The following is a 72,089-nucleotide window of genomic DNA, read 5'->3' on the forward strand; positions in this document are numbered from 1 at the left end:
CCAGAAAAGATAACATGTCACAAGGATACATTGTAAATCAGGCAATTTAATGAATTCATAACCTTTCATTTTATTTCCTTCCTGTGTGATAATTTTAGCCAGTGTCAATGGGATTTGGAGGAAGGGGAATGAATAGTGATCCTACCTCAACCAATAAAACAAAATCCTAATTTTCTGTCTTTTATCTTTTCCCATTCTTTTGTGCGCCTCTTTGGCCTTGTCAAAACATATCGTTCAGTTAGAGACTAAAAATATTTTCCCATCGATTGGGGTTATTGATTTTTTTTAATCTGTACTTTGGCTTAGAGAGCTCGGGTGAAGGGTGAAAGTTCACCGGCTTAGTCCGCTGTTTTATCTGGACAGCAGAAGAATGTATTGGCAGCAGATTTGATTTACCTTGTTGGTCAGCTGTAGTCACTCCAAGCACTGCAGACAAGCAGCTAGCATATTTTGCTGTCTATTTTATTGTACACTGAACTTCTTGAAGGTCCAACCTCTCTATTGATTTATCTCTCAATTTCCAGTGGTCCGTGTTTCCATTCTTATTAACATAAATGTATCAGAAATCAGATTCCCTCTCAAAGATATATTGATCATTTATGAGCTTTGAAAAAAGTGACATGTGATGCTGTATGTTTCAATCATTCACCAAGTCCACGAGACTCATATATGCTGATTAATTAACAAATGGAGAGAAAAGTGGAGTAGAACAGTATATCTCACGGTGCTGTTATCAATTAAGACCTAAATATTTCTGGTGTTAATATTTAACATTTTCTTCATACCAAAGAGATTGTTGTGAATGCATGTTTGTCTAGTTCTTCAAGATTCATGGCAGAATTGCTGATTAGTTTTGATCAATTTTAAAATAAACAATGATGGATAATTTCCATGATTTAATTACTAAATATAAATTGTACCATATAGCTCAAAATACTTATCTTTTTCTGTTCTGCCTTTAGGATGTACTGAAACATGCTAAGGCCTTTTGGCTGTATAAACATTTTATGATAGCTGTTACGTGGGTAGCTGGTACGTGTCGGGGAAAGTTCTTGTCCTAGAAAATGATTTTTGAAAGATGTCATTGGCAAAGTGCTCATACCTAGCTGAGGTAGATACCTAGTCTAAGCTGGGCACAGCAAGTGCTGCTACCTCAAATCCTGAGGAAGCCCTGCTAGCAGGGCCAGCGAGTGAACAAGGGGGTGGGAAGAGAAGATGTGGTGGAACCTCTCTCCTTTGGAGAAAAGGTTTTCTTGTATTCGTGGAAAATATGACTGATTAAAATTATTAAACTTGCTTCCAGGCAAGGCTGGCATGCTGAAACTGCAAACAGTAAGCTAGGACACTTAGCAGGCTCCCAAAACACTACCCGATAAATTAGAGCAGTGAATGACTGCATAGATTCGAAGGTAACTTAGATGATTTCAAGATTTCTTATACAAATTCAAATTCACTAAGTATGTAAAATATACATAATGTAATTCTAAAAAAAAGTTACTGCAATGCCAGTCTCCTCACTGGATTTAGCACATCTTCCAGACAATTTTTCTTCTAGGAAGAAACAAACTTTTGGCCACTAGACCCTTGGTCTGGGACTGACTTGACTCTGACTGCTTGGTGCTCTTTTTAAAGCCCTGACTGCCTTTTCTTAAGCCACCCATGCTATTGCTCCCCATAAGTCTGTGTCTGGAGCTTCTCCTGTAGGCACAACTCTCAAAGAACTTGTGGAGCATCCATACTGAGCAGCTAAGGACATCCTTTTCTGTGGATTCCAAGTCAGGGGGGCATTCCCCAGTTCAAGTGCTCTCCATCACAGCCATGAAGTCAAAAGTCCTATTCCTTTAGGGGTCAAGTGTTCTCTCTTTTGCTCTCTCCTTAATATCAGCCTGCCTCTTTCAGCTTGCCAGGTGCTTTTAGCCTGCCTGCCAGGTGAGGGCCAGGGACGCTTCCCCTTGCTGCCGGGAAGCGTGTGTGTGCGAGCTGTGGGCTAATGCACATCGGAGTTTGCTTTGTTACAGTTCTTGTCTGGGGGGGACAGAGGGGAGGGGTATTTTCCTCTACCCAGCCATTACCTTCTCAGAGGCAGTGAAGCAAAAGGAGCCTTCCAGGAAGGATTTGGATGGAGAGAGCAGGGTGACCTTGCAGATGACAAGTAAATGTTCATGCAGTGAGCAATGTCAGTTCCCCATCCTCTTTGTGGCTGGAAACATCCTGGAGGGCTCTTTCAGACAAATGCATTTCCCATCACAAACCAGCTTCCTGCATTCTGGATGGTTTCTGGCTCTGGCAGCAAATGCTCCAAATTTGTGGTGTCAGTTTTATTTTAGGTTTCACTTTTGCCAACAGTGCTGTGTTCTTGAACTCGACTTTGCTCCATGGGCCAAACAAATACACAGACTGCCTTTTCCCTCTCTCTGTCCCCCCTTGGGCTCAGAAGAACAGGGGACACCTGAATGTTGTCCTGCCCCGTTCCCTGTGGCCTTGTCTACATGACAGAGCTCACAGCAGCCAGAACCACAGCCTAGGGTTGCTTCCCTGCCCCTCATTATCATCACTTGCTGTGCGTTTGCTTTCACGCTAGTTGTTTTCTGGTGATTTTTCTACTTACATGCAAAGGGAGCAGCTGGAAAAGGCTTTTTTTTTTTTTTTTTTTTTTTTTCTTTCTCCTGTGAGTGGGGGAATCATCAATATTGCACAATCTATCTCCATTTTCAGTAAGTCTTTACCAGATAGCCATACTGGGATCCCCAGGTGACATGTAATAAAGCCCCTCTCCTTGATAGAAACATGCCCATTAACAAATTTTACGTTTTCCTTTCTTCCGTTGCTCACCACAGAAGCAATTTCAGTAAGTAAGAGCCTGACTAAGTCCGCAGGACTGGAATACATGCTGTCAAAGGGAGCACTCTCAAGACCAAGGCAATGAGCTGCTGGCCATTTTCTGGCCCTGAAAATTCATTTTTAAAATCCAGGTAACTTGACGCAACAGACTCTATTTCATTTAGCAGTTGCGGCTGTGGTCCTGCACGGTGCCCCGAAATTTGAATCCCTTTGTTACCTAGAGCAGATAAGATACAGCAATGATTGTTCAAACATACTGTATCAGAGACCTTTGCACAGGGCACTGCTACTGCAAAACCAATCAGTACCTGCAGGGGCTATTTGCTTTGCCTAGGCAACGGCAGGAGCTGGACGGGACCGCTCACACCCTGCCAGACAATGTGCCTGCCCGGTATCTCGGAAGATAGTGTATTCCATTATTGTACTATATGATCCTAAATACTGTCATAAACTGCTAATACACTAATGTGTTCATAGTCTATTGATTGACACTGGGAATACTGTTCTGGGTTAGCCCAGCTCATTTGTAATGCTGCATATAAGCAGAATTTGTTGGAGCTCACGGCATGTAGGGAAGGGGATTCCACACATACTTTGTCTGACCATTGAAGCACTGATGTTACAGTTTCTTTTATAGTGTAATAAAAATCATTTTATTTATAAATCTCCTTGCTCTCTTCAAGCGTTTGGGACACCATACAAAATTCCTGAAATAATTTAAAATGCATTAAAATTATATTAAAGGACACAGTCTGAAAGTTTTAATAAAAAACTAATCAGCGGTGTGGGGGTGAGAGATGCTATTCATATGGGGTCAGTAATGATCAAACCGAAAACCCAGTTAGAAGGCTTTGTGTGCTTTTAGGACAAGGAGACAGGGAGAGCTGGGGAGGGAGAGGCATATTGTGCAGCGACAGACGAAGGCTGTGCTTGAGCAGGAGCCAGGGGTCCTCACCGTGGCACAGAAGCACTCGGCATGCTTTGGGCAGGACTCTGAGAGCCTCACTGCTCTTCTTCAAGGCCAGGCTGGCACAGGGACACGGGGCTGGGGCTCACCAGGACCCACTGCTGCTGGCTTTTACCCTGGTTGGTGTCTTGTTGGCAGTCAAGGTCAGGCTGGGACGCAGGGCAGGACACAAGCAGCAGTGCCCTGTCACCTATCTGGCTTACCTCTGAGAAAGAATTTGGGTTCAGGCTCAGACCTCTGGGTTAGACTAGGCACTGTCCCTGGGGAGCAGGGCAGGGTGCAGTGGGGAGCCTGTGAGCAAACCACCTGAACAACCTGCAGGTAGCAGAGAGAGAGCCCCAAACAGACACAAACCACAGCGACTGAGCCCTGCTGCCACGAGAACACATGCTGCTCTGTGCTGGAGGCGGCCCAGCAAACCCATCAGGGTATGACCTGCCGAAGCCGTGCACGTTACCCAGCTTTTGAGACCTCTGCCTTTCTAAGCATGGCTGCTACGCTGAGGTGTTACGCAGAATCACAGAATCACAGAATTTCTAGGTTGGAAGAGACCTCAAGATCATCGAGTCCAACCTCTGACCTAACGCTACCAGTCCCCACTAAACCATATCCCTAAGCTCTACATCTAAACGTCTTTTAAAGACCTCCAGGGATGGTGACTCAGCCACTTCCCTGGGCAGCCTGTTCCAATGTCTAACAGCCCTTTCGGTAAAGAAGTTCTTCCTAACATCTAACCTAAAACTCCCCTGGTGCAACTGTAGCCCATTCCCCCTCATCCTGTCACCAGGCACGCAGGAGAACAGACCAACCCCCACCTCGCTACAGCCTCCTTTAAGGTATCTGTAGAGAGCGATAAGGTCGCCCCTGAGCCTTCTTTTCTCCAGGCTGAACAAGCCCAGCTCCCTCAGCTGCTCCTCGTAGGACTTGTTCTCCAGGCCCCTCACCAGCTTCGTCGCCCTTCTCTGCACCCGCTCAAGCACCTCGATGTCCTTCTTGTAGCGAGGGGCCCAAAACTGAACACAGTACTCGAGGTGCGGCCTCACCAGAGCTGAGTACAGGGGGACGATCACCTCCCTAGCCCTGCTGGTCACACTGTTCCTGATACAAGCCAGGATGCCGTTGGCCTTCTTGGCCACCTGAGCACACTGCTGGCTCATATTCAGCCGACTATCCACCATCACTCCCAGGTCCTTCTCTGCCAGGCAGCTCTCCAACCATTCCTCTCCCAGCCTGTAGCTCTGCTTGGGGTTGTTGCGCCCCAGGTGCAGGCCCCAGCACTTGGCCTTGTTGAACTTCATGCAGTTGACCTCAGCCCATCGGTGCAGCCTATCCAGATCCTCCTGCAGAGCCTTCCTACCCTCAAGCAGATCGACACACGCACCTAACTTGGTGTCATCTGCGAACTTACTGAGGGTGCACTCAATGCCCTCGTCCAGATCATTGATGAAGATATTAAAGAGGACCAGCCCCAGCACTGAGCCCTGGAGAACACCACTAGTGACTGGCCTCCAACTGGATTTGATGTTAATAATAAACTAAACACTGTTCCTCTGGAGACATTAGGTAATGGAAGCCAAAACCTGTTTTTTTTTTTTTTTTTTTTTTTTTTTTTCTTTTGCTAGTAGCTGCTTGCGTAGCCACCAACACCAGCTGCATTCTTGCTCACTGCCAGCCTTCACCCAGGGCTTCTCCGTGCCCCTGAAAGCATCAGCCATGTATATCCACCACATGCTCATGTACAGAGGCTCCAGAAAAGCAGCTCTCTTTCCACACAGAAAAACACGAGCAAGGGAACATGAGCAGTGTATATGGCTCACAGCATCAGCACGTGCTCTCAGACATTACGGGTACATATTGTAAATTTTGGGGTTGTGGATATAATTTACACCCCCGCTAAAATATACCATAGAAGTAGCTGGTTACAGAAGAGCTGAAAATATCTTTCTGGATGGTATGTGATAAGTAATTAGATACTGCTGGGTTTACCTTTTAGCTAGCGGCTTGGATAGGCTGTAGTCAGGAGCATCAGAAGACAGTTAAAGAGACAAGTCTTTTTCTGGGAGGATGGGCACGTGCAGCAAGGGCCTGTGGAGTGGCATGCTGTCAGTCAAAATTTGCTAGCAATGTCACTGAAGGTCAGAGTCCCAATATCTCTGCAATCAAAGCTGACAATGACACATTCACTAGAGAGATGTAGGAAGGCACATTTCCACTCACTGTCCTGAAGTAATAAATGAACTATTAAAAGTTTTCTTTTAAATATATTGCACGTATAACAACGTAAATTTGGATTTTCTTCAGTGGAATGAGACAAGAATGATAAAATGAAAAGTGAAGAAGTAGTAGTGCACTTGTTGCCAGTGGTTTCTAAAGTTTCGCAGCTGTGGAATCACACCAGGTGAAAACAAGAATGACCAGGAACGCAGAAGAGGAGGCAAGGCAGTGAGGTGAACGTGTGCAGGTCAGGAAGCAAAACAAAGAAAATAACATAATCTTTGACATAATCTATTGATTCAAGATGTTTTAATTTGGAGAACAGCTCACCTTTGAAGTTAATTTCCCAGTTGTTCCCACTTACTAAGTTCTGGCTCCCCTCATTCAGCAGATAGCGCTAAGCCAAGACATGTGCTGGAGAAATAGCATCACCAGAAGCTGATTTCAGCTCCAGTCACTGATGGCTATTGAATCCATGGGAGCAGACTGGAGTCAGTCTGGCACAAATACCCTGAAATGCAAGGAGAGAGAGCACCAAGCCCTCAGCACCAGCTACGGATCTGTTCCTGTGTCAGTGCCAGACTTGGATGTAGGTGCAGACCACACATTAGCTTCCATGAGGCTATGTACATAAGTCACTGCCAGGACACAAATCTGGAGGCAGGAGCCAGGGCCAAACCATAGTAGCCCTAGACATAGCATGATGAGGAGCTTGCCCAAATGTGCATGTTACTGAGAAGGAAGAAGTGCTCAGAGGAATCGTGCCACATAGTGCAAGAAACCGCTGAACATTAACAACATTTAAGCATTATCAACAGCATAGAGAGACGATCCCATTCCCAATTCCCAGACAATCCAGTTCCAAAAGGGAATTTTTTTACATGAGATATCTTTTGAAGAGCTGGATGTAATCAATTAACAGGATCAAACAGCTGCTTAGCACTGGATTACTGATGCTACTTTGGACATTGCACCTGAAGTTCATGCAAATACTAACATGGTGAATTTTATGCAGCAAGTGCTACTGATGTGACTCCCAGAACACTGGGATTGACCCAGGAGAGGATCCTTTATGCCTGGAGGATCACACATAAAGCGGCTGTCATTCAGTTCCATGTGTTGGGCTTGGAAACAATTACCTGTGAGTGTAGCTGAACTGTTTGCACTACTGAGACACAAAATAGTAGCCATGACCTCTCACAACACCAACTTCAAAGCAGAACTCTTTCTTCTTTTCCTTTGGAACTTCACTCTGATTTTCCACCGAGGCCGGCCAAGCCCTCACCGAGGACCCAACAAGATTTTTGCTTTGGTGTCTCATCTCATCTCAGCTGCTACAAACGGCTGTGGGCACATGGCCAAGAAGCCCGTCCTCTTGTTGTGCTTGGTGGACCCTTAGAGCCAGCTTTCATGAAGAACAAAGTCAGCCACAAACGATTTCTTGTTCCCAAGACACAGAGCAATCTTCCCATATGTGCACACTACATGAGGGTGATGGGGCCAAAAGTTATACAGGGAAACCAGGAAAAGAATGAACAAAAGCAGAGATTGACTTCAGTAAGAAAGAGGGTCAGTAAAAAAGAGAGGAGTATGGGGAGATGAGAAACAAAATAAAATAAAAAAAAAGAAAAAAAAAAAAGGTGAGAGAGAGAAGGGAAGACTGAGTAAGTGCCTTGGAGGGACTGATATAGCAAAGCAGATTGTAGGGCAAAGTTACTAGACTGGGTTCTTGTACTCCATCCAACTTCCTTTACCAGTCCTATACCTATGCAGCTGTGTAAGTATAGGATGGACATGTTTTTTCTACATTGTTTGTGACTGTGTAGATATAAAAGAGCATAAACAACATAGTTGACTATAGCTGGAGATGTCCAACCAGTGAAAACCCAAAATGTTTGCCTCTGAGAAAATACTTCTTGAAGAAACACAATTTCCCCTCAAAATCCACTCCATTGCTATTGCAATGGTGGCACTCAGCATCCAGCACCCGGGTTCAAAAGCTGCTGGCCAGAAATGCCATGTTTATTTTTCATCAAGGCAAAAGACGAGTGCTGCTGAATGTGCAGCTGCTTTGAAAGCATGGGAACTAGCTCAATTGTTTTCATACAAATGAACTCTTGATAAAGGAGAGGGAAGCATTCACCAAGGAAGGAAGAAAAGAGATCAAATATCTTGCAGTGATAAATTTTGCAAACCCATCCTGGGAGCCTGGCACCCAAATAGAAGTTTAGAAGAGTTAAAATGGTAATATAAATCACCCGACCATTTATTATGAAGTGATTATATGTGCATGTTTATATATTGGAAGATGTCACATAATATAACTCCATTGATTAAAATGAAATTAATATAGGGCATCTTGCCATATTTTGCAATATATCAAAGGATAATTTGAATATAACTTCTGTCCCTGCTATAGGGCACCTATATAGGGTACTGCCTAGCTCAGAAGCAGTACTTGGCTTAAGCTGTTGTGGGTTTCATTACCAGCAGCAGTTAATTTTGAAAGAAACATTACATTTTGAAAAAAGACAAGTAACTGATAAACAGAGAGCACTACCCTAAAAAGTATTTTGATTTTACTTTTAGTTTTCACAAAGTTGATAGTATTTCAATCTGGATTTTAGTCTTGCAGCCAAGGTCAAATTTTCGGAAGTCGTGCTGCTTAGGAAACACTGAATAATGCATGCAACTTCTTTTGTTTCAAGCAAAAAACGTGTCTTCCTTCCACCAACAGAGTGGCTAGAAGTTGCAAGTACCTTCAGCTTGCAGTACTGCTAACATTCAGAAAGGAGTGCACCAACAAATAATGAGCTGGGCTGAAAGTCTGTGAAGTCCTTAAAATGAATTCCTCTGGGGAATCTTCTTATGTGCTTTTTTTTTTGTTTGCTTGTTTCTAACCCCCTAGGATTCAAGTCCTCCAGTTCTCCAACTTCAGCAAAAAGGAAGGGACAGAGAACAGGAAAAAGTAGGGTGCATCAAATATTAAAACCCTAAAATACCAAAAAAGAATTGCGCCAATTACTCCATGTGGGTGAAACTCTGTGACAGCACTGCTTGATCTGTGACTACAGAAAGAAACACAGGAAAAATAACTTCTCATCACCAGCAAAGAGTTTCATTAGAATAAGGAAAACAGTATGATCCCCTCAGCTGCACTACCTCTCTCCCCAGTTCACTAGGAAATTCTGCTAGAGATAGCCTCTGAAGGGAGGTGGTTGAGCACTGTGTGCATCCCAGCTGCTAAGTATTCAGGAGCCACTCCTGGAATCCCAGCGGTGTGCGTGCTCTTATTTCCAATGCTGCCAGCACTGCTTTTATAAATACCGTTTTCCTTGCTGCCCTTAAATATTCTGCCAGGTTGCTGGAAGAGACAAATTCTGCTCTGAGATGAGCACAGCAGTTTCTGCTTAGGGAAACGGGAGCCACACTCATGTGCATCTGATGGCTCAGTTTGGCTTTCAGCCCAGGAGGGAATTTTTCCTTAGATGATTTCAGAAATCAGTTCCACTGTTTGAATATGATTTTATTTACAGCAAAGAGACCAACCTCCCCTAAACCTAGAAACCTGATTAGGATGCTATGTAACCACTGTAACAGTCAGAACAGCTTCTATTTATTTATAAAATGAATGCTTGTATTGCTCTGTAGGATTTGCAGTGAGGTAATACCTAAGGAGCAGCACCTTACTGTGCCTGGTGCTGCACAACTGCATATTTCAAAAGGGGAGCTTCTCCCGAAGAATTTGTGGCTGCAGCAGGTGACTTGTGCACTTTTTGCTACGTGACCTAAGCCACTAAGGCCTGGCCTATACACAAAGGCACGGAGAGCGTTGCTTGATACTGATTTAATTAAACTGGAGCAACTTTTGCATGGGAGTATTCACACACTGCTTTAATTTGTGTTGATGAATTTACAGGCATGAACAAAATTTGCATAATCAGTCTTAGGCTGACATGAAAGAGTACAAGCCCCAGTTAGCTAAATGGATATAAATTAACCCTGAAGCCCTTTCTGGGCAGAAGGAAGCCTTGGAAACACTATACATCTGCAGAGAAAAGCATCCAGCCAGAACAATTCTATTTATTATTGAAGGATTAACAACACAAGATTAAAAAGATGCAAAACCAATCCAAAAGTTTTCCAAGGCTACCATGTGCTGAAAATTATCTGTTTAACAAGTCATGTTTTCAAATGCAGATCCTGCAGCTGCCAGTCAGCTCGGGCTGGCCCTGCGGCAGGAGTCCCTGGGGGCTGGTGAAGACCGTGCTCTGCTCCTCGTGGCCCCCACAACACCTCCGGGCACCGAGCTGGAGCTGTGCCAGTGGTCTTGCTGCCCCTCCAGGCCATGGGGCTGCAGAGGGGAGGCTGTCCCCCTGCCTGGTGGCCACTGCATCATTCACGTTGGCACTAACTGGGCAATGCTGTTCCGATCAGGTGTGTGCACAAATGTTCGAACTTTACATTTGGTAGAGCCATATAGCCATACAGGTTTTATACTAATTAAAAGTCAGAATCCCATCATAATACCACCAGCCAGACCCAAAGGGACGGTATAAAGTAACAGCAGGACAAAAATTGAGAGCGGGACTATTACAATATTTAGATTGTAAGGAAAGATGTAAATTGCAAATAATGAAGGAGAAGCATTGCAGAGATCTATAATCTCTATATGAAGATCAACAACAGGCTTTTGAAATGCCCAAAAATTACACCCATGGCAAGGCAATGTCACAGTGGGATAGGAACGATAGTGACAAATAGTTTGTCAGAAAGGTAAGAAGCATTTGATTCTGTCTCCAGCTGAGGCATTGGATAGTCTTTTTATTATTGTAGTTTGCAAGGCACTGATGGAGCTGGGCAATCACTAAAAAATGTAGATCTGCAAGAGTTGTTCAAATTCAAAAAGAGAAGTGTGCTTTGGCTGTACCATACATTTTATTTTGTGCAGTTTTCCTCGGAATTACAGAAGGGCATTTTGTTTCTGCGTTAATGGAAAATAAAAATCCTTTTAATAATCTTCTGAATGCATTTAGTTGGAACTTCAAGATGAACATATTTGTACACTCATCTTGAAAAAATTTTCCCCCTTTCTGATGGATATTTTCAGATATTTGATCAGAGAAGATCAAGAAGAATATTCTATTGCAGAGTGGAGCAAGCAGGCACCGTTAACAGCTTAGGAAACAATGAATACTCACTGCTCAGTCAAAGAGGAAAGAACAACTTGTAGACTAAAATAACTGGTGCAGTTGTCAAAATGAGACTGTTGAATAGAAAAATAGAAAGTAAAGGTACCCCATCATTTGCAATGAAAAGTTTGTGACCTCTACTTAATTAAAAAAGCCAAATAAAACCAAACACTTCCATATTGAATTAGTCTAAAGAACAAAATGAAGAGCTTCAGAGCTGAGGCGATATGCTTTGTTACCTGCACAATACTGCATTTTTGCTCTGAACGTAAATGGTTTGGATTGAGAATCTTTAAAACCACAGAAAAATAAACACAAACAACAACAAACAAACAAAGAACAAAACCCACCACAGATTCTCTCAAGTGTGCAGTACCAACACAGAGTAAAGGCTGTTTGCACAGACTTTCCAGGGCCTTAGTTTTCACAAGGCACAAAACTGCTGCTATGGCACCGACCTTGGCTCAGCTGGTGCCCCAGCACCCACCAGCAGCCTGGTGCCAGCGCTGCCACCAATGCGTGCAAACGATTCAGTGATCAAAGTGTACAAGAAGCTGGATCCAGACACTATTTATTTCACACATGCCATCAAAGTATCACGGGAGCAATCCACATCTATACTTTGCTAATCCAGGTTAGCTATGACCCATGAAGTTCTGCTTCTTAATGCTGATCCTAAAACCTTTTGGTTCTCTTCAAGGATACTTTAAAAACGTATCCAATACCTTGGAAAACTTTGCTGGCCAGGCACTCAGGCTGAAGACAATAAGTTTATTTTACAATCAAACTTGCTTTTGCTGAATATTCTGAACTCTTTCTTCCAGCTGAGAGAGTTCACGATCTCTGTTCCCCAACTGTTGACATTTACCTGCCCTTTCTTTCACACCCAGCTCTCTTTCTGTCATTCACAACTCTGATTCCAGAGTGACCTATTACCATTTGTCTTTTATTCCTGCACACTTTAGGAATGACATCTTTTATGTTGATATATGGATTTGTCTACCTTTTACATTCCTCTAAACCCTTAGGCAGCCTTCCCTACTCTTCACGTGGAGTAGCAGCTCCTCAGTGCAGCTACCTTGGCCTCCCCACACAGCCTCCTCGATGATGGGCAGGCACCCCTCTGCCAGACCCGTGGCTAGCCCTGACAAAGGACAGTGTTGATCAGAAGCTGATCTGGCAGTGGGATGAGGTCAGGGCTCACTTTTCTGCCTGTGGGCTGGGGACTGGTTTGGCCCTGCAGAGCTGTATGGGTATGCAGCAGTGCTAGCAGCTGCGGCCATCACTCTTGCTACAAGTGTCCTAAGTCCTGCCTGCTCTGCCCTCTCAGAAAGGAGAAAGGGGACTTGGGACAGCCTGGCCCCATCTTCAGGCAGCCCTGACTCCACAAAAACATCTAAGGTGGTTTAAAGAAGGCTGCCGAATGTGGGTGGATGCCATCCAGAGCTGCAGACCGTGGGGACGCTGGTGGACAAGAGAAGAGTCCTTTCATTTTAGTACAGATTTCAGTCTAGGGCTGGGGCAAATGGAGGGTGGGAATGCATTAGGTAAGGTTACAAGTTTGTTTGACTCAGATAATCAATAACTAAGCAAAGAAGGCTATCCACAGAGAAAACATATTTATTCACTTGCAAAGGAATTGGGAGACACTTCCAATCCTTTGTACACAAATGTCTTTGGAGCTTACCATCCGGTTTAAATAATGTTCTTTATATTAAATTATACACTGATAATCTCAGCATAGTAACCTATGGCAGCCTTCTCTGTGCTTAGTTAAAATGGAGCAGATAGTATAAATAAATGAGCTAAACAGCACAGAGCACACTTCTGCACCTGCTCTCAGGTAGTATTTTCTGCACAGCTCGTTAGCTGTCTAGCAGTGCAAAATGTGGGTATTCTCCATTCCCATTACAGGTTTAATTGAGAACTTATGACGCAGCACTACACAGGGAACATTTTCAACAGCCTTTCCCCCTGGCTGCATGGGGTATATTTTTTGTCCTCACAAGATCTATTCCTTTTTTTTTTTTTTTTTTTTTTTTTTTTTGTACTTTTGATACACAGCTCTCCAAGGCTTAATATCTTCATGTCCCTTTTACAGAACAGGAAAATCAGTCAAAGACTAAGTAATCTGCCTAAGATCACAGAGGAAGGCTGTGGCAGCATCACACCGAGACCTGAGGTCTCCAGAATCCTATTAGTACACTCTAACCCCCAAACCATCCTGCCTTTCTTAAAAGCTTTACTATTACATCGAAGCATATAGAGACTCAGATGGAAACAAAACCAGAAGGCATAAACAAACTCAGCTTCTCAGTGACTGCTGATACTTTGAAACAATAGATGAGCAAATATATCAAGTCAGATCACTCTGATCCAAATTTAGGAAGAAAACGGTAGTGTAATCCAGTTACATTTATTTTACAATTACTAATTCATCTAGTAATTTTACAATTACTAGTTCATCAGTGTACTAAAATATTCCTGAAAAAACGTGAGTGCTCATTAATATACAGTGGTGCATATTTCTCTTTTGTGAGTTATTTTGGATGTGGTCTGTGTCCATGATCTTATATGTAAAACCTGCTGCAAATAAGAATAACCCTCTCTTAAAGATATTCCCTCTTTCCCAGGCTGTGAAAAGTCTGTCCATCACCAAAGACCTGATAAAAGGGCAAAAGCAAAGGTCACTGACACTACAACTTACATTGTCTTGCAGCAGAAATGGTTGTGGAAACACGTGAAGTTATTCTCTACCTTGTCATTGCTGTCATGGGCAGACATCGCAAAAACTAACCACACTGTGCAGAAGGATTGTGGCAACGTAAGAGCAGAGCTTCTGCACGTTGGGAACTCGCCTATTCATTTTATGAATAGATTAAAAGAAAAACAAACATATGTGAGCTGTTTAGCAATGTTGCAGACACCTTATTTGAACTCTCCACCTTCCTGATTCACGGGCTCAGGCTATTTTTTTCTGTTGGTCAGTCAGTTCAGCAGAGGCAGGTCAGTAAAATGACTTTATCTCACCTGCAATCCCCACTATCGGTGGAGTCAGGAGGATGCAGAGGATTTCCCAGTGTGGGCGGCAGCGGGAAGTTAAGTAAAGGCATAATAAAAAGATAAAAGAGAGCCTTTAGGGAAGCTCACAACACATTTGCTTGAGTACCTCTGGAAAACTTCCTGCCACTTCCACGCACCCAGAATAGTAGATAAAGTCCAAAGTCCAACCAAGGCATTTCACAGTGTAATCAAGTAGTGACCTTAGAATACATTTAGTTAAGAGACTGTTTGCTTTATATAAGCCTGCTATGCTATCTTATTTATCATGCCCAGAAGGCTCTGCATGACTTACTACCTGCCTATCATCATAATTCATCCTCCGCTGAGGTGACTATCATGAAAAAAAGAAAGATTCCCTGAACAAGGCAGCTTGTCATCACCAGCTACCTGGTCTGGGTGGCACTTGCAGGAGTAGGGGCTGTTACACAGGCTGTGAGCCAGGCACTGCAGTCCTGTTACTCTGCACACTAAAGGAGAAAGCACGGCTCGTGCTTTATGTTTCACATTTGAGGCTGGTCTTACACTTAAGGAAATAAAGGAAATTGAAGCTTGAGCTTCTTTAGATAATAAAATGAATTGTGTTTCAGGGAATAATCTTTTTGTTTGACTAATATGTGCACATTTGACTGTTCTTTGGAATTGAAGGCAGGGCACGGAGATGTTATTGTACTGCTAAGTGCAGTAAGAGCTGCAGAGCAAGTAGCTAAATACCCTGAGGAAAGCAAACACACAGCTAATTACACAGAGCAACTGCTCTACTATGAGGATTTACTGGGGCAAACAGTTAAAACCAGGACTATATGACAGTGAGCAGCTTGATTAGGTTCAAATGCATCTAATCCTGTAACATTTACCTAAAAGAGCAATTCTGTCTCATGAATGGTGCCTCATCAACTTAACTGGGAACATAGAGGGAAATTAGAAATTCTGGGTTGAATAAGGGTTTGTTTGTGGGAGTAACGTGGTGCCTGTGGAAAGACCAAAGCACTGGGTAAATAGTCTCAGTCTTTTTTTCTATATGGTAGTTTACCATCCTGCATTTGTTTCAAGGTTTACCAGCAGTTTGAATTAAATCCATCCAAACGAAGACTTGATATTCAAGGCTGCCCCTCGGCAAAGTGGGGTTTTGCATTCATTAATATTGCCTTGGGATGAAGGAAGGAACAGAAGAGCCCTGATTGACCTTGGACATTTATAAAGGTAATCTAATTTGTGCTCGTTTGCTACTTTTTCATTAAAGCCACTCCTGGAATGTTTCTTATCATGAGTTGTGCTTCCCTTGAGAAAAGTTTTAACAAATAGACCAAGCCCAGCACAGAGCTGGCCCAGCAACTGCACTCTTTAACACCATGTGGAAGTGCATATTTGAAGACATCTGCAATCTGACCTGCAAAATTAGGAAGTGCTGTAAAAGCCACTGCTGTAGCTTACAGCTTGCTGAAGGTGAAGTCAAAAGTAGGAAAGCCTATTGTCCAACAAGTCAATGCATGGCTCATATTGCATTCACATGCAGCTGACTATGGCCCATCGAGGACTGAATGAACCTGCTCTGCTCGCAGAGATGAGCTGCCCATTTTGCAGCTGGCACGTATTAACAGCTGCTGTCAACTCATGTACACACAGAGGGAACAGCGGTAAATCTGGTCCTTAGCACCAAGATTTCTCACAGCCATACAGTTCAAGACATAATTCCAGAAAGCCCCTCTCCAAGAAACAGCCAAGGCCAACGACGAAAAGAAATGGTGCAGTTCTCAGAAACATTACCAGTACTGGGCAGGAACTTTCTTTGTTTCCCTGACTTAAAGTATATTTGTTATACCACAGATTAACTGCATCCATTTAGGGAAGAGATGGTCTTGAATCATTGTTTCATCTTAGGAACCACAGGTGATGTTGTACACAGTCTGTTTACAACCTCAGGGGTTAGTGAAAATGAAACCAAACTAAGAAAATGCAGACCATTGACCAGAACGAGACCTGCCAACATTTCCTTCTTTAATCTCTTAACCAAACAATATGACACATGACAGTGCAATGGTGAGGATGAGGTTTCACAGCCTGTTGAGAATGCCGATTTTGGGTCAAAAATAACAAAAAAGAGAATACTTTGATTATCTGATTTACATATTGCGTGTCAAATAAGCCATGCCTGGTACCATGCTTCAAAATGGACTTATTTTTTAAGAAATGTAGATTAATAATCCTCCTTGCTTAAAAAATGAGCTTCAATATTTGTGCGAATCGTAGAGTGAAAAAAATCAATGTGCTATCGACTGCTGGGGATGATCACATTCATTTTGCCCTTTGTGGTTGGTGAAATCCATGCTGCAATTACAGAGACAGGCTGGCAGCAAAGAGCCTCAGTTGGGCTTTCAGCTCCACATTAATCCAAAACTCACCATTTTAATGCAGATATAGATTGCCACGAGTCAATAGCTGACTACTTGAATTGTGAAGTAGCAGTTCCATGCTATATTGGCAGTGCTGGCTGTTACAGTATCTTCAAGTATTTTGAGATTTCAAAGCGTTACTCCATGAAAGTGAAGAGCGTAACTGACACCACATTGGAAGAGGACTGCAGTGCTAACGCTATTACCATAAACAGGGGAGTCTAGAATAAACACTTTCAATTCTTGAAGTAGATCAGAAGTAGACTTTTCATGGGGTAAAATACGTATGTACCTTAGCTCATGTTTTAATGCCCTAATGCATTATCTCATAAAGTGTCCCCGTGCTGAATTTTTATAATATAGCTCCCATTTCTCTCATTTCCACTGTTCCAGGCACAGATGACTTCACCAAAGTCAGAGGAATTGCTCTGCATTTATAATCTGGCAAGTGAGGTCAGAATTTGGCTTTGAGCAGTAATTTCCTTTTCAGCAATCAGTTTGTAAGGAAGAACTGAATTCTGCCACTAAATCTGTGTGAAGAATTGGAGGATCTACTCAACGGTCAGCATCTCTCCTATAGTGCATTAGATGCAGGGTGCCCTCAGAACTCTATTTTATGTACAATAAAACTATATTCTTGCATACCTTTATGATGTTCTTTCTAACACCACGAACTGGCATCCTCATGAAATGGTGAAACATGTGCTAACAGATCACGGAGGCAGAATGCTACAGCTGTCACTGATGGTGCATGAAGCAAGCTCCACTCAAAACCTGCTGAGCCCCATGGCAATGCTCCCACTGCCTGTGCTGAGCTCTGTATGTGTGAAGGCAGGCAGCTTTACCGCATGGGCAAGCCCTAAACCTGTGCTTAGGAGGAGCTGGATGCAGCCGCCTGGCTACTGGTATACCAGGGTTAGCCCTTGGCAGTGTGGAGATCGTGCCATGCTGTGCTGGGATGTCAGGCTCTGCCTCGTCTGTGCTGCAGTGTGTCTGCACATCCAGGAGCCACCGGACAATTTGACTGTGGCTATCTTTCCTGTTAATTTCAGAACCGATCAAATATTGACATGTTTTCCAGCTGCCATGTGGCGGTAGGTTTCAGGGATGCACCCTTTCAGGTCTGATGGCGGTCACCTGTACCCCCTCCATGCATGTGCCCATTTTGTGTGCTAGAGGCAGGGACGAGAGAGGAGCCTGCTAGGGTGGAGCAGCAAACTCAGCTGTGCCAGAAGTGCACAGTCACTTTTGTCACTGCAGCAACCTGTGAACTCAGGGAGATCTGTCAGCACATGTAATGCTACCTACAAAAAATAATATAACAGGTAACATATAGGGAGTAGGCCGAGATATTTGGCTGCAAGATCAGATGTCTACAATCAAAAGAAGCCATTTTCCTTTGTTCATGTCTGAAATATAGACTCATTTGATGTTGGTAAGCCTTCATGTGGTTTTAGACTCCTAATGATGAGTCCTGTGCAGACTGTGCACCTATAAGGCTTTGTAGAGGATTTATAAAAGAAAGAGGATTCACAGTGGTGTTACATATTGGTATTCTGTGTAGCTTTCCTTAGCATGCCTAATACACCTTAACAGTCTACCTTAAAAACATCATGAGATCGGAGCAAAGATCTTAACTTTGCCTGCAGAAAAAAATAATGGTTCTTGCTGCTGACCTGAAGCTGATGGGTTCTTGTGTCTGAAAGTCTCATTAAGTTCAAAATTTGATGTAGTGTGGAAATGAAGACACAAGTATCTGTTATAAACAGAGCCCCATTATGTTTGGAAGCAAGCATCCACAGGTTTGCAGGTTTTTGGTTGCTTACAAAAATAGAAGTGAGGTTTGAAATGTTCTGCATATGATTTCCTGAGCCAAATGCGAGGTTACCTAAACCATTACAGTTTATCTCAATTATATAGATAAGGTAACGGACATTTTGTTAGTAGCAAGAATCAGTGTAGCTGTGATTCGGCTCTGAACTTAGTGGGAGAGAAGGACACTCACTTACATGAACAGGCTAAGGGGCTTCCACAGGAAGGCTTTTGTTAGCTGAGACTGCGTGGGGTCCTGGCCTGGTGAAGCTGCTGTGATTTAACACGCCAGGTAGAGAGAGCTCACAGCCACAACCATTTGACACCTATTAGCATATTAATAAGTAAATGGAAAAAGTACTTCAAAACAACACAAAGAGTTTTTCACCTTGACCTTGCTACCTGAGTAGATTTCATTAATTATTAGGAACTGGCCTTATAATGAAGTGCATAATGATAGCCATTATGCTGAGACCATAAACTTAGACCCTGTTTTTACAGCCTGCAAAAACAAACTGGAGACAAAGCCTGTCCCAAGAAGCTCCAAATCTTAACAGAAAGTGCAGACAAAAAGAAGATGGTGATGAATGCACAACTGAATGACATCCCAGCACCCACGGGCTGGGAGATCCCCCAGGTCTCAGGGAAGCTGTGAGGCCAGCTGCGAGGGCACACCCAGACTAGGGGGCACAGCGTGCTGTGAGGAGGGAGCTGCACCAGGGTCACCATTCACTGAGTGGCAAAGCAGAAGTGGAGAGGGTGACCTGTACAGGGCAGAGAATAGCCACACTGAGTGAGCATGGGGTTAGCCTGCTCTGGCCCCTTGGGCCTCTGGCTGGCTCCTCTGTGTGTTTTGTTGCTTTCCCAGGACTGTTTTGCAGATGTTGCTCTGGTTTTCCCCACACAGCTGGGCACTCTCCCTGCTGTGGAGGTGCAGATGCTGCTGGCTTGGCTCTGGCCTGTTCCCCAGCCTGCCCAGAAAGCCCCAGCAGGGCAGCCACACAGCTTCCACGCTGAGCTCTCTCCTCCTTTCCCCCTGGTTGCATTGCTTCAGCTGGGATGCTCTCTGACCTCCCAGCTTCAGGCCAATTCTAAGACACTGAAACTTTCTACTCTAAGAAAGTTAATTTCGAGCAGTTCAGGAGAAGTAAGAGTGCCTTTAACAACCTCCACCTGGAATAAGAAAACGTAATAAATTCTTCATGTTTACTGCGTTTACACAAGGCCCCAGACTATGGATTACCTTTTTATTACTCCTTGTTGTAAGTTTTTTTTCCCCTCTATTATTAGTTTTTTTAACAAAACAGTGGCAAGAGGAGAAAATTGTTATCTTCCCTGTGGACATTTACAGGCTTTTGAATGAAAGTTTGGTTACAGATGTGTACTCTATGGAAGCATGAAATAGTTTTCCCTTACAGAGCTGGTCTGCACCATATCTCAACAGAAAAAGTTTCTGAATAATCCAGCAATACCTATCTGACAGCATTAGTTAAATGGCAGATGGTACTGAAATATTTGCTTCACTGCTAAAAAAAAAAAAAAAAAGTAAAAAATAGATACACAAACGCATATTCCTACAGAGGAGGCCCTGTGTGCACTTTTTCATAGACAAAAAACCCAGGCAGTGGCTTTTTATTCACTCCTTTTAGCTGCAAAAATCTATTCTCTTTCCAGCAGCGAGTGGAATTTTCCAGTGCTGCATAATGTTGAAATAATGAACTTTGGCAAATCTAAATCAACTTAGAGCAAACTACAAATAGGAGAACCGGTAGCTTAGGGGGCAGTGTGTGTCATTTCATCATTGGAGCTGAGCCATCCTTAGACCACTGAGTACTGCGGGATAAATCCTGCTGTACCCAAGGGTCATAATCCAGTTCCTGTCCTGCTTCCCCCCCGTGGTAGCACCGTTTGGCGTCCTGCACCCTCCCATGTTGCTGCTACAATGCTGAAGGTATTGGTCTTCTCTGGGGGAAAGATACAATATTTTCTAAAACAAATACAACTAATTGACATTGTATACTGTCTGCATTTCAAGAAAACATGGATTTAAGGAAAGGTCCAGCACAGACTGATCACAAAAGAGGATGATTTTCCTCTCTGTTTGGTGTGCCCTTGAGACCATTATGAAGAACACACAGAAGGACGCAGCATGGCAGCGGCCCACGGAGCCGCCCAGCTCTTCTCAGGGAGAAGGCAACTGACAGGCAGCCAGCCGAGCATTTCAACGATGGAAATGAAATCAGTCAGGGAAAAGCAGAGTGAAGGGAGGGAAACTACAACAATCCTTTATCACTGCTTTAAAAAGCAAACGAATAGGGAGCTTAGTTCACGCAGTCTGCATGTTGCTGCACAAGCAAGAGGAGGTACAGGAGGAGGTACGAGAGGACATCGTGCTGCGGACTGGCAAATCAGTTCTTTATGCCACATCAGGCATTTTGGATGCTGAGAAATTAGGCTTTAAACTTCCTACCAATATTTCTCATTCCAATGGATATTTCCATCTAAGCATATGGATCAGCAAAATTTACCAACAAAATGAACAATAAAAAAATCTTAAATGCATTAAAAGCAATTGCCTGAGGTTTTAAGTAGAGTGAACTTGTAACATGTGCCAAAATCTATCACTCAACTGAAAAAAACAAACACAACCAAACTCCAGAAAAACTCCAGAAATTCATTGGCATACTTTCTAGTTTGTATCAGAAGAGGTGACACCTTGCTCTGCAGTACCTTACTTCCCAGGAGTATCGGTGGATCTTCTTGGGGAACACAGGGACAGCAACAGCAGGAGGAAGAGACACTTGTACAGACACTTCTCGTGCTATGTTTGATTGTCCTTTAACTACAGTGATCCATCCCTGTTATTCAGCAAATGTCACAACATGTCCAGGCTGAGTTCTAACACCCGAACTATGGGGACATGTTTTTAGGCTCAATGGCACACGATGATCATGAAGATGGAAGACAGTGGATGTGGTTAGCAGTTGGAAGGGCTGCAGAAAGGACTCCTGCATGGAGGTGAACTTGCAAAGTAACAAATTCAATTAATACATCCTTTTAATTTAAACTTGAGTCTGGCCAATGCAAAAGACCGGATGGTACAAAGAGCACAGCATCAATCTCAAAGGTTAATCCTCATCTAATTAATGCACATATTGAAATCTAGGTGCTTTTTACTATTTTGCCCCAAACTAATATTTCCAGAGTCGATTGACCCACATTTTTATCAGTACCCATCACCAAGTTCTTCAAAGACATCACCACAGCATTAGAATACACTCCACACACTGACTGCCCATAAAATTCCCATGTTAAATGTGACATTTTATTATTCGCTTAAAAGCACTTAGTGGCCCCAGCCCTGTACACCTGACAAAATCACTGTCCCCGTTTGCCCTCAGCCCCTAACCGTGCTCAGTACTGGCAGCTGGCTGGAGGCCATTTCCAGTCAGAGAGGAAGAGCCTACAGTAACAAATTCTTGTGTTTATGCCCGCTCATAAGTCTTTGACTAAGCAATTTAGTACTAAAACTGTGGGTATTTACCACTGTTTGTTACTTAGGCACAGTGGAATGGGTCTAGGTAGCACAGTCTGGCTCTAGAGCTGAATTTCTCTGGAACCTGGAAGACATATATTCAAGGTCTGATTTCAAGTCACCCACAAACCAGTAGTCACAAACAAAGCAGAAGGCTCAGGGACACAAATTTATGCCCTGTTCTTTGCTCCCAGGCAACAGTATACAAGGTAGAGAATACTTGAATTCCCTCCCAGCATGAAACCTTGTGCATGGGTATAGCTATTGCTCTCGGCCATCTCCTGCATCCTGACCTCCAAAGGAATGGAAATGAAGGGGCTGCTGGTCACTGGCCCAGACAGCAGAAGCTGTTTCAGCACTCACCTGTGCTCCTACAGAGCACAGGAATGTCACAAAACCTGGTCCCGAACTTGCAGAGCTCTTCCTTTTGCTGGCAGACCCAGTCCTACCATGCGGCAGGAGCAGTGCAAGGCACTGCCAAACCAAGTCATTCCCAGGTCTGCATAAGCGATGGAAATTAAAATGTTAAAGGCATCTGTTTGAAAACCAAGCATCCTGTTTAACAAAACACTGCTCTTCCAACAAAATAAAAGCCAATTCTGATTTTAAATAAATTGCAGCCCTCAAATGATTGCACTTTCAATGTTATGTCTTAACACTTCAGAAATAAAAGGTAGAAGCTTTTTTACTTATCAGTGCACAAACAACCTCATCATCTGTAGAGAATTGTTAAGTGGGAAAACTTCTTTCTCCAGTATTAGGAAGACCCACACTTTCCAATACAATTACACTTCATAATACAATTATTACAAATCTTAAAAGAAGCCCTGGCTAAAAAAAAAATCCAGCATCACAATACTTCCAGTTCAATTGCTACTGAGCCTTCTAATGTGATGATAAGTAGCTCCATTAGGCAAAGTTTTTTGCTTCTTAAATGAGGTGTGATGGAAGTGCAGAGATAAATAACAATATTTCTAACAGAATATAAAATGAGTTAAACACATCTGCACCGGAACTCAATATGAAATAGTTGTCCCACCTTATGGACATTTTCACTATGTCAGATACTATTTGCATTCTAAATGAGAATGAAAAGACAAACATTTTTTGAACCAAAAACTTAAGAAAAAAATCAGTTTATGTCAGAGTATTTTGCTTTGTTATGTTCAAAACTCTGTCATTTTACTTTTATACTTCGACTTATCTTTGGTATATATTACATCTCCACACAAAATGTAATGAAATTATGCAAAATTCTGTACAAACACAGTGCAACTTTTCAAAGCATTTTATATGTTAAAGGTAGCCTGTTGCAGCAAATTATTTCATACTTGACAAATCCACACATTTTGGAAAAAATAGATTTTGTCAAGTTATTTTCTCTCAACTCTCTCTGATATCAATATGTCAAGTCCATGAAACGTCAGACTGTGAAGCTATTACAAACACTGCATGTGTAAATAAGTATCTCCATCTAAATTACTTCATACTTTTTCACACAAGAAATATAAATGCAACAATAGATCAATCTGACTGTAAATATCTAAATATGTTCTTTAAAAGCCAAAGGAATGTCAGATACGATTTATTTTCAGCCAGTGCAAACTGAGACATTAAGTGGCAATTCTACTTCCATTAGCTAAATCTGGCAAATATGCAACTGTTTAAAGGCATTGTCAATAGCCATTGCACAATTAAGTATTTGTACTGATGCCTTATTAAATTACCCTTTTCAAGTAGGCATAATAAACTAGGAGTTCACTGTACAGATTTTCATGGTGAAAGTCCAGATCACTGGAAAATTTATTTAAAGAGAATGCAGTCCACTGAGTAATGAAGTAAATGTCAAATGGTTTTGGGCAAATAAGCCTGAGTTGCCTTAAAACTTTTTTGGCAGATAGAGCTAAAGAAGACATTGGTAATAAAAAGCCTTCAGTGTAATGGTTTTGATTTCCTGAACTCCCAAATAGACTTTCAAATGCAATGCATCTCCAGCAGCAAAACCTACTTGGTGTGGCATGGAGATCAATACCACGGGCAGTCCAAAATGGCACGACAGAGCTCACACCTCTGTTGGCTTAGCCATAGTTGATGCGATGGGGACCGCAAAAGAGCCCCAGGAGCTGCGGGAAGTGGTGGCTGTCAGGAGCACATGCCCTGCTGCCACTTACCCAGCTCACGGTACCATGTGGGAAGGAAGTAAAGTAAAATTGTTTTGCTCCAGTGAATTACTACTTCCCAGTGGCAAGGTATGTCTTTGAGGGTCAGTGCCTCTTAGGATGGGCTGTCCTTGTGGTCTCAAGGTTGCTTTCCTCAGTACTCCCCTCCCCTGACCAGCTGCAGAGCTGTAGGAAAGGCAATCCCCATCCGTGGAGCAGGGCAAAGACATGAGAAGCCTCAGCACAGAGCAAACGTCCCCCACCAGGAGGCTGCCGGCAAGCCCCTCGTGCTGGCCATCAGGCTGATGGCTGATGCAACCATGTCCGGACTCCATGGGTATGTCACTCTGTCCCTCAGTTGCCTACACTACGTCAGCACCTCAGCTGTGCTTTTGTCCCCCCAAGGATTTTGTCCTGCTTGCTTCCACATGAGGAGCAGTGGTTTTACCCACATGCTAAATTTTTGAAGACTCCTTGCAACATTTCTTTTTTAGCATTGTCTGCTGCCACAAGGTATGGAGATTTACCATCAGAGCCTTATCCTTGTGCCAATTTGCCACTGCTGAAACAAAAGAGGGATGGCCACAGAATGACAAGATGTTTCCCGTTGGTAAATTGGAATTTTGTCTTTCCAGACAGCTGCTGGGCTGGGCTGCCAGTTTCTTTATACACAGCACAAATGAGCCAGGCATGCGTCCTCCCAGGCCGCAGCTGTGTGCCGGGCTGAAAGCAACCTCAAAGGAAGACAGGCATCGACATTTGCTAGCAGATTTTGGGCTGTTGCAACACAAAAGATTCATCTTAAATGCAACATCAAACCACTTCCAACATCCATCATTTCCTCTGATATATCATATAATCTTTAAATATTTTCTCACTGAATGTACAAAGAGTTTCTTCGCTGAACAGCTTTATTCTGTTGTTAGCCTTAGCCTGATACTTTTAAGAATGGCAAAGTTGCCACATCCAAACTGTTATACAGAGGGTTGTGAATTTATTCTTTTAAATTATGGCTTAGTATATTTAGTCAGTTTGTTTTATATCAAGCATTTATTTAAGTGGTTTTCATTGTATTGACATTTTATAATGCCCTCCTAATATTCTTATTATTGATTTTAATACTGCAATGGTATTATTCATGGTGACACCTATTGGAAAGCAAGCTTCAATTATATCAATAGATGCTATTATTATAACATTGATAGCATTAATATTTGATAGTGGCATAAAATGTGACGCATTGGCAATTAACTCATTAATGTAGATATCATTAACCAAAAATGTCAGAGTTGTTTTAATGATTTTTCCGTTCCTCTCTTTTAACAAATTCTCTAATCACTGGCTTTCTTTTGTATTTTTGGAGGCATATTCACCACAGAAGTTGTTCTGACAGCTAAATAACATCGTCCTCTCTAAAGAAGAACGGGCGAGCTTTCATGGCTCGGGGGATGTGCAGGGTCCTGAACCAGCAGCATTAGCAGGAGAGCCAGGAGGTGCACCTGCAGCACGCGACAGTCCAAAATAACAGATTTACCAAAACAGAGCCTTTTTGCTTGTTGCTTAGCAACCAGAATTGATCCAGCAAAAAGTCACCTGACTCGGGGATCGCTGGTGGCAATATTACTCCATCATTTTTCTTTTTCCCACTAAACTGATGAAGGTTCTATCAGAAGCAGCTATTAATTGTTTCTTTCTTTTCTCTCCAGCCCCTTAATTATATGGTGGAAGCAGTACTGTCGCTGCCACCAATAGGAAGAGAATGTTGTAAAGCTTAAAAAATTAAGAGACTTATTCAAATCCGGCTTGATCTAAAAGAGCAAATATTGCAAGCCACAGCTCACTGTCAGCACTGCCATCCCAAAATAAGAAATGCAGCAAGCTGCTCATATAGCAACAGAATAACCATTTTTACCACACCTGCGCTGATGGACAATTTGCAGTAATCTTTTAAAAACCACAGACTAAGAATACTTGTTGTTTTGATGACTCAGTTGGAATTCACCACCACATTTGTCTTGCTTTCATCATTTCTAAACATTAGCATTTTCATCTGTTGACCGAAAGCACTTCTGGTCCTCTATAACATATATATAAACCACTTTTGATCTTTTAAAATCCTCCTGTCAACCTGGAATCACACAGCCTCTTACATTACCTTGTTCTTGTCCTTAATGGTGACCCGCAGTGAACTCTGCACTCCCTACTTTCAGATGTTCAACATCCTTCCTTTGTTAAAAGCTGCTGATCAAAAAGGAACATTGTGCTCTCTGTGTTTCCCTCTATAGCCCCTCACAATCATTTACAGGAATTACACTAAAACACAGGGTATGGACAGTGCAATCTCATTTAACCACATACCATTTTTTGTTTTACTTTCTATAAGACTTAATTCCTTAAGTAAATACGAAAAGAAAATGCGTCTTTGTACTCATCCACTTGGCCCATCATGGGCAGTCAAATACAATATCGCAACCAGGCATGGCAAAATATTAATCCGCAAACACCTAAATTGCCTTTTTTTCCTTTGAAATGAACGCTGTATATAAGCTCAGATGACATTTGTCCTTTTAAGAAGTGAAGAAATGTTACCTAAATGGAGTATATATCCAGTTTCACTTTTCCTCTGTATCATATTCAGATCTGGTAGATGGGATTTGATGCTGTTTCCCATAATGCCCCCATGGCTTTTTCTGTAAAAGCTTAACAAGGACACAGCATCAGAGAGTCTTTAGTGGCTAATACCCGACCCCTTTCTCTCACATTACAGCTCCAAGTGACCATTTTCATGGCAAAAGGTCACCACCATCCCCATCCCCATGGAACCAATGTGCATCAACCTTCTAACCTTTGCCACTGAGAGATGATAGCTATTTGGGCTGCAATCCCTTCATTACAGATGGTCCATATTTTATATTTAGTGTGGAAGGTCAAATTTAGGAAAGCAATTTCTCTTAAAGCTAAGAGTTCCAATAATCCAAGATCTTCTATTGGCTTATGGGTGAGTGGACAGTAATGGGCTTATGGGCAGCTCCAGATTTTTTCTCTTCACCAGGGAGGGAATTTCGTCGATCTAAATTTTTAGGATTGGGTGGCCACCACTGTTTATTATTCAATGAACTCTTATTAGATTGTATCTGAGCACACTGCAGCAGGCAGAGAGTATTCTTATAAGCAGGCTCGCAGGCTGGATCAATATCTCAAGGCATTTACAATCTTCTTGAAACAGATTAAACAATGCCATTTTTAAATTCTGTTTTAAAGATTATATGCGGTCATACAGTTTTGATAGTGACAAAAGCATTCATCCATTATCATTATTAATCACAATGGCTAATCAACTGTTCAAGCACTTTGCATTTTAATACTAAGAACACCTTTGGTGGAAATAACCTAGCACTTCGCGGCAGATCACAACAGGTCTGAGTGAATCCTGAAACCAATGATAAAACTCAGAAGATCAAACTCCAAAATGTTGGTTAAAATATATCTGCTCTAACTGCATTGAAAGGGGAACATTATGATTCCTTTTTTGTTTCCATTTTGTATCCATTTTTGTAAACCAACCCAATTATGATAGCCTGACTACTGCAAATATTTATGCACATGCTTAAATACACAAACCAAGTCCTGAGCCAGCAAAACCTTTAAGAGCTTTGCTATGCCCGCTTCCACTCAGGACAGCATCCAAGCATGTGCTTTGCTTTCTGGTAAATGACAGATCCACACGTTGCATTTGGTGTTTAAGGCAATAGCTTATAATCCATGACACTGCTGAGCGATTTTAGCTCTTGATGGCCATTGCAGTTTGCCTCACCTGGCTAACATCTTTCTTAGTCTTGCAAAACTACTTCAAGACACAAAAGCACTATTGAAGCTGTCTGGGAATAAGCAATTTAAATATTATTTTCTGTTGTCTGTATGATCATGTTCTCTATTAGCCACAAGTATTTACAGCAACACTAGTGAAGGCTGAATTTGTCCAAAGCAGCACTGAGCAAAGTTCCCTGTCAAAAAACAAAGCCTGCTACAGTCAGGGAACAGAAGCAAGACCAGGTCCCCACACCACTAAGAGCAAAGAGCGACTCTTCCTAGTGGCTTCTGGCTGCTGTGCATCATTAGCTTAAATCCCTACCCGTTACACAGTTTACAGCAGTACTTTTCAAGTTTCCAGCTTTCTCCTTTAATAACAGATCCATAGATTAGACAAAGAGACCCTTAGGCTAAAAACTCAAGTTATCTGACAGACACTGCAAAAAATGAATGCTATTCATGGTGAAAACTCTAGACCCAAAACAGGATCACACCTGATTTATGGAACTAAATTTCTCAAATGTTTATGTGCACCTCCATTTGTCCTCACCGCTTGCCGAAACCTTTCAAACACGATTTCAAACATGCGTACCTATTCTGCTGGAGAGCTGACCACGGCTGCATGCTGATCAGGCGTTGGGCTGGAGCCCACAGCCCTCCTCTGGTGCAGGGAGCCAGCCAGCCCTGCGCTCACCTCGTGCCACAAGGGGACCCAACACCCCGCAGCTTGGTGAACACACAGGGCTTGTGAGGAGGAAGGACAAACATGTACATGCATTTGAGTGTCCAAAGACACAGTGTTAATGCTAGCAAGGCTTTAAAATAGCACCCAGCCTCTGCTGCCAGGCACCTGAGCATTAGGAAGAGTCTGCAAACTTACTAGACCCTCCATGTATCACAGAGGGGGCAAATGAAAAGCACATGCTAAACGCCTTCTTCAGACCATCTTGATCTGTTAACTGAAAAGCTGCAAGGAGCCTGTGCCACATGTTTGCCTTGACAGGGCCTGGAAACACCTGCAGCTTCAACCCGGACATTTGGAGCACATGAGGTGGGAACTGGTGGTGATAATGGTGGTGGTACTTCTGGAAATAACACCGGGCCAATCTGACCCTTCACATAATCCTGCTCTGATCAATGGGGTTATCAGGATATTTTGAAAGGCAAACCTGGCCAGCTTTGCACTGCAATTTTATAGTGGTTCAAAGAGAGTCAGTTTCTTGGGTCTTTTTTAAAGCATCCTCCGTCATCTCTTTAACCCAGGTGAAGATGTGCCTGCACAAAGCAGCCCTTGTGTACATGGAAGTCAAGCTCACTGCAAGGCTCTGAAGGAAATGAAGGGATGAGAACTGCCTTGCCTTTGTCAATGCTCCTCTGATGTCATTTTTCCTCCTTTATTAGGCTCAAATATTGCAACTTTGATAATATTTCTGTATGACACTTCTGTTATTCAAAGCAAGTGTAACACAGCAAATTCCTATACATTTTGTCTTCCGTTTTCTGTTACCCAGAAAGTAAAATGCTGTTCCTCACCCGGATGCAACCTATGGTCAGTGCCCTTAGCTATGCCTGCATCAAACTTAATAAATGCATTACGCAGGTTTTAGGGCTCTGACTCATACTTCTGTTGCCAGCAGCCAGGTATGTTTCTAGTCGGGGGTACCGTGGGGCCCTGGATGCAGGCACTGTAGGGTCACATCGCATGCTTACCCAGCCCTGGCTGCACGGTGCAGACACAGCCTGGGCTGCACACAGAGCTCGAGGCTTTCTGCTGGCACAGAAGGGGTCTTTCCATTTTTTTCCACTATTAGGTGTTATTTGCACAAAATATTCAAGTGATGTGGAATACTTCATTCTCTTTTAATGTAATCGCAGAACTAAAATTTACTTCTATGCACTTTGTGGGACGGAGCTGGTCGCGATGTTTGAACCCGTGCAGGACCTAACGCAGCAGTGTCCCAGCTCCTGACAGGGCTCTCGTCAGTTCTGACACGGTACGGCAATTTCTTTTTTTTTTTTTTTTTGTCTGTTATTCTTATGGTCAATGAACATTCTCCATAAAAGCTGTACTGTGAAACTAAAACCATCTGCCCTGCGCTTACAGACACATTCCTGTTTTGGAGCCTGCACTGTCATCTATCATAGGTTGTAGCAGTTAATATTAAAATGCTGCCCTGTGAAGGTACGATGGGTGTGGACAGAACCAATTTGTTTATACAATTGTGTTTTGCCACAGAGTAAATTAAGTTACGGGGTATTCATCAAAATTGAATTACCACAGTACGAGCTAACAATTTTCCAAAGACACTGTGACATGAGCACAAAGCAGCCCATGTCAGCCATGGGGAATCACTGACGTTTTGCAGGCTGCAGCTGAATTACTTACCAAAACGATTAGACAAAGGCAATCCTCAGAAAGCTGGAAGTTGCCAACCAGTGGAGAATGGTGACAAGTCTACAAGAGTGTTACTTCCTACTTAGAGGAGCGAGGAGAAAGGAGAGAGACGTGCTGTGGGTGGGACATCAGTGGAAGCAGGCAAAGGAGACATCTCAGGGTGAGGAGGGTCAGCGTCCTTGGGGGGCAGGCAGGACTTCTGTCCTGAAACATTTCTGGAAAATCAGACTCTTGGTTGGCTGTTTACTGATCACTTTTATTTTCAGAACTTCTATAATGAAGTGGAGAAAGACACATCACATTCTTTGCATGAAACACAGAGGGAAGTGATGAAATGATTGTGTTTGAGCAAAGGAAATTCAGGAAGGGCATATGGCAAGTGGAAATCATAAGAGTTTTTAACCCTTTACTCTTTTTATTTTTTCATTTACATCTTTACTCAAAGAAGATGATTCTGGAAACTAAATAAAAGCATGTGCAGGGAGAAATCACCTTCTAATTTAACATTTTCCTAGAATAAAATATTTTGTTAGTTATCCTCTATTGAAAGAAAAATGCAACATAGAAAAACCTGCTTCGTTGGAATTGTAGGTAACTAAAAAAGGAGTTCCAGGTGTAAAAGAATTTAAAGAGGACTGAAAAGTTGCTTTTGGAAAAAAACAAATCAATAAACAAAAGCTGAGGGCCTAGTATCTCACCCCTTTAACCTACTTCTTTTAATAATTATTCTATGACACCTCACACTATTCTAAGAAAACAGAAAATGAAAAAAATTGCAAAAGAAGAAATGTTTCCCTATGCTTTCAAAGCAATAGAAGATTCTCAAATATTTGTCAGAAATCTTAAGAAAATACAAGATGTTGTTTTATAATTCAGTCTCCAATAAAAGCCACATTTCTGGCTACAAAGGCTGAAAGTATTGTAGCCAGCTCTCCTTGGGCAGCTGGGTCTGCACAGTCACTGGGCTTGGGGCAGAGCAAAGATTGCACTGCCCATTGCCCCGCGCTCCTGCAGGACATGAGCTGGACCCTGTGCGAATTACACCTGAGCGTGCCAAGTGGTGTCCAGATGTCAGCCCCCAGCACGGACCCCGGGCACCCCCTCCCTCAGCCGTGCTGCCTTGGGATGATAGCACCCTTGCAGTCACACAGATGTCCCTGCTCACTGTGAACTATGCTGGGCTTTTGTAAGACTCTTCATTACAACAAAGCAGCTGTTTTTTTTTTTTTTTTTTTTTTTTGTTTTTTTTTTTTTGTTTTGTTTTGTTTTGTTTTGTTTTGTTTTGTTTTGTTTTGTTTTCATTTCAGTGGGCTGAGCAGGGTTGCGTCTTCACTCTGATGGAGATGGGCTTATAGTTACTGTAAATGTTACTGGGTGCCATGCAGGTGCCTCAAGAGATGTTGACTGTGCATATTTACATAAATCTAAAAATAAATAAATATATTCACAAACCTCCTCAATCAAAATATGCCAAAGACAACTAAAAGATCTTGAATCAAATATTAATGTTAGAGATTTCTCCAGCCATTTTGTAAAGCTTCCAGCTACCTTTATTACACAGTGTATAATGCACTGTCTTATTTTAGTCCTGAGCTATCAGCAGTATTATCTTTTTGATGGCCTTGAACTGGCTTAATAAAACTGGTCCTCCTCTGAGTGCCCAGGCACGAGCACTTAAGATGGAGACGTGCTAGCACCTGCCTGCTGTGGCCATCGTGGCCAGGAGCTGCCAGTCATGAAAGGCCTGCTCCTTTGGCACGGTAAGTACCCTGCCACTTGCCTCATCCTGAAATGTAGTTGAGAGGGCTGTGAATGCTTTCTGCTGTATCAGAGATTTGTCCTCAGCTGACATTGGCTCACACCATGTCTGTCTGTTTTTTTCACTCACAGGCTTTTTTTTTCCTTTCTTTCTTTTTGCCTTCTGTAGTTTCCCCGCTATTGAATGTATCATGGAGTTGCCTCTTTGCTGCATGGTGTCCTTTCTGCTGCATTGCTGTAAAGCTCCGTGCCTCATGGAAAGGTCTCAGAGTTGTGTTTTCTAAATGAAGAGGCTGTGATATTACACTTAGTGGCAGCAACCACAAGAGAAAACAAATCTGTTTAGAAAGAATCCCATGCAATTCCCTTGCAAATATGAGATTTGCAACATCACTATGGGAACAAAACCAAGTCAGTGGGCTTTCTAAATTTAATGAGGTTCAGATGTCCAAGGGCACCAGCTTTCAGGGGGAGAAGCAATGTCAGAGCATGCAGAGAAAGGATAGTGTTTCCTTAAGCAAAGGAAAGAAAATATCTTGAAAGAGTTTCACCCCTTGAAGTGAATCAGGTGAAAGTTAGTAGTAAAGAGTGAAAGGCAGGCCGCTGGGAATGTTCAGAGGGGATTACATTCTTCCACAGATTGTGACTTTTAAGTTCAATCACTGCAATATTATTTATGACAGTTATAGGCCTATATGGCAGTATATCAAGAAAGAGAGTGATTCATCACTTCCAACGCTTCTTCTTCCAGAGACTGAGCTGCAATGCAGCACATCACAGGCCACAACATCATTTTGGAAGCAAGAAATCTAACAGAGAATGATGTAAAAGCTATTCAACCAGCTCAAAAAATCCCATTGCTTCCAGTGAGCTTTGGAGATGGGCTAGAAAGGAGGCTATTGACAACAGCTGAATTTGCCAGAACTTCCTTTTGCTGAAGATGGCATCTCTGGTGTATTACTAAGACTGAAGGAACAACCACGTACACCTTGGAGCTGTTCAGAGCTCCCCCCCAGCTCAGCCCCTGGGGACAGCAGAGTTTTCTCAGCACCCTGTGGCCAGGGCAGGCTGAAGCTAAAGCCTCCTCCATACTGACTTCAATTCATATCAAGTGTTTGCATCTATGCCAGCTGCTTCAGTGGTAGTATACAAACACAAATCTAGGCCACTGCCCCTCATGCACTAGCCAGGCAATATTGCTTCCTTCAGCAAACATCCAAACTTCCTTCTGTGCTTGCCTATGCCCTTCCCACCTGTGACAAGATAGAAGTGGAGCTCTTTGCAAGCTCCTCATGTATGCAGATGGAATTTACCATAAAGCTCTAGCCTGGGCTGAGTCTTAGAAGCACTCAATGCATTACCCACACAGCACTGAGGATTTCTGAAGTGCAAGACACTGCTAGAAATCACACAGTGTCCTCTGAGAAAGATACACCGATATGGCTCTGCTTCAAATACAGAACATTTAAATAAATATTTAGAAATAAATATTTGCTAAGGTAAGCTCATACCTTCAATTTTATAGTAAAAGTGAATCCGCAGTCCTTATGCTCTACCATTTCTTCTCTACATAGCTAAGCTTCTGTTTTCTCTGTTTGGTGCATAATGCACAGCACTGCAAAGCAAATAATGCGAATGTTGCACCTTGCTAGAATACCTCTATCTTCTGCTAGATAGTAGCAGATGGTCAGGTCTCTACAGACAATTTGTCAGCAAAGATGATGTGATGATGTGTTTACAGGTTCTATCGGAACGCCTGTTGTTCACACAGTCATATTTGCTCCAGAACAGAGGTGCCACAGCAGTGCCTGGGGCAACCCCCCAGGAACCTCAGCCCAGTTGCTCCCCGTGTTCCCAGCAGTCAGTGAAGTGCACGACACCAGGCCCAGAGAACAGAACGAGTTCTCCTGAGCTCGCAGTGCTGTTCCTACCCTCATTGACAGCACTGTACCAAATGCTTAAGCGTGAATTGATAATACATCTTCCCCAAACTGGTCATTTGCTCCCACACACAAAAAAGAAATGTGTAATAGTGACATCTGGTGATGCCTATTTTGCTTATACACACACTCCTCTTTTCCAAATATACTGAGTTTCGCTGAAAACTCCCAATGATATCAATGATAGAACTATAAAACTAAACATTCAAGCATAAAAAAAATTAGATTGAGGTCTTATTCTTTTCTTTTTCCCCTTTTTTGACACTGCTAACCCTCATCAAATGGTTAACTCAGCACCGTTATGTTCAAGGAGATGCATCAGATACTACATGGTCCACCTGGAAAAGGAATTTGTATCTAGATGCTAATATAAAATGAAAAGTGAATTGTGCTGCCACCAATTACTGCCTGCTTCTGTGGTACACATTACCAGAGCTAAGAACCTCACATTCCTTGCAGTGAGTTCCACAAACTCAATATTAGAAGACACAAAGATATTCTGGTTTAAAAAGCCTCCAAATTTCTGGTAAAGTTTCTCTGCCAAAGGAGTCTCAGAATGACCTTGTTTTTGTATTAAGATGAAAAAAACCTAGATGTGTCAGGAGGATACCAATAATAACCAATCCTATTAGGCATCGATCCCCACCGTCCCAAAGTATTTGCTGGGAAGCGCAGGGATTATCATCAGATACTGTGATGCTCTGGTTCTGTAAGTTATCATTTGTGTCCATTATTAAATTAGCTCACCACTGTGGTGGAAATCACTACTTCTTTGGTAACTACACTACGAGTCAACTAGAGCATGGACTGTGTAAAGTCCTATTGGAAAATCCTGTAAAAATTAGGTGGTACAAAATAAACATATCTTTCTGACTCAAAGGGGAGCACTGTGGAAGGGGAACTAGTTTATAATTTTTATTTATACATGTTCATGAAAAAGTGTGTGGAAAAAAAATACCATTTTTTTTTTAGCGGGGCAGCGCTGGTGGGCGCTCAGGGCACTGCTCAGATGGGCAAAGCTGTGCTCTCAGAGCACGGCAGGTGTTGTAAAGACACGCTTCTAGTTGAAGAGCAATGGAGAAGTCACCCCAAATACCTATTGCAAAGAAGAGCTGAGACAGGGTCATTAATGACAATTAATCATTAATTAAAGCCAGCATGATACACTGGAAACAGCATGCCAGCTAGGCCGTTCTCTGGGCAGTCTCCTTTAACTGGCTCACACAGAGGTTGTGCTTCCAGTTTGAAAGACATGTCACATAGTACGATCCCAAGCCACTCAGTGAAGTTGTGGAAGCAACAATCTTTTGGTTGATTGAATTTTCACTTAATTTAATTTCATTGGAAATCACAGATGGTGTCATCCAGTAGCTAGAGGCTAAAAAGGGGCACTTTACAAACTGAATGAAAAACTTATTAAGTTATAATAAGCAGCCAAAGCAAATAGAGGTGAAAACTTTAGTGCAAACATGCTTACTCTACATTCAGTGATATTAAAATGGAATTTATTTTTATTTTAAACTTTACTTATGCTTGTGGGAAAGCAAATAGCTATAATATGATGCAAAAACCTGGTTTCTGATAAAAGAAAATGGAAATAGATATAACGAGCATAATAATGCTAAAATGTGGATAGGTTAGAATGGCTTGAATGTAAAAAGTTTACTTAAATTGCTTTTTTTTTTCTTTTTTTTTTTTTTCTCCCCAGTCCTTCTCCATCTCTTAGTGAAGCACTCCCCAAGTACAAATGGCCAGCTTGAAAGGCACTGACAAGTGTCCCCTGGCACATGCACGGTAGAGGACATTTTGTCAGCCTGGAGTCTGGGTGTTGTGTAACTCTTCTGCCTTTCCAGTATCAGCCGACCATTCGTTATCAAAATGACATAGCAATTACTCAAGGACACTGTGTGCTAATCACTGTGCATATTAGCTGGGATACGGCATGTCTGTCAGGGAAAATTTGAAGGGACAAACTGATGCTTACTTTTTCCTCTGTGTAATTTGGAAAGTGAACATCTACTGTTATTGGAAATGGAGAAAATCTTTTCTTGTGATTGAAAAGAACATTTTTGCCCCTCCTCTGATTTTCAACATCATCATTTTTGGAGAGAGGAATCATAAATTTTAAGACAATCCCTGCTCAGAGATGTGTTATTTATTCACCCTGTTAACAGCCATTTCCTGTAATCAGTATAAACTGATCAATCTGCCATAATGAGAATGGAGCCAGCAGCTTCCTGGCCAGGGATGAGTCTGTGTCTCTTCTGATCTGCAGACATAACATATTGGAAGAGAAGACCACTGAATTCCCACATGCTCAGCAGTGAGAACACAGCAGCTTTCCCCTCTGCAGGTAGGTTGCTAAAAATAAGACGTAAGAAGACAATGGTTCTCAGGTCACATGTATTATTACTGATGGAAGAAAAGAGAAAGTTTTCTAATATATGCTTGAATAATTTATTAAATAATTCTGACACTAAAAAAGTGTTTTTCAGTCTCCACTATAATGTACCTGCTACCACTAACAGATAATGCTCAAAAGCGGATCCACAAATGTATTAAGAGCAATGATTTTTGACCTTTCATAGAAAAATGCTCTTATTAGTGCCGTAAATACCTCTGCTGAACACGCGGATGGGGGTAAAGTACTGAGCAAATGAGATTTAGTGAAAAAAAAATGGGATCAAATGGTGCTTTGTTCCCACGGAAGAGTAAGCCAGTAAATAAAGCAACAAAAAATCCTGCCCCTTGCTTCCAGGAGGCTCCATGGGCTGCCCTCTTGCAGTGGTACACTAGCTGGGGGACACAGAAATCATGCTCTTTTAATGACTGATGCATGATTCAAAGTAGGCCAAGAAGTGGCTGAAATAAGTGCTGAAAAGAAAATACTTCCCTAGCAATATGTTGAAAGCTGGTATTGTTATACCTTTAATGCAGATTTCGGTTTGCTGGAAGCACAGCGAATGAAGACCTCTGGGCCACTCATCAGCATCTCTGGTTTTGTTTATGAAAAACAAAACAGGCCCAGATTTCTCTCTGCCTTCTTTTCTGGAGTCACCATGTGGACTCTGAAATATAAGGGGCTGAGAGAGTTCCTACAGTCGTAACGTTTCTTATTTAAAAGTATTAATTACACACCTACAGGAAGTCTTCCCCACCACCCCAGGAAATGCACAGGGGTTTTACATTGCTGTTGCTTAGATGCTGAGATTTTACTCTTTAAAAGTTGTTTCTCGTCTGTTGCCAAGAGACATCAAAATGCAAAATGTGAATCATTTCCATCCAAACTGTGATGCAGCAGCCACCTCCAAACAAATAAGGTGTAAATTTTAATTGATTCCTTTAAAATGCTAAGGGCTTGATCCTGCAAGAAGTTTTACGGGTGTTTGTATTTAATATTCTGACTTGTTCTGCTGCAGTCAATGGTCTTTGTGGATAACTGGCATGAAGTGTGTACGTATTTGCCAGAGCAAACTATTAGGAAAGCAAACAGTAGTGGTAAGTGAATAAAGTTCAATACTACCAGCTTCCTTTTCACTCAGACTTTAAAATAAAAAAGAAAACTAAATGCCTACAATACCATGCTGATGCAGAGTTAACACAACTGCATAATCAGTTACCAGATACAAGAATGCAAAGCTGTGAGAATCACGGTTACTGTGGCTGCAGTGGGCAATTTGACCATGAAGCAGTACAGCAAATATGCAGCTTTGCTTCTCACATGTGCCCTGTAAAAACTGGAAAACAGACAAACTAGATGAATTAAGTTTTGCATTACAGCCTCTACTTTTGTAAAAGGTTTTTCTTTTTGTGATACCAGTACAGCCACAACATTGTAACAACATAGCTAATCATGAGTTTTGCACAATACAATAATTATTTCATTTGTGCTAATTGCAAGTTTCTTCTAAATCAATGAATACAGAGAGACTTATCTACTCCTTAATGCTAAAACTGAACTCCTCGATGCTGCAGGACACATTGTTTACTGCAATGTCCACTAAAATAATGCCAGAAATTATGTTACTGAATTTTTACTCACAAAAATTCACAGTAGCATGTTAGATGTAGTGCTTACAGCCTGGAACTGTTGGGCAGGTGTCAGGGGATCTGGGAAGAACCAGGTTGTTTTAGGTCTCTGCACAAGTGCTGCCGAGGAGCAAACGCTGCATTACACGGCTGCCCCGGCAGTTTGCCATCATCTCTATTTCTATGCACAGATGTGCACTGAGTTTCTAGGTTGAGAAGTGCCATGAGAATGAGAAGAATTATTAATAGGGAAATTGTGAGCCAAATAATTTATATCCTGATTTTTCATCAGTATCTTGCAAAATGCCCTCAGCAGCAAATGTTAGAAGTCGTGACATTAAATGTTGTTAGAGTACACTCTCTTTCTAACAAATAAGACTGTCTCAAAAGTCACTGACAAAAACTCCAGCATACCCGAAAGGGGCAGGATGTGCCTGTTAGTTTTGAGAATATGTGCTTCATTTCAGCTGTGCTACCCTTGATGAAACCTCCTGTGATAAATCACAGAGGCCAGACGCATTTCACTTGTTTGCCGATGAATTTGAAAGAGGACTTATAGCAGTTGGGAGTGTAAACACAATTTGATTTTAAAATTATTCAGGAATCATTTTAGAGTTCCCCTGAGGTTTCTGTGTTAACACAAATGGATTTTGCTTGTTGTCAGAAATCAGCTGCTTCTAGAAAAGCTTTGAGGAGGAGACAGGTAACGTGGCACCTAGTCCTATGTGAGCATTTGTGCACAGATCTACATTATAACCCCACTGTAAACATTAAATGTGCTTTTAAGATAATGAAAAACATACTCATAGTAGTTTTTTAAATCTCAATTGCATCTACATTACAAGTCTACGTTAGTTTGCTATAAATATCCTCCACCTTCAGAGCCTTGGTCTAACTCTGCACACCTGTGGCAGGCACCTGCTCCGAGGCTCTGACCCGTGCTTCGGGTCCCGCCGTGTCAGTGCTTTCTGAGGTTGCTCTGGGAAGAGGCCGGGGTTAATTCTTTTCCTGATAAGATGTAGCTGTTAGATCCTCAAGACTAGATTAGGCAGTTAGAAGCACGCAGGAAGGTTAAAAAAAAGAAAAAAAAAAAAAAAAAGCAGCCTTCCCACCTCTATGCAGTCCGCCTCCTCATCCTGCTGGGGTGGTCTGGGCTCTCTGCACAAAGCCTGTTGTGACAAATGGTGGCACCTCCCTGCTTCCCACCTCCCCATCTATATTCAGCAGCATTCAAAACATGACAGGAAACCTACGTAGAAACTATTTGCCACTGATTAGCAGTGCACACATTTTTCATAAGGGGTTTTCCTTTTCCTTTTTTCTTTTTCTTTCTTTCCTTTTTTTTTTTTTTTTTTTTTTTCTTTTTGCTAATCATGTTTGGAGACGTTTCCCCACAGAGAACCACTATTTCCTAGTAATGAATAAGCTCAGCACTTGTGAGTTCAAGCTGGCAAATCGCCAATAAACATTTATTATCTCTGAACTGCTGCATGAAGAGCCAGTGACACAGCTCAAGCAAGAAAAGAGGAAAACAGAAAATCAGGAAAGGAACATGGGTACCAAGTTTTGAACTTCTGAAAGAAAGAGAAGCCTTTGAAGGACTTTTAATTTACAAAAATGAGGTGAGGTTTTTTTGTTTTTTTGTCTCTTCCTGTCTTTTAGGATCAAGTCCTCGATCTATTCAGGCTGGTCCTACAACCTGTGGTGCTGCCATTGCCTTTGACAAAGCTGTAGCAGTGCTCTCCCATGAACTTGGTGAAGGACATGCCTGCTGGTGACCCCTCTGCTCTGAAATGTGCAGCCTAGCCTCAAGGGACAAAGGCTGCAGCCTGGCGGTGCAGAGAGCTGCTGGCTGCCCTAGGACCCAGGACTCCTGAGAGGAGAGGTCCTTGTGATGGCCAGAAGCATCAGTAAAGCCCCTGAATGATTAGTAAAAAAAAAAAAAAAAAAAAAAAAAAAGGAATTGTCTTTCTCACCCAAGTGCAAAAGCTGATCTCGATGGAGGTCTCTCACATTGTTGCTCTCCACAAATTTCCAATTGCTTATGCCAAATCTTGGTCTAAATACAGGTGTTAAGGGAGCACTCACCTTTTGCAAATTTTTATTAAATCCACACTTCAAAGGGATTCCAATTGTGGCCTGTCCCTAAGGAAAAGATAATCTAACACAGCCCTTTGCTATAATCCACAAAGAAGAATGTGTGGGAATAATGTGTTCACAAACTACTGACACCAGGATCAGATTTTGCTCTGCGTTTGGGCAGCACCTGTCAGCAGAGTGTCCTGACCAAGGATTTAGGCCTCCAGATCATGTGGATGAGCCCAGGCTGGCTTCCTGCAGCATCACAGCAGCTTTTCAGAAGATAAAGAAAATAGGAAAAGGTTCTTTTCAGAAACTAACTGCTGAAGGATTGTTTTTGAGTAGTTAGTGATGAGCAGCTCAGATATCAGCTGACAAATATTTACCGCAGAACTTCCATGAGTTAAAAGCTCATTTCTCTTAAGTAGCTGGACACGGTATGTCTACTGATTTTTTCTCATATGCTCTCTCTTCACCCCCATAAGATACTCTGGGAATTTTACCAGCCTTAACCTCTTGTTTCCTCACAGCTCTACCCCAGATAGGTGTTGACCTTGGCTAAGTGTTCGAGCTGCCTTTAATGAAGAAGGATGCGTGTTGTATATAGATCTTCCCAAAAATCCAGGAAAAAGGCAGTTGCCCAGTAACAAAGGGCCCAGTTCAGCTTTTCTTGCTCATGATAAGCAACATCCCCTCTTTCAGATGGTCCTGCTGCTCCCCTCCTCCTACCTGAGTAAGTAAACAAGACGGAACATGGATGAAGCACCGGGCAGGGCAGGGCTGTCTGCGGATGGTCTCTGCAAGGGAGAGGGCCCACAGGGCTCTCTTGTTTACTGGGTAGCTGATTTCCTGATATTTTCCTATAGTCGTCTTTGCTGTACAGTGACATATGAGGCAGACACTTGACCTATGCCTGCTATTTAATTAAATGCACTTCTCCACCTTTCTTCTTTGCGTCTGTGTCATGAACCGTGTAAGGATAGACAAAATACAGTGTTGTTAATAGGCAAAACTTATGAAGCTTAAATGGAAGATTTGGCTGGTTATCTTTAATTAAATGGGCATTAATACCATGCAACATCCTAACTCCGAATGTGAAGGCATTAAAATAATTAACTGGTCTAATCTAGGTTTAAGAGGCTTGAAAAGTATCTTGAAAATAGGTGCCAGCGTGATAGTATATCCCTGTGAAGGTGACCTTAATGCTGCACATGGAAGAAACATGCAAGCATCCAGTCCTTTTGCTGAGTTTAGCACATGAATACGTAACGTCCCTTTGGTCCTACAATGCGCATTGCATCTCACCTCCAGGAGAGCTCTAATGTGAAGACAGGTAATACAACAGCTAATGCTAAGTGAGGATTTGTGCATTTCCACAAGCCCTAGGTTGATCCAATGGTTTGCATGCGTTAGGTGCATGTCTGATAACCATCTTTTGGCGAGATAAAATTATTTCTTCTTAGAGCACAAAACTAAGGCAGACTGAAGAAAGCTGCTCAGGTCTTTCCCCACAGCCTTGGATACCAGTCTTGGAGAAATGGTATTATTACACTGAAATGTGCTTTCCACTAGAGACCTTTATATTGCTATTTCTAGACCAAGGTATTTGCACCCACTGAGCATATGCATTTTAGACTTTTTGGGGAAAAAAAAAAAAAAAAAAAAAGGATCCTTTACTTATTGACCTAAAGAGAATAACAAGAAGAACAAGCAAGGCCAGTTGATTTTACCCACCCTCCCCAAAGAAGACCCACTGGCAGCATGCATCTGTTCAGCCTGGAAGGTCGTCAGCGAACATTAAGATCTAGTAAATTTTCTTTAAATGGAAGCTTAAATTCTGAGTAAATTAAACTGTGTCCATGCAAATCACGCTGTTGTTAAACAACAAATCCTAAATTATAGTACATAAAATCAGTCATTAATGCCTGGAAGCTCTGATCGCAGTATTAACTCTGGGATGGAAAAAATCCAAACCACTATAGCTAAAATGGAAAGGAAAGGAAAGGAAAAGAAAGGAAAGGAAAGGAAAGGAAAGGAAAGGAAAGGAAAGGAAAGGAAAGGAAAGGAAAGGAAAGGAAAGTGCATCTCTAAACCCTGTTGCAATCTTGGCTGCCCAGTACAGTGGCAATCTGCAGGATTTTTGTCTTTATTTATCGGACTGCATAATCTAATTATCTCTCATTAGTCCAAAGCTGATTATTTCATTTATCTTTGTATATGTGACAACAAAAGGCTCTCTTTAATTAAGCAGATCAGCAATTAGCTGTTGTTTTATAGGCAGTTTTAAACATCCCTGTACAAATAGCATGCAGCATGATTGTAATCAGATGCTCAGGGAAGAATTGTAGATGAGGACATTTTGATTTACAGCCCCATTTAGTTTAAAGCTGCGCTGGCAAGTCTAACTCCAAAAGCAAAGGCTTATGAGCTATGGCCAAGTTGCCGAACAGGCTCGGTGGAACAAAGCCTAACTCAGATCTGCCAGTGAAATTTAGGAGATCTGCAGAAGAGACTGTCATGGGCTGACACAGATGAATATGGGAACTCGGTTTCCATCAGACAGGATTGTTCACATTCAAACTCCATAGTGAAACAGCAACAGGCATGTTTGACTGTACAGAGCTCTGTTCAGCTAGAGCAATCAGGAGTGTCTGTGCTTAACTGAGAGAATCACTTCCCGTTTGTGAAGATGTTGTTTGCAGCAGCGGATGACGCAAGAAACACAAAAGCAACTTGATTTAGTCCATGAACTATCCAAAAATTCAGAGCAGCAAAAAGGCTGGAGTTCAGGTATCCTTCCAAAAATATTTGGGTGAATTCCACCACCAGCGATTCCCTCATCTCCTCTAAAAAAGGCCTCTCCCACTGTGGGGCCAGTTCTTGTTGTTCCTGGAAGAGGAGTGTGTAGTCACTGCCTTCCAGTCCTGCACTATGGATATCATAGCTGAGCCAAAATGTCAGAGCAAGTTTTTGTTTAACCATCACAAAATTCTGCATTAATTTTATCAGCAAACGATTTCTTGCATCTGGCAAATATGTATGTGTCAGTACAGCTCAGGGTCTGGAGAGAAAAAAAATGCAGAAAAGAAAGAAAAGCAGGATTTTCTTTCCTTACAGTAATTTGTGAACATTATGAAGTTTTAATTTTAAGACATAAGTGCTGCATTAAGCACAAAGAAATTAAATAGGATGTGTCTGGTGGTACAAAGAGAAAGAACAATGGATTGGAATGCAAATCTCCACACAAACTCATATTTGTAAGCATGGGTATTGTCCATTACTTGAGAGTAGCTCAATTTAAATAATCAATTTGCAAGAGAAAACTGCTGGTGCATTTAATATACTGAACTTCCCCCACTGGACTGTGCTTGTGACCTACTCTGCTTAAAATATGGAGAAATTAGATTAAACAAACTAGAACAAAACAGATGCTCCTTTCTTTACTTCATTTTGCAATTTCTTGTTTCTCAAAAATCACCTGGAAAATTATGCTTATTTATGTTGATAAAATTTTCAAAATACATGTATTTTTTTTGCTTTGCCTAAAGACAATTATTTTTTATGTTTTTCACCCTTACCTTTGGATGGAGACATTTTAAGATTTTTTTTTTTTTTTTAACAGGAATAACTGATATTCCAGCTAAATGTGTGGGTTGCTCTCAAACCTACAAGGAGGTATTGGAAACTCTGGAAGAAACAGGAAGGTCTTTCAATGCCCTTTGGCCTTCTTTCTGCTAATAGAAAAGAGATTTCTCTGCACAGGACTCCTTTGCAAAGTATAATAAGCTTGGAGCAATGCAGTGTTATGAAGCTATTTACCTGCTGGTAATTGGCAATTAAGCCCAGTATAAAAGGCTAATGGCAATTCTCTTCTGCTTGCAGAGTAAGAGGTACAAATCTTGCTTGAACAAACTGAAGACATCTGTGAAACTCCCTGAAGTGAGTCATGAAAAGGACATAACCTCTCAACCACTTGCCATGAATTTTAAGGGCAGAGTCCCTAAAAACCATAGATGAAATCATGAATCTAGGGCATCTTGCAGCACAGGGGGAATTCACATTGATTTGTATGGATGAGATGGTAGCAGTCTTCATCTAAGTGTGGGGAAACAGCTAAGCTGGGCCCAGGCTCCTGGAGTCCTGATGCAACCCCACCATTGACTACCAACGTTGCTGGGAGACTTGGATGACCCTCTCTGAACAAGGTTTTTATTTAGAAGAAACAAACCACATCCAGTAGCACTGCTCTCAGCACTGATAGCAGGGACAGAAAAGGCTAACAAAAGGCTGACAAAAAAAGTGCTAGAAGTGATTACTGAGTGGCTGTTGAACACAGCCTAGTGAATAAGAAAAGGCCTTCTGTAGGGTGTTTTTTCCTTCATATTCTGTCCAAAACACATCTGTAGAAACAGTGGTTGAATCCCACCTATTCTTTCTCTTATCAAACGTGGTCTTAAAACGAGAATAATGCTCCTCCATTGGGTATATTATGGGAAGTCCCATGGATGATTCAGGATTACACTATTTAGTAGGTACACTGAGAAGCAGAAAAATAAGAACAGAAAGAGAATCTCCTAGATGGATGATAGCATATTCTCCGAGAGAGACCAGTGGAGCATCAGGCAGCCTGGACAGTCTGCAGCTGCAAACTTCCAGAAGTGGTGACGTGTAGGACAGAGCTGCATTTCCATGCCACCTCACAGGCACAGCTGTGGTCACAGCTTCATTAAAAGCCAGAAATGACAGTCCTGTCTCAGAGTGTTTGTGACCTAAAGACACTGCTGCTAGACACCTCCTAGAAAGAGCAAAAGAGATGTGACCCCAGCTCTTGGCCCCTACACAAAAAGATGCCAGAGAATACTGCAATGAAGTGCTGTTAACCCCCTTTAACAATATTTTCCTCTTTGTACTATTAAATCTTGGTCAATACTTAGGCAAAAAAACCAACCCTGACTGCACTATGAAGTCAATATGAATTTGAACTCATCAACCACAAGAACAGCTTTAAATTATGGCAGGAAAGAAAGTAGATTGAGCCAAGGGTTGTAACAGCTGAAAACCATCTACGCAACAAGATGCTACAAAAGTAGCATCTTCTCCTATCCCAAAAACTAGAATAAAAATAAAAGTTCTGAATGATGTTGGATCTCCAGTGGTGTGGGGCTGTTGGGGGAACCATAGCCTTGCTGTTCCCTCAGCTGACCCGGGAGCCAGACCTTGATCCACACTTGGCCACTCCATGAACCCACGGCTCCTGCACCTGGCTGGAGAAGACAGTAAACTACATTTAAAACAGCTTTCAGTGCTGGATACCCCATCAGAAGTGAGCTGCATCTGAAGGGAAAGAGTATAGCTGTGACTTCCTCGAGGTAAATTATTTTGATGCCAAGAATGGCACCACCAGCTAACTAGGTCTTCTGAAGCCTGGCTGCCCTTCGTTTTCAACTTCTGACCATTCGCTGGCTTTTGCACTTCTGACGTACTTCTGCCTCATAAAGTGCAAATGAGGAGCCTTTCTGAGACATGTAAATGTCACCTGATGTTCCTCTAGTCCACTGGACCATAACCCAAACTTTCCCTACAACACAGGTTTGCCACCGCTGGCTACAGCCACGTGTTTCTTATGCTTCATTTACATTTTGTAATTCTCACAGGCTCTGAGTAATAAGCAAAAAAACTGGCCAACAGCTCTAGGACAACTCTTTTTTTTTTTTTTCTTAGAAAAAGTAAAATGTTAAGTACATTGGCTTATTTCTGATAAATATATATTGCAGCATATAGTTTTTAGGACCTGAAGAACCTCTTGCAACATACAAGAACAGTTTGAAGGTTAGGACTTCACATTTGTACTTTTGCAATAACACGGGCAACTCTGCTGTTTCCCATTTTGCAGATGAAGAAGCTGAGCAGGTCATTTTATGACCTTGTCTTTATGCTACAATAAGAGACTAGCAGAACGGGAAAAGAAGCCAGATTTCTTTCTCTGCATTCCTTTCCCTCCTTCCTAAAACACTCTGGTCCCAATTTTATCATTAAAATAAAATAAATAATGGAAACCACACATATATGCGACTGACACATTTTGGCCTTTTCTCTGAATCCATTCAGACTCACCCACCTGGATGGGAGGTGCGGAGCAGAGTATGGCTTGATCCTGGATGAAGCTAGCAGAGAGCTTTGGGGGATTTAATGGCCATTCGGTGGTTACCAGCAGGCCTAGGCAGGTACAGGTGCTGGGAACGATGGTCAGGGATTTGCTTCTGCTCTTATCAGTTGGCCTAAATTTATCTTGGCAACTTTTAGGAGCTCTACTTCAATGGAAAACACCTATTTTATCCAACGCTGCCTCCATGTTTTATCCTGGATTTCACATGAATTTTGTTTGTAATATAAGTATATTTGAAAAGCAGCTACTTTCAGCACACGGCTATTTTTAGGTGGCGCGTGGGACTTCAAAAGATAGAAATCACACTGTCTCCTATTTTTTTCTTCTGTTGTTCATACCCTCCTTATTCCCAAATTACAAACATCCATGTGCAAAAAAATCAAACCTCTTACAGACCTACTTCTTCAGAGAAAAACCTGTCAGCTTGGCACTGTAGGAAAAGTCCACTGTGAAGAGGAAAGAAGAAAAACTGTTGCCCTCAGCCAGGGGCTGAGGCTTTGTCCTTAAAAGGCGGGTTTCATTTGTCAGTTTTCTGGGACAAGCCCCACAAGTGTGCAATGAACAGCTTTTTGCATTATTGTTCAACATTTCTGAAGGTTTTCCTAACTTTGTTTTTCATGCAGTTAATTACTCTATGTTACATCTGATTTTTCTCATGGCTGATTATTCAAAAGGTAGATAAGGGAAAACAAGAAAGTGCAATACACTGTAGAAATCTACTTCTCTGGTAAGCAAAGGTGAATCTTTAAACTCCTGTATTTCTTTTTCACAAAATAAAGATAATTTACTTTTCTGGAAGTAAGATGAGCTCAGTGTTGCAACTGACACTCACTGTATTGATTTCTAGCTCCCATATCTGTAAGCTGAGCAACATGTGTCCTGGCCTGTGATAGCTCCTGCTGCCAAAAACCACAAACCAAAACAGCTGCCCTTCCAGTTAATAATTATTCTTATTATCAAACAGCAGACCTAGAGGAAAATGGCCAGATAATAATAATGTGGCCCCAAATGAGCCTAAACATTATTCTGTTGCTGTAAAGACAGTATTAACAGTATTAATATTTCAGTATTTTAATATTTACAGTATCAATATTTCTGTAAAAAGAGCTTCAAGCCATGCTTCAAGCCTCTTATAGGTATAGCAGATTTTTTTTTTTACAGTACAGAGGCTTCTGACAACATTACAATGAAGACAGAAAAACATATGCAGAGAATGAGAGACATGTCAGAGCAGAAAAGCCCCTGAAATGAGACCTATTAGTAAAACAGCAAAAATGGAAAAAGCTGTACGCATCCTCAAAACTATCAAAACCAAACTTTTTTCATTACTGCTACTTATTTATTTAAACTAGAACTTTGTATAGCACTATGGTTACAGGTTCCACTTGCAAGGGACTGAGCTTCTGAGTCACAGACCTGGGTTTTCTATCGAACTTAAAATCCCAGAGGAGGTGAACAACAAAAACCTCCTGAACAGACCTAGACATTTTACCCATGCTTTACACTACACAGATTCTCAAAAATGCTTTTCATCAAAGATGCTGAAGAAGAACTAGTACCTATCTCCTTTCTGGCTATTGATTTCCAAACACACAGGCCTATTAACCAAATCAGCAATGCTTCTTTTGCATACTTTTCAGTGTCCTGCAGTGACTGTTTCAAGGGAAGACAAACATTCAAAGGTTTCCTATCACCACTGCCTATGTCTAGCTTGCTCACTTGGCTTGAATTCACTACTGCCCCAAAACTGTTATTATTTTTTTTTTTCCCTAAGGACAAAGGATAGAAATATAAGTGCTTTTGAGAGGGATGGGACTTGACAGTGTGTTATTACGATGACCCTCAAGTACCTGAATGCATTGGCCAGGTATGGCGCAGATTAGTTGTGGTGCTTGCAGCTCCATGTGGCAAGCTCGGACCTAGAAAAGCCACCCTTTCCTGTGGTGAGCTGGCAATTAAAGCTCCACTCCTTCAACCTTTCTGTCTCTTGAAAGCTAAGGAAACAAAGAGCAGGGAGTGGCTGCACAGTACAAACTTGCACTAACCGAGTTACAGCTAGCCCCTACAAACTCATGCAAATGGTGTCTTGCAGGTTTCATATAAAACAACACAACACAGACAGGGGGGCTGCTCTCAGGGTAGAAAACAGGAATTCCTTTGTATTTATCATTAGTCAGAAAACAGAAAAATGTTCTCTCCCCCAAACACTGAAAATTACATTTTCAATATAAAAATCAGCTTAGGTCTTAGGAGACAGCACTAGAGCATCTTAAATACAGATGTACCTTTTATTAGAAAATAAGTGGTTTATTGAATTAAAATAATGTTAAATTAAATTCCTGTGTGCTGAAAACCATGTGCTATGTTTAGTTGCAATTTGAGCTTGAGAGTTCTGAACCTAAAACTTGGAGATTTCATTATGGGAAGTGCTGTACAGCAGTACTGAAAAATTCAACCATCTTAATTGTACGAGCTATTATCTTAACTTGCACAGCATTTTGTATACTCTATCTGTTCCAGTATCGTATCTCCCAAAAGACAGGGGCAAGTACACAGGGCTGGATGCATTCACTTGAACGCTGTATTTTTCAACCATGTGTTTCTTTAGAAATGGTATGTTTTGTATTATTGTGGAGCGCATCCTGCATAGCAACACCGTAGATTATTGATCCCATTGAATTGTGCAAGACAAATTCTAAACCGTGTTTTTTCGCATTGATCCTTAAATCGTATCATTAAAATAAAACTCAATGATGTTTTGAATACACTGATCCTAATAATTTTAGTGCTTGCGATGTTCCATTTCTGCAACGATGACTAACAGCTCCCGAAGAAATAAATAAAAATCCTCCTGAAACACAATTGTGCCCAAGCTCTTTGAAAGCTACAGAAAACAATTACAGTAAAATTCTGCGTTCTCAATCAGGCTCCATAAAAAACACTCTAGCACGAAGAGATGCTGGATTATTTATCGTGGGAAGTTACTGAATGCTTAACTATGCAGATGAAATTCTGCTCATTCTTTTATACAAGGCAGCAAAATAAATAACTTAACAGCTCACAGTTCCCAAGGTAGACTTGTTAATCGGTCCAATATTGTTCTAATTCTCCTCGTAGCTAACTGAATTGGAGCATGTAACTGGATAAAATGTGTCTTTAGATACCATGTACTTATTCCGATTACTATTTGGTTGATTGATGACTTTCTGATTTTTTGAAACAATGCCAGCACAGTGGCCTCTTGGTAGCTGAACACATGACTGCTGTTTGTTGTGCTTTGGGGGGACTGCAGTGCGAGGTCTGGCTCAGTCATTTTTAAAATCAATACTTGCTCTCTGAGCACGGGATAATTTAGAGAACATAATTCAGAATTCTACCTTTCAGCATGTATCCTCCATCAAAGGGGGATTTTTGTCCAGAGTCAGCACAAAGGCTACATGACCCAAGAATGCACAGATAAGGTTAAAAAGAAAGGAAAAGTATATATTTTTTTCCAACCAAAGCATCACTAGCCACATGTGTACATAAATGTGTCTTATGAATGTGCACATTGAACATATGGATACCTCCGTGATACCAGCTGGAAAGAGATGCTTTGAATAAACTCATTTTTTTCCTTAGCCTCATGCATTTTTAAAAAATTATTATTATTATTTTTAAATGTTTTGATAATTTGTGTAAAATCTGAGAGGTTTTGAAGCAAGGTCCTACTTCACTGCAGAGTGAAGTGTTTGCAAAGGACTAGCTAAAAATGGGACCCAAAAAGCCTTTGATCAGCTGTCTTTCAGCCTTCCTAATGCTGGAGTTCTGAAATAGCTGAAGAATCTCCTCACGGGTATTAGTCATATTCTGCTTAGCACAGGTATTAGTTGTATTCTGCTTTCAGCGCAGAGATTTGAACCAAATTTGCCACATTAAATCAGTGCAGTTCTGCCAGTGCAAATGGAGAATAACTGAGATCCTAATCAGATCCACTGCTGTTTGAGTGTTGACTGAACTCCAGTGTTAGGCTATTTATTCCTTTTGGATTTATTTTCATGTTTAAACACTGTGGTCCTATATTATGCTTCCAATTCATCTTCCATATCTCTTCCATTAACAAAAAAAATATTTCCCTAGCTTCTTCAGACCTTAATGGCCTTCTAGATCCTCTCTCTGCCATTAAATTATATAAAGTCCTGTTTGCACTTTCTCTTCCTGCTTTCTCCAAGCTGCTCCCGAGCGACACACCCCAGAACTCCCTGTTTCCCTTGCAGCACCCCAGACACACTACTGGACCTCCTTCCTGCCTGGGTTTCCCTTGCTCCTCCAAGATCTAAACATCCCACTCCTCTTATGTTTTGACACAAGCTGTTGAAGTCAACAGAAACTTGTTTGTATTTAAAATGTCCCTTATTTGCTGTTAAAACGTGCCTGTATTTTAACAACTTCTCAGTATATAATTGCTCAGGCACAAGTCCTTCTGTCCAGAACCTCCCAGCCTAGAGGACTGGGAGCCCCTCCACAAGCTGCCGTTTTCATTCCAGTTCTGCTTCTACCCCCTTCAAAAGGAGAAACTTCCAGGCGTATCTGAACAGAGCTGACAGCTTCTCCACGTTGTCAGAGGATCCTGAGAAAGGAAAGATGGACATGCCCCAAAAGCACAAAGCTGGTTAGACATTTTCTCATGACAGTAGCATGAAAAGAGGTATGTGAAATTTCTGGGGGTCTGGGAAAAAAAAAAAAAGAAAAGAGTAAAACAAGGAAAAGCCTGACTCTACTTAAAGGCTATTTGCTGTTTTCAAACGTCTCATCCTCATCCAGATTTCTTACATGTAAAGTATTTGTCTTAATTTATTACAAAACTCAAATGAGTGCCACATGAAAAGCCATAGATGGCAGCAAATTATCTTTATCAAGCTGAGTTTTGCCATCACTCTCATTTTTGTATAGTTCTTTTAACAGAAATAGAATTAAATAGGAAACAAAACAGTGGGGAAGAGTTAGAACAATAACTGGCATTTCAGCTGACCAAAGACTACGAAAACTCAATTTCTTTTACTTCCCTCCTTATGTTCAGTCAGTTAATGAGTGCTCAGCCCCTTTTTACAGTGTGGACCAAAAGAAAAACCCACTCAGGATACAAAAGCTTCAAACCCTGCATCCATTCTAAATATTTGTGAAGATTATTGGTGCTATTTCCTTCTATGTAGTTTACTGGAGCTCTGTATCACCAGCTGCAGCACTGGAGCTATGCAAACAGTTTCCCCATTTAACTTTTTTTCCACAGCTCTCTGAAAACTGCCTTTACCCTTTGGGATAAAGTTTCTAGAGCCTATACATTTTTTTGTGTGAAATAATTATTAAATATTATTAAATATTATTATTAAATGAGATTTACACCTCATTCTTTTTTTAAATTAGGGGATGAACTACATTTCTTGTTAGTCTCGTCCATGGAAAAACATGATATGAACACCCATGTATTTTATAAAAATGCACATGTTCTGAATCATTAAGCTCAAGACATTGTGTTCTAGGATAGACATCAGCCCAGGTTTGGCTGATATTTTCTGCAGCAAGACAGATGTTTGATTTGTGGATTTCTACCCAGCCAAACCTCAAAGTAAAACAATGAAAGAGAAGAACAGAAGCAGGTGCCTGGCTACACCGAGAGGACAGGGTTTGAAACACTTGGTTCTGTGCCATTGAGGCATCTTTTTGCTTCACGCTGTGCAGCCTGGGTGCCCTTGGTACCACTTCTCAGGTGAGGTTTGCTCTCTTTCACCACAGAAGAAATGGCGAGCGACATATACAAATGATTCCCAGGAATACATGTATATTAAAGGCGAGCTGATGGATTTTGCTGCACTTCACTTGACTTAGCGAAACACAATAGAACAGGAAGCCTTCCACTTCTTTCCTTTTTTAAAAATTTGTCTATGGCATGATATGATACAAAAGCTATATTTGCATTACAGCAGCCTGAAAACGTTACCAAATGCTTTCCTTTGTTCATTAGGTAAGTTGATAACAAATCACAAGGAGGGAAAGCAGAGGATGTGGAAGAAAACCAAGTTCTCAGCTTTGCACCAGAGCCCCCCTAGACAATTCTGGCACAGGAGGAAATGGAAGTACATGGATGTGCCTGCCTGGACTGGAAGGAAAACAGGAGGGTACACTGAAAATCTATGATACTTTGTGCTTCCCAGTATTTCGCAGAAATGGGGAAAAAAATGCATGTAGGTATACTACAGCCGATATAGCATTTTTTCTCTGAGTGAAAATTAAAAAGAGAACACAGAACAATTATGTCAGAAGTGAACTGCTAGGACAAAAATCACTTGCCATCCCTATATCTGTAGGTTTTACCCTTATATGCACCCTGACATGAAAGATTCTATAAACAGTGTTTGATTACAGTGTTATTTTATAGTATGTGATTTCAGATGTATGAAAGGGACATTGACTTCTTTTTCCCTTTACCTGCCTTGTATTTTCTGCTCTTGTCCTTGATTTTCAGGTACATATTAAGATACCTTCACATCCAGCTTCTCAGTAAATGAAAAAATACTCAGGCATGCACCTGCAATACAATTTTATGTCCTCAAGCTACAAGGATAAATTATATGACTGAAAGGTGGGGAGATTACAGGTTTATGACAATATTTTTTTAGAATATATATGATTATGCACATATTATTCTGAGTTAGAGATTATCTCATCCGTGAGAAAATAACACGCCTGGCATCGCTGAATATAAAACAAAGGTTTTGTCATGGTGGCTTCATCAAAAGACACATGTAGAAAATGCATCATCTTTAATAGCAGGGTTGTTGAAAATTCTGAAACAGTTAATTCTCAGATATTTTTAAAAATCACAATTATGATGTCAATATCATAATTTTATAACCCATATAAAACTATTCTTTGTGCCATCTATGTTGGCAATGCTCAAAATAGGAGAAAAAAGACTGTAAACTGGCATTTCTTCATCCTCTTTGTCATTGTTTATTTTCTCCACCATAAGCCATTGCATTTACTTTTTGTGGTATGGGCAGTTGGGCTGCTCATTCAGCTTATTCAACAAGACTCAATCAAATGTTTATTTATCCTTATTCGCTGAGCCTGGAACCAGACTTTCCTTTGCCACACTGTCATTGTCTACTCTCCCTTTGAATCTTTCACTTTGCAGATTCATCTCCCCAAATTTTGGATGTCTGAGTGCCAACTTCAGGACCTCAGCAGATCCAAATACCAGCTATGGTTTTTCTTTCCTCTTTGCAAGGTCAGATAAATAGTCACCTCATAAAACTGTTTCTATTCTACACAACCATACAACAAAAACAAGGTCTTGCAGTTGCAGCCCAGTGGCCTACAGCACATGAAGGAAGGAGCAGTAATGCAGCCAGCGTGGTATTTTCTGAAGCCTTTCAGGTACAGCAAAATCCCAGTTAAGCATAAAACACTACACCAAAATTTACTTTTGGTATGGGCCATTAATTAGAGCCATTTGGGCAGAATTAACTCCCCTAGTGTGCTGAGGGCAGGATTCTGCAAAGCACTCAATGAGTGCTTCTGACATTGAAGCTAGGTACAAGTCATTACTGTCTCTGCTGTAAGAGTAGAAATAGGTAGCTTATGTCTTAAGGAAGAGAAGAGCAGACTGCTAATGTGTAAATGGATATTATTCCAAGAGTGCCTTTGGACTTGCTGTGCTCCAGATTTTGGGTCTGGAACAGAGAGAGCCCTCAGGAGGGTATTGGTATCTGCACATCCATGAAATTGGAGAATCCAGTCCTAGCTTTTAAAAGAGCCAGTGATAACATGGTCCTGACATCCTTGAATTTATTTTCAAAGTCAAGAAATAGAAGGGGCTTCACATTTTGTGTGTGTGATCTTCCTTTAAGACAGGGGTTAAACTGAACCAGCCTCTGGACCAAAACACTTCTGAGCTTTGATTCTTTTGTTTTTGAGCCTTGTGCCTTTGGATGTCCATTAAGAGCAGGTTCACAATCTAAATACACATGAGTTATTAATGAGAGGAATGCAGATGTTACAGAAAGCAATGTTTTTAGCTCTTCCTAATCAGATGAACTATTGTTGAACAACATTTATTTTCTTGCCAGATTTCCTGGCACAATTAATTCCTTCACAGAAATAAAACCTGCAGGAATTTTAATTGTTTTATAAAAAGTCAGGTCCCCTTTAAAGAATTGATTTCCATAGCTCTATTTCATTAGAATTGTTTTCCTTTAAGTAATTTCATAATTCCGCGTTAATGAGCGAGTGAAGATTGTTTCTGACTAAATGGCATGTGATGCCTAAACCACCAATCGCTTCCCTGGACCTCCTATCTCTCAAACCACCTGCTAATCACAACAATTGCTAATTTGAGACCTTTTAGCCATTTCTGATGTTGGTGACAATGCTACATAGCATGCAGTGGCCATTTGGCCGGTCTCCCACCCACCTCAGTGACTGCGGCTGCTGCTGCCCATTTTGGGCTCTATTGTTCTCCCGTCTCTGCTGACCACGAGCAATTCCTCCTTGCCTGATCCCGGGGGAATCTCTGCCTTCACAATGGGGGCAGGGCCATTTGCTTTGTGTGCAAGATAATCTTTTATAGAATTGTTCTCACACACACTCAAGCACACACTAGCCTGCTTGTGCTCCCTTTCTGCTTCTGAAAGGCTGACAAACAGCAGTGGGAAGGTTTAAAAAGCAGATAGGAAATGTTAACTGTCCCTGGCTAGTCATTCCTTTATTGATGTGCACTTAAAAATACATATGGATACAGCTAAATATAGAAATATACGGTTTACATAATCATTGCTGTTTTCACACTCCTACTAAGAGTATATCTGGCAACGCTTTGCATACACCTTGCAGACAAAATCTGATAATAGATAAACAAAGAGTCCACTACATTTGGATTTCATAAATACCCATGTGTAAAAACCATATCGAGATGGAACAAGCATTTCCCACAGTATTTCAAAAGAGAATGGAAAACCTAAGGTGATCTGTTAAGAGAAGCAGAACTGACAGCCCCTGTGCTCAGCATGGTATCTTCCTGCCTTATGGATGCTCCTCTTCCCCAGCCAGCTCTGAATAGAAAATAAAATTTACTCGATTTCTCTGTCTGAGCTGCTGAAATATGACTTTGTACTGAGCTTTACCTTTAAGTCCTCCACTCTGAAGGATTTAAAGCTGCTCATTATATTACAAAGCAGGTTGCAGTAGAAAAATAAAATAAAGGTAGACTGTACTGACCAACTGCTTTAACCAGGGTAGAAAATCTGTAAATATTATAGCAACCCGCACTACAATGAAAAGAGGCGTAGAAGTATCCCCATTGCTTATGACAGGGGTGACAATTTGGGGCATTTCCCTACAGTTTTTACCATGGCTTTTCTGATTTATTTCCAGCCCTTTGCCTGAGCAGACTATTGAAGCATCCACAAAAGCTGCATCCAGCAGACATTTCCTCTTGAAAATACTCCCACCCGGCCCCGCTAAAGAGGCAGAGGAAGATGCGGCCAGCCGCCGGCGCGGTCATTGTGCCGTGTCCTGCCGGCCGCGCTCTGCCCGCGTACATGGCTCCCTCTAGGCTCGGCTGCCTCGCACGGCAGGAGGAAACGCTGCTGGATCCATAACCTGACCCTACATCTGCCCGTGGCCAAAATCACAAAGCAGCAGCAACCCCCCAGGAATATCCTGTCCAGCTAAAGGAAACCCATCGCCGCTGCTGCTGCACAAGGATCGCAAAGTCAGGTGAAAACCACAGTCTCACCCCTGTGAGCAACAGGGATGTCAAGAAAGCTTTGGAATACCTTCTGGCACAAGTGCTAGAAATAGGGCAGTGTGGAAAACCAAATCTAACAATTCTGTCATCTGGGACCCAGGCTGCTTGCCCTGGTAGGCATGGGATCCGTGCTTTGCGGCGGGGGCTGTAGTCACTTGGTGCTTTGTTGTGCTGCTGCCTTTCATTACTCTCTGCTCTAGCCAGGTGGCGAGGGCCACGCTCTGAAAAGCTCCCTGGGGCCCATGTTGTCTAATAAGTATGGATGTTGCCTGGGGCCGTTGGCTAGGCCCCTGCATCTAAGGCCCAACAAACTCAGCATTATAATGATTGGCAGATTTGGGGTTGAAGCGTGGCTTCTGACATGACATCGTAATTCATTCCACAGTGCTCTTTAACGTGTAAATTACCTGAGATATGAGGGACTATTTTACTTTTAACCCTTGTATGCCTGCATTTAATTTCATTTTCCAGCTGTGTCAGTGGGCCTCTCTGGCGAGGTCGCACAGGTGCAGGACGAATGCAGCAGAGGCCTGAGGTGGCATGTTTCGTTATGTATTTTCGCTGTACGACACACTGCAGTCAAGAACTTCAACCGTTTCAGTCAAGCTCAACAAAATGTTACAGATGTCACATGAATGTCATACCTCCAACCTGGTATTTAATGACTTGGTTCGAAAGCAGCAGTTGTGCCGTGGTTTCTGTAGTGTAACAAGGTGCAAGCACCTCACAATCACAAAACAATCCTTTTCAGCACAGCATCTATTGACTCATGCACCTTTGTATTGCTTCCTCTACTGATCTCAGCTCTGATAAGGAGCTGTAGGTACTGCTATGTACATAAACATAATGATGTATACACACCGGCACAGGGCATGCTACCCCTTGGTGGCTGCTGCAGCTTTCACTAGGAACCAGCAGTAAGGCAAAATTAAGACTAGCAAAAAAAAAGCTCTTAGGCTCTTAGCTGGTTTAGAGAAAATGAGGGATATGATTAATTTGATGCTAGGAAAGGAGGCTAGATAATTCATACATATACTCGAGTTTTATTGGAGCCTGATATATTTTATACAAATTACCAGCATGCAAACCCTCCAACCACTGTCACGGCTAAATTTCAAAACTTGCATGAAATAGCAAAGACCTGGTTTTGAAAGTGTGCTCTAAAATACTGTTTGCAATTACGATGTCAGAAAACATCATGTGTACAGCTTCAGCCATGTAGCCTGATTTTGCCTAACATGCAGACGCAAGCAGAAGGGGTTGGGGTACGTGCGCCTCTTCCCGGCTGAGAGCTCCTGGCTGCTGGCACCGCTGACCTGAGGAGCTGCTTTCACTGCAGCAATGGAAGCTGTGGCAACCAAATCAGCTTCAGGGTAGACCAGTTACCCTGTTTATAGTTGCCTTAGATCCTGCTGGGCTGCAGAATAGTGGGAAAGTCCTGTGTTTTCAGTAATTACTACAAAGTAGCTGATATTTACAACTTGTAGCTGCAGATAGGTTTTCAAGACACCCATTATCAGCCAGCCTCGCAACCATTTAATTCAATACTGAGAGCTTTGAAAAATATTTCTAGAGCATCAACTGTCTTTGAGTTTCTCTGAAATCACAGAACCTGGAAAGATTTATCATCCTGAAGGAGGTGGCTAGCAAACAGAAGGGTGTGACTCACAAGCCAAAGAAAAGTAACTGGGCCTTGTTTCAGGCACTTCTAGAAAGCTGCATCACTGCAAACATTTTTGGCCATCTTCATAATGGTGTAAGATTGCTGCCAACATACACAAATACCTTTATCTCATGCTTCAGCAAGAAGTTTTTGGCCCAGATGTTACTGAGTTAGCTTTATTTTTAACCCTCTCCCCGAGTCACAAATGCTTTCATCCCCTGGTTCCCTGCCACTAAACCCAGACTCGCTTTCGCCTCTTCTCAGTCCTTGTGAAAGTTGAATATCTATAACAGAAACCAAAACGAATGCAAACTGTATGCAGGCTTCGTTAGGAAACTTTACACCCTGCACAGAGTGAAACACCTCCCCCTTCCCCTCAAGCAGGGAACACCTCGGCTCTGTAGGGAGCTGAGGCTTTGCCACTGCCTCTGCTCATCACAAGATGCTGCTCGCAGCAGTCCACTGTGAGCTCCAGGAAGAGCAGTGCTCTTCAAGACCCCCTTTTAATTTGGGGACAGTACAACTCCTACAAGTTCCAAGTATTCCATGCATTGCATGGTAATGTGTCAATACAGGATTTAAAAAAAAAAAAAAAAAAAAAAAAAGAGAGGATTTGATCTGAAAAGGAGATATAATCGGTATGTTCCTAAAACCAACAGACTCTTGGTTTTGTCAATACCAAATGCTGGACCAAATTATTATTATTTTTTTTTTTTTTTTTAATTTGCATTACACCTAAACTAATTGCACCAGCAATTCATTTGGCTATGGATTAAAAACAACACACAGGATCTCCTATCACCATGCCTTGCTCCTTAACAGGGTAAACTATCCATAATCATACTCAGGTAAGTACAGAAGACATCCCATCCCTCATTTCCATTTTTTAGCAAAAACCAGCTTTAAGGCTGATTTTAAGATGCTGAGGTAGTTGCTCTAGAAGCCTATTTTCCCTTTGTGACAAGTCCAGCCTTGCAAGATGCTGAGCTCCCTCAGCTTTGGCTAACCAGATGCTCAGCGTTCACAGGAAGGATTCCCAGCACAAGCATGTCAGGAAGCTGTGGGGGGATTTTTCCCCTGCCCACACCCCAAATCCCACAACACTGCATTTTCAAAAGTTTTCTTGCATAGAAAACGCATTATCTTTTAGCTACCCCAAGTTTTCATTTTAACAAGGCACACTCTATATTGCAGTGAGGCTAGTAAGGCCACTGGAGCTGCGATGGCTCAATACTTGGTGGTACGAAGCGGTGGGAGTTAATCAGTGCTGAGCCAATATTTCAATATAATGTTTGCAGGCTTGGTGCTAGCGAGGCGCTATTTTTAGCCTCTCTGCCAGCTGCTCTCATTGTAGTTCCTGTGGTTATTTCTGACAGAGGGGGAATGCTCTCTCCGGTCTGGTTCTTATTCTGACATTTTCCCGCTCCATGCTGAAACCACTAGATTACACCTACAGAGTAAGTGTGTTTCTGCTCCTTCTGCTGTAGTGCACAGTGATGCTGTGCTTCAGGAGCAGCCGACACACCTTTCTTCCACATGTAACTGCTGCCTAGGGTGACTGCACCCTGTGCATTGTCTGTGGGACCTGTACGGGTGGGCAGACCCCGTTTCTGTGCTCCACCTGCCCTGCTTGCCCATTGAGGTTACTGCAGTGAGATCCAAGCAGACTCCCACCTGGTCCTCTCTGCCTACTTGGGTTATAAACTCGTCGGGAGAGCAGCTTGTCTCCTCGTGCCCCCAGTCTGCTGCTACACACAGTGCCAGCACTTGGAAAAGAACAAGATATTTTTCTCTGCTCCTTGCCTTTGTGGAGTGCCCCAGCCTAATGGCACGTGGCCATTCTGTGCGGGGTTGGACGGCTTTGGTTTCTCCAGATGCAGGTCTGAGCCCTCAGAGGTGAACACACAGCTGATGCTTGAGTTATGTTAGAAAGCTGAAACTGCCCATGCTTGTGTGGTTATTAGGACACTGGATGTAAAGTCCTGTAGCATTTTCAAGGTAAAATTTGAAGTCTGCTATCTTAGGCACTGTTTTAGTAGAGCGTACTGCATTAAGCAGAATAGGTTTTAGATTTAAGCATACCCTAGCTCCATTACAATCTTGCTACCAAATGATTTTAAAAGCAAAATCCAAAGGACCCTGTGATTAACTCAGACCATCTCCCCTAACAGAGAAACCCATCTGACTGTGAAGTGTCGCTATCTTTCTCCTGCTGTCTCCATCTTCCTTTCATGCCACAATACAGGCATACTACAACAGAGGATGCCGTACATCCTCTGCCTCCTTCTCTTTTAGTGCTAGGGCCACTTCTTTTATCTAAGGGATCAGCCACCTCAGGCTCTTTTCCAGCACAGGAGTATGTGTGCTTTTCCCTCCCTACTTTGAAGGACACCAGTGAGTGCTGTGCTCACAGGTACACAGAGCACAGATACCTATTTGAGGAAAAAATGTTCTGTAAATCTGTCAGCCACGTACAAAAGGAAAGCATTTAATTGCAATTTAACTGCAGAGGCATTTCATGTGTTTTAACTGCTACAATAAAGAGGAAAACTTTCATTATCAGGTTCTGGGATTCAGCTGTGCATCTTTCCTTAACACTAATAGGAGACTCTGTGCTGTTTCTGCCCACCTAACACTGAAAAATTACTCAATAAAAGTTACTTGTCTGGTACAATTACACCCTCATCTTTCAATTAGCATTCTCCCTAGTAGTTAGGGTGGGCTTTAGGAGCCCTGTAAGAGATATTTCTTGGCTGAACAAAGTCATCTTCTTACCAAGTAGATTGGTTAGTGTCAGCCTGCTACCCCTTGCAATGAGCACAGGATCCTGAAAGCATTTCATCCTCATTACTGAATCACAGGGCTGCTGGTGAAGTGTGAATGTGAATGCTTTGGTCTTCTGGGAAAGCGGAGCTTAATATTGAATAAACAACTATCTGGGGAGAGGCAGGAGTCTAAAAGAAGCTTCTGGGGCAGAAAAGGGCTAAAGCCCTAAAATACTTTTATTGGTATAATTTTTCTTTTAAAAGGGAGTGAGCCACTTAAGTGTTTCCTTTGATTTGTATTGGGCTGACTGAATTATTATTAGAGAGAAGGAAATGCTTGTAACGCAATCCAAACTATATATCATGTAGAAAAAAATATTAGGGTCTTTAAAAGGGATAATGAGCACAGAGCAAGGTTCGCATATGCTAATCCCCTTTTGACACACTGTGTTGAATCGTTTATTAAAATAGCACCACAGTTCTTTTTACATTACATCTTTTACTCACATTTTCAAGAAAATGGGGCCGAGCGAAACATTTCTATCGACCAGAAACAAAATCTTTCTTTCACTGGCATTCAGAACAAAAAGGCCTTAGAGAGGAAGTCAGGTGGGCGGGCGAGATGGCAAGCAGAGGCAGCTCCCCACGTGAAGGTGGCACCACAGAACTGCCCTGGAAAGCCACCAACCTGTTCTCACAGGGTATTTGCAAGTGAGGTCCTTGTGATCTCACCTTTCAAAACATTTTTCTCTTGTATAAATACACATACATTAAGCCATACAGAGGAATTTCTGTCCCCTTATCCAAGTGAGGGTCCTACATACCTGGCTCCAAAATTATTCTCACTTATCCTGTGGCCAGATGAATGCTCAGTTATTTTTGTGAAGCAGTCACTGACATTACTGTCAAAGTTTTGAAACACAAGGGAGCACTTCCATCCTTTACGATCTGTTTATTATTGAGAGAAAGCATTTAGAAGCCAAAAAAGACAGGGCAAAGCTCGATTTACAACGTAGTTAGGAACACTGCTATAAAATTTTTCATCAATTCAAGGTTTCTTTTTCTTTTTTTTTTCTTTTTTTTTTTTTTTTTTTTTCCCCCTCACCATTGTTAATTACTGGATAATGAAGGAGACTATGGCATGGGAATGTATTTTTTTCAGTAAACCCTGATGTAAGGAAGAACTTTAAAATGTCCTTGCTAAAAGATTTCCCAATTTTACAAAGAAATATCTCTAACATCAGATTAAACTCAAGCTGTCATTTTAGCACTTATTGTGCTTCTCTAGAAGGTCACAAAAAAGAGGCACTGAGATCTGGCCCTGCTCTGAATGAGAATTGCTTTGCCCAACATCAGATAAGCCGTTTGATGCAGGAAAAGAGTAGTGCTGGATCAGCCCAACAGAGGGCAATGGGATACATTGACTCGAGCTGCTCCATAGCCCCTGGAAGATGGCAGAGCTGGTCACAGCCTGCTCACTTAGAGCCGCCACCACTTGCCACAGGTCCAGCTACACGCGGTGCTGCCTAACCCGAGGCAAGAAGGAAGGGGCAAAAAGCAGGACTGAGCGGGAGAAGTGCGATCACAATGCTTCATGGGGTACTCACATAGCTGAATGTTGGCTTCTGTATTTTTGAAAGGCTTTAACATTTTTTTTTTTATTCATTGCCTGAATTTTTTTTTTCTTTTTAGATCTGCAAACTGAGTCTTAAGAAAGGCTAATCTGGCAGGCATATCTGACACACGGGGTCAGATGCTGTGGCAGGAACATCAGGGCTGCTTAGCCGGGTAATCAGCAGGTTACATGCTTTGCACAGGGGCCTCCTGGTCACCTCTGTCTTGGGAACGTGGCCAGCCTGCGCAGGATAAGATGAGCTCTGTTATACTCAGCCTATTTTAATAGTGGGGTGGGCTGTGATAAGTATGTAGATTGAGAAGAAATGCATTTGGGATGTTTTTCATTTTACCTTTTGTCTGAGATGTCTGGGAGCAGGAGGACTGAAAAAAGATTAAAATAGGGTATTCTGAAAAGAAGTCACATCAAGATGGAACCAAGAATTTGGGAATTATCAGCAAAGGCCTATTCTTTAGAGTTCAACCTGCCAGCTCATCTCCCAGGCATGCTCAGACAAGATTTCTATTAGCAAAAATACTTCCCAGTATTTATCTGAACAGAGCATCCAGATACTACAAGAGATTCAGAGACACATCACTAATACGTTGTGGCCTTTTCTCTGCATAGGAGTATTAATGGACTGGATTATTTTACAAATTACCTGGTGTTCTTACAGACTGAAATATAATGGCAGGAAAGCTCTAGACTCAAAATACATACATTGAAATCTATTGTTAGTATGTGATGCTTTGTTCAGTCGGGAGTAGGTAAATTTCAGAGAAGTCTAGTTTTTCTTTTGTTGTATGTTTCTCTCAAAATCAGTATCTGGGAACACGTGAATTAACAAGCATCTGTACAGTGGGAGGATGACCACAAAGCGATTTCAAAATCATGTTCTCATTACTGCTAAAAATATAGTTTGTTATTCCAAGAAGGGATGTAACACCTCTGTAATTAGGGACTGCTCTGGCCTCAGGGGAATCCTAATAAAGCAAATTTCATACATTGATGTGCTTCCCATTGCTTCATTTCTTTGTTCTATCACCCTGTTGTTAATAACACCCTGCAGCAAAAAATGTTCATGAAGCCAAGAGCTGTCCAGATAAGAGAAAAGGTCATGATCCCCCTAGTGCGCGTTCATCAGTGAATGGACACCAATCTGAAAATAAGAGGATGCCTGTCAATATGGAATGGAAGGCAGCAGCATAACATCAAATTAAAGCCAACGAATGCTCATACAGTTGTACTGGGCTCCAACCTTAACCAAAAATCAATAGTCAACAAAGTATTACAATATGAAGTGACTGAATCACTGGGGAAGGAGGTAGCAGAGGGAGGAAGTGCATGAAAGCTTTTCAACCATTATTATACTTATATTCACATATATACACAGATGATGGAGAAGATGATGCTCTGTTGCCTCTAAATTTTAGCTTGAAACACAGCCTTAGCTACCAGGTATGGGAAATACACCATGCCCAGGTTACTAATGGGGGATGCAGCAGGTACGCCCCTACTCATATTCATATGCAAGGTCCTGAAACCAATAAAATGTATTACGTAAAGCCTTCATGTCTGATCACAGCCCCAAATACTAAGGGTAACTTCTGGCCATAATTCATGTATATTTTATGGCAATTCCTTTGAATAATCATAGTAGCAGTAAAAATGTCATGGAACAAGCAATGCCTGATGGCAATATAGGAAACAGATTTTTGCCAACAATTTTCATTTTGTACAATGAAAATATCTGTTTGCCTTTGATGCTTTTCTGTAGGGCATGTTTGTGGGGAAAAAAAACACGTGACTACTTTATATATAAGACATGAGCCAGATCCCAAAGAGTTTGTCTTAAAAATATCTACATTTATCAGTAAATTTGTGGACAATAATAAAGCTGTGAATTTCCATCGCCAAGTCTAACATTCAGCTAAGCATTTCATTTTAGGCCACTGACAGCTTATTCCAAAACCTCTCACAAGCATTAGGAAACTCTCAACAGCATCAGTGAAATGTGGTTCAGGTATTGGAGACCTGGGGGATTGCTGTTCAGTTACTCCACGTCAAGCTGCAAATACTGATTACATTCAAAAATCTTTATTTTCCCCAATCATTTCAAAAACAGAATTCCAAATGACAAAATGACTAAAAAAAATTAAAAGCACATACCCAATACACTGCAGGTTTATCTGATAACCGTTTCCCCTCTGAGCAAATGAGAAGGCAGAGAAAGAACCAAAGAATTTCATATTTATATCTTATTTTGTGGTTAAACAAAAATAATTTAAGCAGTGAGATGTTTTGGCACTCTTCATTTTGCCCCACTGAATGAACAAGATTAATTTTGCTGCCTGAAGGCTGCCCTGCATATAATTGAGCCTGATGTTAGAAAATGACCTTAATTTTTATCCATCAGTTTTGCACCCACAGTAACTACAGGAGCACTTTATAGCCTTTAGACATCTGATGACCAGATTAAACATGCAAATCAGATAGTTGAACATCTAAACCTGATTAAATTAATCAGCCATTACTTCCATCTATAAACCTGCACAAATATTTTAAAGTTTGCCATTATTTCTAAAGATAAAGTACATCAACAAACTCAGAGGCCACTTCTGGGCTCTTCTAAAATTCCCCAAACACATGTCTAGAGCTTATCAGAGAAGCAAGCCTGTGTTTTAGCCTTCCATACTGTCAAGTTTCCTCTGGGCTTTTCAGGATGAACTACTGAAGAAAACCCGAAGAAGGAATTAATTAGGATAGGCCAAGTTGTTCTCGGCACTGTACAAACCATGCAATGATCACCTTGATCAGACTATGAATTAAAGAGAATAACCTACACAAATAAATGATAGGAAAAAGGGAGGCTGCAAGGGAGACATCCCCCAAAGGGTAGATGGGGTGCAAAGTAGATCAGACTCACTAGATTCTATTATTATAGTTGTTTCTTTCTTTTCTCCCCTTGAAAAATTATTTGTATTAGGTATTTTTGTAAGGCAATCGAGACTCCACATTTACCCTTCTTTTTAAATGCAAGATGGAAGAAGAAAAAGAGAAGTTGGTCTTTTTTTCCACAACAGTAAGTGTACCTACGCTTGGGCATGAACTTTGTCATCTGACCTCCACATTTGCTCGGTGCATTACATGAGAACTATGTTGTAGCCTTTTCCTATTACCCAAGCCATAAATTTATAGGACAATTATAGTCTGCAAGCTACAATGCAGTGTCAGTTCCAGTAACCCAGGGACTCTCATCAACCATTTTTTTTGTTTGGTTTGTTTCTTCCAGGAACCTTGTGTTCCTTCTCATTTTCAGGGCAAACTCTACCTGGAGCATATGGTGCCTCAACAGCTGCATCATAAGCAAATCTTTAGGTTTATTACCTTGTTAATTAGGGTCATTGCCCACTAATAATTTAGCCAATAATAGGATATTTTTTAATCAGCCAGTCATTGCATTTATTATTTCCTTTGGCTGAAACTGTAATAAACACTATGAAATACCCTAATTTATGATACTTCTGCCTGTCATAAAAGCATTTAACTTGGCCCTAAATTTTCTTTAATGGTAGCCTTCATTTCTATTATTTCAGATCTTTTAAGACTCTATAACATGTGCTCTGGTAGGTGGGCTTCGCTGCCATTTAGTGCATTAGCCTTGCTAGCCAAAGCCATTCCTGAATAAATGTATTTCCTTCTCTTGCTAACAAGGACAATGGAAGAAAAAATAACCTGCTACTAGATGGGATTACTTTCATCATAATAGGGCAGGCTAAACATTGCTTGTGGAGGATTCTGTCCCACCACATAGGGCTTCTGACATCCTACAAGATGCTCATCCAGAAACAAGAGCAGGTTTACAACCATGGGACCTATTCCCTGGTCTGGTCCTGCTCCCAGGGTCCATTCACCCTGGGATGGTGCTGGTGGAGGAGACTACAATATCTGTGCTGCTCACCATGGGGCCTGTGAGCCTCAAGGGCCTCATCGAGCATCTTGCGGTCTTCTCTGCTGAGAGCCTCAGCAACGCTTCCCTGACAAAATAGATAAGCCTGATGCTAACATTTTTACTGTTTTAATTCTGCTGTTAAAGGAAGGGTTTGTGTAAACCTCTTAAAGATGACCAGGGAAGGGGGAGAAGAAGAGGGAGCTGGTGTTATAGTGCCACGTTAAAGGAAAGCTGCTGTATATGCTCAGAAGCGAGAAAAGGAGAATGCACTTTTCAAAAGCAGCAACTCTAAAAACGGGCACAGGTTGGAGAAATAAATTCCAAGACTAACTGTAGGTTTCCTTGAGTATAACGAAGCTATGATGTATGCAGGATACAATACCAGCAGTTCATCCTGACAAGCAGAGAGGGGCAGAAAACCAGAGTAATGTCCCTTTTGTGAGGGAGAAGTATTAACCATGAAGATGTTTTTCCACACCAGCAGGACTGAATGCATTAGGATTAGGACCAGAGATGAGCAAAGCAAATCCTGAGAGGTAAGGAGCTTGTCAGCACAATATTGATGTCACAAGTCATGCTGATGCCCAGGTAGTAATAGCACTACTTTCTGTAGATGTTATTTGTATTAAAGTAGCTGAGATTAGGATCTCTTTGTGTTAAGCCTTTAAGCAAGGGAAAGTCTAACCCCCAAAGAGAATGCAGTCATCAATAATAAGACAAGCAAAAGCTGGGAACAAGACGCTGTTATTATTCCCATTTTATAGCCAGAGAACTGAGACACTGAGATTAAATGACTTGTCACACAAAAAATCTTTGGCAGAGTTGTGACACAGAGCCACTTCTCCCGGCTCCGCAGCTTCTGCCTCAACCACAAGATCAGCCTTCCTCTCTATTACATATAAATGGCAATAGTAGGTAAATAACACACTACCCCTCACCTAAAAATCTCAGACCACTTAACAAACACTAATAGAGCCTAATGATGACTTTGGAAGAACAGTAAGTATCCTCTTAAGTGTTCTCTTGATCTAAACAGGCAGGCTCTGCCTTCCCTTGTTCCAATAATGCACATCATATCAAGGATGCCAAATTGCCATCCTGGCATTGAAAGTAGCATCCTAATTCACACTCAGGATGTAGAAAAGGAAAAAAAAAAAAGTGACATACAAATGAAGGTCTGTAAAATTGTTAAGTACTCTGTCACTTTTACTGGATTAGTAAAAATCACTGCTTGTGGAGTGAGGCCACAATACATATATCTCGACTTAGATCCCTGCCAGCAGCAGAGGAATACTGCAAAAGATTGCCCAAAACAGCAGCCACAGCAGGAAAAGGGTGACAAAGCACAGGGAGCATTAGAGCTGTGGGTCTTGTAACCCTTGATGCCATAAGGCAGTGCCCCCAGAAATGGGGAGGGTTGCAGGGCTGGATGCTGTGAGGGGCTGGAACTTCAGCCTCAACCATCCAAGGCAGATGCTGTGATGAAAAACCTCAAGCAGGTTTTTCTTCTGTGGGCTAGGGTAGGCTTCTTGTTATAGCTAAAATTACACCTTAATTTCTGGCTTTATTTGTCCGAGCAATGTGGGGTTAATATCCTGTCTGAGGAAAAGTGATATTGCCTTTATTAGCACAGTCTCTTAATGTAGAGTTACATCTGTGGCAATGACTAACGCTACAGGGCGGTGTTGCAAGCCCTCCTAATTTAATGCATCACAGCATTTATTTTACACAATACCTCTCAGTTTGCCACAAGAATCAACACGCTGCATATTAGAGGCAAAGATCTAGGTGCAACTCCCATGGCTTTGTTTCTTCCAGATGGTAAATTCAACAAGACAGAGAGGACAACACTGCAGGTGTTGAGCCTGTTGTTACTCAGCAGGCTCTGGAGGAGCAGAGCACAGCAAAGCACAAGGACAGGTCCAACAGGAGCTCAGCTCCGGACCGATCATGCATTGGTTCAATGAGCTACAGCACCAAGGCTGTCCACAGGCTGATATTCCTCAAGCCTGTGAAATCAGAGCTGCAGAAATATCGTCGTGCAGCAGCTGGGATGTTGAGTACCCTGAGGGCGATGGCAACGCAGCGCAGCATGCAGGGAATGCTTCAAACAGCCGTGAACTAACTGCCCTTCTGCATGCAGGATCAGGAAACACACATACAGATGGTTCATGCATAGCATGCCACAACAGCTAGTGATGCTGATAACAATAGAGCAGCTTAAATAAAACTTAGAGATCAGCAAGACAGCACTATAATTCTGCTAGACACTCTGCAACTCTGAGAACAAATTTGATTGGCACAATGTTCAAAAAAGCATCTGAGTATTCCCCAACTAAACATATTTACTTTTCTGTCCAGAAGAGAAAAATGAAACATTTGTTTTCTGATTTGATGTCAAAATCTGCCACCTTGATGGGGGATACGTTTAATGAACAGAAAAGATTTAGTGAAATTTGATATTATAATAAATTTAAGAGCTCTTAAAATACTAATTGCTTGACAGTGAAGCACACGTTGCCACAATCACCCAAACTATACGTTATAGGAAGAATTATCACCCACCACTTCCAAATACATTACTCAGACCTAGACTGTCACCATCTGTGCGTTGCGAAGACAGCAAGAACTCATTCGGCAATTAGCATCAGTGGAAAGCACTGCACCACGTAAGCAGTGCTCTACATAACAACAACATAGCTCGATAACAAGCTTAGCATGTTTAAGCATAATTGGTTGGAGAAATCAATCCTCTTCTACGGTGTAATTGTTGTGTGCGCAATGAGAAATAGGACTGAAGTCGAGGGAGCTCTGCTATGTGCCTCCTTCTGCTACAGGCTCACCTTTTGGTGCAAGTACTCAGGAATGTGCTCAGAAATCAAGCACAGATGGCAAGGAAGAATGTTTCTTCACCTATTTCTGGGCAGACCATAAACAGTAATTGCAGCGAGAGGTGATTTCTCCCATCATGCCCTGTGCTCTATTGAGCTCACTCAAGATGTAATTGGAAAACAAATACAGCAACACCATCATCAGGACAGACACGAGTGCTTGTCTTGGGAGCAAGTCGTTGTATAATGTGATAGGTCTTATTTCCACTGACACTCTTTATTCTTATCTAATAAAATACTCTGCCACAGTCTTCACAACCCTAGAGTAACAATTAAGTCTCATACATATGTATTGGTGCTCTGTGTAGATTCAAAAGTGATATTCTAATAACTATTAAATGTTAAGAACTGGCCTGTCTGGAAAGTGGAATCTAATTCATTACCAAATTGTCTGGTTAATGCAACATCCTCCTCCTCTCACACATGTAAGAAAATTGTAAATAGGAGCTAATGAAAGTGCATCCTAGTAAACAAATGTTTTTGCTAGAAATAGAGTATGGCACTGCACAATTACACTTATTTTTAACCTTCCTGCATCAATAAATTTACTATGAAGTCCATAACCTGTACAAAGAAAAGAAAGAAAAAGCAATTACCGGTGAGAAATGCCACACGTTAAAAATACCAGCCAAAACATAAGAAGCTAAATTTGATGAGATTGCACATTTGATGACTCATTTGTTCAATGGTTTTAGCTTTAACAGACCCATGGTTGAACCTGAAAGGATAATTTCAAAATAAATGTACAGCTATTAGCTTCTGGACACCACAAAAGTTGTACCAGAATAGAGTTGCAAAGTCAAACAAACTAAAGATATTTTGAGAGACACGGTGACACTGCCAGCGACTGCAGACAAGAAGCTTTTTATCTGCTTGGGATAGAGTAAGATTTGGTCTTGAAAGCATTTCTTGGCTCCCTCAAAAATAATTTTTCTTTCCTTTTCTTTAAAAAAATAAAAATAATCTGCAAGCCTCTAAACACAACGTGTAACATAGTGCTGGCACAGGAATCCACTGTAATTTAACATTATTCGCAGCCACCTACCTGATATGACAGTGCCATTATATCACACCCACTAGCTAACGAGGGACTACAGAGATGTTTCATGTAGATGAGTTTAAAGCTGCACGGTAATTTTAAATGAATTGAAATACTGATACCACTAACAACGCACCTCTCTTACCAATGTTCATGCCACAAAGGCTCCACTCCATCACCCCTCTGCTGATAAATAGAAATCTTAATATTTCCTACAGGAAGTACAAACATGCAGGACTTGTCAAGTAGTATTTAGCCCCGTTTACACTACCACAATTATTTGGTTACCTTCTCCTGTCTGCTTCCTGTCTGCTAAGTGTGATGCTTTTTTTTTTTCTGCCTAATATCCTGTGAAGGTGCCAATTACCCTGCTGCTTATCAGCTGAAAACTATGCTTTGTGCAGAGGGAGCATCAATTATTTGTGAGCAGAGAGCAAAGCCTGTTTGAATCATAATGATAGGATGCTGGGGCTTCCAGCAAATAGAACATATCAAAAGGTAACATAAATCTAATAAAGTGTAGGTCATAAGGGATCATCTCAGAAGTCCACACTTCAATCTTTAATTGTTAAAATTATGTTAGTTTTGCAAAAGACAGCCCGTGAGTGTGTAAGAGCTTACTGTAGTTTAGTAATGGGGAAAAAAACAACAACCACTCACAGCAGAAAATATTTTCTTCAAGTGATACTGTCTTTAAATGCATCATTTCTTCCACTCAGCTTATTTGAATCATTAGGCTTTCTACATTTGTGCCGTTTTCATGCCTTGGTTCTGTACTGATAACCATTTTGCAACAAACCCTCCTTGGTCTCAGCCAGATATAACCATGCTGCAAACCTGTAATCCTCTGCAGATTGCAGAGAGAGGCTGTAAAATGATTTCGTGGGGACACCGTTCTTTTTATTTGGTATCAACATTGCCTTACAGCCTCCCCCTAGCCCCCCCTTCAATTTCAGGCAAGCTTTTGTACATGGGGGGATATGGGACAGAAAGATTAGGTTATTCCTTGAACTACCTCTGTAAGGTCAGCTCTTTATATGCTTTTGAAACCCAATTTGAAGGGCTTGTCCTACTTTTTCCTCAAGGATTGTGATTCACAAGGGTTACTACCAGAGACCATTATCTTATCATAACACCTGCTCCAAGTGGTGGGACTTCTGGGTAGCTCCAGCAAACCAGCTTCTTTTATATTACAAAAATGCTTACCTGCTGACAGACACAGCCTCATTCAAATGACGTACAAGTGTGTCCCGACCATTTGTAGGATTATCGTGCTCCTCTTTCCTGAGGCTGGTATCCCCCAGTCCCAACTTGGGTCAGAAATCATGTAATGGTGCTTCTGTGAAAGGCCTGACTACTCAGAGCTGCAATGTGTAAGGAATAAATAGCCCCCTCCTTTCTACACCCATGGCAGCATGGGACTCTTGTTTTGGGTTATTACCCTGTTACTAGGAAAGCAGCAATGCTGCTTCTTAGGATAATGTTGAAACACTGCAAAATATTACTTTTAGGCCACTGAGCCCTAGGCAAAAAGCTACCATTCTTGCTTCCTAAAGAGCGCACAGAATATTGCACTGGCATTGTGAGAGAAAAACAATGGTGTCGCAGTCTGAAAGGACTTCTCTAAAACACTACAGTATTAACAAAATGCATATGCACACAGATGTAAAGGTCAGCCCCTAGTGAGGGCCACCTCTGGCAGTAGCTGTCATACGATGGTCGGAGGTGTGGGAGATGCTCAAACAACCCCAGGCAGCAGATGTGACACAAAGAATGATGGAGAGAAACAGAACGAGGCAGCTGAGGTGCAGTGCCTTTTCCTGCCTCATCTCTGCACATCTCAGAGCAGCCTACGATGTTCTGTGATCAATTATTATATCCGCAGGCCTGCTTAGGGATCTGAAGAAATTCAATATTTTCAGCTGCAGTTTTCTGCCCTGCACTTGCAGGCATCTAGCTTCCAGAAAACGTGCCACTCACACCAGTTTTCACCTCCCTGCCCCTCTCAGCCCAGAGCACGAGGGCAC

The sequence above is a fragment of the Netta rufina genome (assembly GCF_964035555.1).
Source record: "Netta rufina genome assembly, chromosome: 11".
Classification (NCBI taxonomy): Eukaryota; Metazoa; Chordata; class Aves; order Anseriformes; family Anatidae; genus Netta; species Netta rufina.